Raw genomic sequence first — 72,089 nt, forward strand, 5'->3', positions numbered from 1 at the left:
GCCAAAATATCAATAGTGCCAAGAGGTCACCTCTTCAATGCTATGAGTGTGGAGGTCCACATCATGTAGCTGAGTGTTCTACTAGGCTACAAAAGAAGGCTACACTAATGCAAACCAATCAAGCGAGCATGTCTACAATGCCGATACTCATGTGTAATCGATATAGCATAGATCATTTGATTGCCCAATGTCCGAATAATCCAAATGCGCCAAAGATCACGCCATTAAACTTGATAGAGGTTACCGCGGAGCCATCACAAAGTACACCTGTGGTACCAGTAAATGTACTCACACGATCGATGCTCCAAAAACAAAATTATATTCTTGAGGAAAGAGACACGGCATCAATTGCCCAATCTCAAAAGAAGAAGAAAACACAAAGGAAGAGATCGCAAAAAGCAGCGAAGCTCTCAGACCCTAGTTCAAAGACCAACATAGGGACAGGTGACGACCCCGTATTTATGAACGACACTGAAGAGGATTCTGATTCAGGTGAAACCATGGAGACCAAAACGGCCACTAGGAAAGAAGGAAGATTGTCATGAGCCACAATGGCCAGGGCCCAAGAAGAAGATAGGAAATTACCCAAACCCTACAGAGGAGATCGTGCGATTAAGGAGTTTGGTAGAAGAGACCTAAAGGGATCTAGAGCCAGCACCTACGTAGATCGAGATTACAGACACAGTGTTCCCTACGGAACAACAACCTCACAAAGTCCATAGATCCCTAGCAATACCTAGTGTCATCCAAGAAAAAAGCGACTTGAAGTCATGGGAAAGTGGGTGTACTCACTTCTTGTTGGAAAATGTTTACAAAGGGACTACCTAACCCTATTGAAGAATGTGTACAAAGGGACTACCTAACCATACCAATCACTACCAAGGGATTAGCTATGAAGGGAATCCTTGATGGTGGCACTGGGGTTAGCATTGTGACTAAAAATTGCTAAGAAAATATGGGAAGACCTTGGGACCACAAACATAGTAGTAAAGATGGCCGATGGGACTATTGTTAAACTTATTGGGGTGCTAGAAGATCTCAAGATCAAGGTCTTTCAACACAAAATAAGGAATACCTTCATTGTTATGGATTTTCTCCAAGCACACTATGTCATCTGGAATGATCTTAGGATGTCCTTTCATGAGGGAAGCAAAAATGGTGCATGACTGGTCTAAAAACCATGTCTACTTGTAGTTCCAAGACTCTGTTATTTGAGTAGATCTTGTAACTGGTCGAGGATATCCTCTAGGAAACAGATTTATGATTGATCATAGATCTAACACCACAGTTCATTCGGCCCCATTGCAGTATTGCTACACGTGTAAAGTGGACATTGATGTTGGGGAAGATTCTCCATATGGATGTTCTACCTGGGATGACTGAGTCTGACAATGTGGATTGGGTCCACCTAGCAGTAACCATAGACACTTGGGGAAATAGGGAGACAACCTGGGTAACACCCGAGGGGGATGAAATGCCACAACTCGTACCCTTAAATATGCTAGAAGCAATGCATGTAGCTTCTGATGACCTACATGATGAAGGCTTGACTGACATTGGAACCAGTAGCGTCTCACAAGACTATAGTCCACATGATTCAGAGTCAAAATCATCAGTTCAAATTGACTCTGAGGATGAAGAATCTGAGTTAAATCTTAATGCAAATGTGGGGACAAACCATTCAGGGCCCAGTGGTACCCTAGATGACAATCTATCCAAGGGAGCAGAAGACACAAGTAGCGATTCATCTAGTGACTCTTCATTGGCCGTAATAAAAAATTAGACAAGAAGAGTAAGAGATATAAGAGTAAGTATCGATTCATCTAGTGACTCTTCACTAGAGATTGGCCGTAATAAAAAATTAGACAAGAAGAGTAAGAGATATAAGAGGTGACAATATCAAGCAAACGTGTGTGCTAGAATAAATGAAAATAAATCTACCGCTTAATGGCTTAATTATATAGGGGCATGTGATGCTCATCGGAAGTTGGTAGATAACTGGGGTGAATACCTTCAAAGCATTATGTGGTGTAGTCCACAACCCATTGACATCGCACAGCTAGAGGCTACAGAGAAGACAAAGTTGATCCGTACCGTAAGGAGACGACAAAATTGAGAGTTAGCTCAACAACAAAAGGAAGCGAAAGAGAAATCACAGTCCATAGAACAACAAGACCCCATAGACTTACACCCTGCACCTGAACATTTCAAATCCTACACCACAGAGGAACTTAAGGTTGTGTATACAAAGGCACAGAGGACACCTATCAATGGAAGTAATGGAGTCTATGATGGTCTAGGGATAGTTAAGGAAATAGAGTTATCAGACCCAGGAGAAGAGTCCAAACTTGTTTTCATTGCCCAAGATTTGATACAGATTGAGGAGTATGTACTTAAAGAACTTCTCAAGGAATTCAAGGATGTATTTGCTTGGACATATCATGATATGAAAGATGTTCCTCCTTCCATGGTGCAACACACGGTTCCCACGAACAACATGGCTAAACCAGTCTAGACCCTACCCAATGAATCCTAAGTATGCAAAGATTGTTCAAGAAGAGATTAAAAAGCTTGTCAAATGCGGATTCATTACCCTATTGAGCAATGAGAATGGGTGTCTCTAATAGTGATTGTGCCAAAAAAGAATGAAAAACTCAAAGTGCACGTGGATCTCAAGAAGGTCAATGCCGCCACTAGGAGGGACCATTACCCCTTGCCATATTCAGAACATGTGCTTGAAAGAGTTGGAGATAAGGAAACTTATAGCTTTTTAGATGGGTACTCCGGATACAATCAAATCACAATTGCACTACAAGACCAAACTAAAACGACTTTTATAATGAAATTTGGAGTGTTCGCATTTTGTGTTATGGCTTTTGGCTTAACCAATGCTCCTGCTACCTTCCAAAGATTAATAAACACTGCTTTTAGAGAATATTTGAGGGAGTTTTGCGAAGCTTTCTTAGATAACCTTTGTGTTGATGCTTATTGGAAAGAACATCTATCATGTTTACAAAAAGTGTTTGAGAAGTGCAGATTGTATTGTATCTCCTTAAACCCTTTCAAATGCCAATTTTGGATTAAACATGGAGTCATTTTAGGGCATATAGTGTCCAAAAATGGGATTTCCACAGATGAGAGCAAAATTAAAGCCATTGTTGATTTGCCACCACCTACAAACTATAAAGGAGTTCAAAGGTTCATGGGCCATGTTGGTTATTATCGACGGTTTATTTTAAACTTTGCCGAGATAGCTCGTCCTTTGTACAATCTTCTTATTGAGTTCCACTGGATTGCGGAGTGTGACCATGCTTATGAGTCATTGAAAAAGACCTTGACAAGCGCTCCCATTCTACGAGTGCCCGATTGGAATGTAATTTTCCATGTTCATGGCCCATGTTGATTATTACCGACGGTTTATTTTAAAATTTTTCAAGATAGCTCGTCCTCTGTACAAGCTTCTTATTGAGTTCCACTGGACCGCGGAGTGTGACCATGCTTATGAGTCATTGAAAAAGACCTTGACAAGCACTCCCATTCTACGAGTGCCCGATTGGAATGTAATTTTCCGTGTGCATATTGATGCATCAAACTTTGCTATTGGGTGTGTTCTAGCTCAACCAAGAGAACATAAATTGGACTACCCCATTAGCTTTGCAAGTCGTCAATTGAATGATGCTGAGAGAAACTACACCACTATAGAGCAAGAAGGTTTAGCTATGATTTACGCAATGAAGAAATGTTGCTACTACCCTCTTGCCAACAAGTTTGTTTTCTATGTGGATCATCAAGCCTTATTGTATCTAGTAAATAAACCTTGTTCCATGGGAAGAATTACACGATGGTTGTTAATTGTCCTTGAGTTTGATTTTATCGTTGTGGTGAGAACTGGTAAAAGACATGTCATGCCGGATCATTTGTCTTGCTTACCCAATGGTGAAGCCCCTACTGGAGTCAATGATGAATTGCCCGATACTTCCTTATTTCTAGTTGAGACCATGCCTGAATGGAGTGAGAAGATTGTGAACTTTCTAGTTAATGGTTTTCTACCCAAGGAGCTCCATAAGGATATAGCTCGAAAACTGTTAAAAGAATGTGAACCTTATTCTCTCATTGCAAGAACTCTCTACAAGATAGGGAAGGATGATATTCTTAGACGTTGTGCCCGTGAGGATGATTATTTATACATATTGCACGAATCCCACATGGGTATAGCCGGAGGACATTTCTCAAGGGAACTAAGTGCTAGAAAGATGTTGCAATCACGCTACTGGTGGCCTACCTTATTCAAGGATGCATCACTTTTTGCAAAAGGATGTGATGAATGCCAACGTTACAAGATCACACAACGAAAGGATAAGATGCTCTTACATCCTGTTAAAGTGACTCAATCATTTGAAAAATGGGGTTTAGACTTTGTAAGCCCAATTAGTCCGTTAGCTCGTAACGCTCAATCTTGATATATTATCATTGCCACTGACTATGTGACAAAGTGGGAAGAAGCCAAGGCATCACGTAAGGCTGATGCAAGGTCAATTGCCAAGTTTCTTTTTGAGAACATTATTACAAGATTTGGTTGTCCCTTTGAGATTGTGAGTGACAATGGTACTCATTTTATAAATGGAGTGATAAAGGAACTCACGGCAAACTTCATGATAGCCCACCATAAGTCCATGCCTTATTATCCACAAGCAAATGGCCAAGCTGAGAGTATTAACAAGACCTTAATTTCTATCTTGACCAAAACAGTAGAAGCTCATTGCACAGATTGGGATTTGAAGCTGACATTAGCTCTATGGGCTTATCGTACTTCTTACAAAGTGGCTATTAATTGTACACCATTCAAAATGGTATATGGCCAAGAAGTAGTTATGCCATGGGAGTTTGTAATTCCTAGTTTGCACATAGCTTCACAATAAGGTTGGGATGGTAACCCTTTAGTTGAGCATTTATATATCCTTGAAAGGTTAGACGAAGAAAGGCAATTGGTTGTGCAAATCGCACTTGTGGAGAAAGATAGGAGAAAGAAATGGTTTGACCGTCATTTAAAGAACAAAGATGTCAATGTTGGTGATAAAGTCCTTATGTATGGAGTGCAAAACGAGAAGAAAAAGTTGAAATATGTAGGAAAAGGACCATATAGAGGATTGAAATCACCCCACAAGGTACCATTCATGTGGAGACTACAGATGGAGTTGAAACCATTGGATTCCTCAATGGGAGCAAATTTAAAAGGATCCTTTAAGCCAAGAGGAGCTACGTGCCCTCCATAAAAAAAAGGCAGCCAAGGTACAAACATAATTGAAGAAGATACAAGCTCAAGCTGAGGCTAAAGAGCAACAACGCATAAGATGCCAACAAGAGACCAACCTTGGAGTTACACATGCATTCCACGTTGAAACAGAGGATGGTTGGTTGGACTCTGACACACCTCTATGATACCCTATTGAACTAAATAACACCTATGGGAAAGTGCTATATAACGCCTTGTTAGACATGGGTGCTAAATATAATCTGTTGTCATATGGGGTGTGGTGTCAGTTGGGAAAGCCATCCCTATCTGAGATTACTATCCAAGTCAAGGGTGTCAACAAAAAAAAAACTGTGATTTTTGGTATTTGGCACACTTCTGTCAGTTATGACAATGGGGTTCTAGCTCAAGACTTTTTGGTCATGCCTGTTGGAACTATGGAAGGTCATATAAACCTAGGAAGCACTTGGGTTATAGCGACCAAATGCACTATTGATTGGGGGAGAGGGAGTGTCACAACGTAGAAGCAACCTCTTAGCCCTGTCACTCAAGCCATAGCCCCTGAGATTTTACCTCCTGAGGAAATAAAACAAAAAACAATGCATGTCCAGGAGGTTGAACCATACGTCCTTATAGCCTAACTCTCTAGAGCTTCAACTTCTGCAAATCTTGAGACACAGAAGATGCATCCTAATATAGCAATGAAAACATACAAGTGGGTCCCTAAAGCTTCTTTCGCGACCCTTGCTGATGCTAAAAATTAGGAGCCTTTTAAGAAACGCCCCACTCGCTCCCAAAAATGTAAGAAAACGTGGTGTTGGATTCCTAATCAACTATTGGGAGCCCAAGGCTACTATCAAGGAAATGATCAAATTTGGGTGCCAAAACGTAAATTGTGTTCTTACCTATCACCTGACCCATGTGAGTCAAATCCTGTGACGACAAAGCCGATGGAAGATCATGGGAAAGGAAAAATCACAAAACACTATACCCCGGATCCGGAGCTAGTATGGGTACCCAAGCAAGAAAGGCTTGTTTGCTCAGCTCAACCATAGAAAAACCGAATGAAGCTTCTTGCTCTTCATGTAGTTCATATACGGAAATAGAAGCTTCGACACAACCTCTACCTACCATTGTACATATCCATACAAACAAGAAAGAGTTTTCACCTCCCGTTGTAAGTTCACCACCTACAACAATGTTGCAAATAAAATCATGGGAGAGTACCTTACCACCCTTGCAACTAGATGAAATGCCTAGGGCGGTCAACAACTATTGGTCAAAGTATTTGCCCATGACAACTAGGAACAATTGGTTTCAAAAGGCAACGATATCATTCCAAAAGGTATGATCTACCCAAGGAAGGGGGGAGTGTTTGTTGCTGACATCCATCATTCACGTGCTCCTCTCTTAACCTTCCTTCCTGACCTCTCAATCTCCCAATCTTAGGGAATGTATATCTAAATCCTTATACTCACAAGAACAAGATAAAAAAGTAAAAGAGCAAGAGCCACCAAATAATAATCTAGAAACTTACAAGTTCTATATATGACACAAAATCATAAAAACACATTATGCACAAGGACACCACCTTTTGACATGACCCTTATAATATTTGCACTCTAACCATCATCTATCTGTGTGTATAGATATGGCTAGTACGCTAGAGTCATCCACTCCTACCTTGGGTGAGAGGTATCCACTTTACTTTTCACAAGTGTTTCACATAGTCTTTCCGGTGCTTGCCTGTGAATGGGATTTGGTAGGTATGCTAGCATGTGAGAGGAATTTCAAGAAGTTAGAGTGGCTGATATGTCTCTTGACCACAGCTGATCCATACTTAGTAAAGAGCATCTCTCCCATTGCACAAGCCTACCCTTTTGACCAAGATGACTATAGACGTCTAGTGACCTTCTTAGTAAACATTGGTGCCTCTAATGATGAAGAAGATTTACATGACTACACGGATGGCACTATGGTTTCACGGATGATGAATTTGTTTTTCTTGACGATGATGAGGATAGGGGTTTAGCCTTAGGGTTACCTCTCCATCTCTACAATATCCTGTTCCCTTGACTCTCTAGGGGGAGTGCAAATAATTAGGTTAGGGTTCCTTGTGTTGTTTGATTGTGTTCAATAAAGGTTGGTTCCTCTTCCGACTGATGTGCCTCTTAGAGGTATTCCTTGTGTTTTCTAGTGTGTACATGAACGTGTTGTTGTTGTTAGGATTTGGAACTTGATGGGATCTTTCTCTTGTTCACTCTTCAAATCAAGCGCGATCATCAACACAAACATGTGTTTCTTGACCATTAACATTCCCCCTTGTCTTTGTTTTTGCATCCATGTTTGTCTGCTTTAAATGTGATTGGTAGCACAATATTCCACACATTAAGGGGACCGTGTGAGGTGGTTGTGATGGCTCAACGGGGGTGAAAGCATTGCCAAGGGTGACCCAAGTGGATTGAGGACAGATGACACCCTAGGGATGATCAATGAAAAAATACGGTTGAGGGCACCCATGAAACATACTATAGATGGTGCAACTGTAGTAGCAACACGTGGTAAGCTTGAGGCGTGCAAGCTTCTAGCTGTGAAACGAACTCAAATCTCCATCAAGGACACTAGAATGCAAGGAAGCGTGGTAATTTGGCGGCACTGTGGGCCTCAACTTTTCCAGTTGGGCAAGACATGATTAGGATGTATCCTTCCTATCACTTTTAAGGCATTCAAATCTCTATTTTGAACATGGTGGCAACAGTTCTGACCTTTGACAGGGGGTCAGAATAGCCCATATGTATGTCCACAATCCCTTTTATGTAGTGAATAATTTTTAACCACAATATTTTATGTCTATGCACCCACACCCAAGTTTGGGAGAGTAGTGTAAGCAACATAAACGTTGTGCATGTGTGCATATTTGTCTTGATTTTGAAGTGGGATTGCAAATGGTAGGTTTTCTTCTTGATAATATCTTTCCCTATCTCTCTCTCCCCCTCATTCATGCAATATCATTGAGTTCTGCCATCCTGAGAAAGTAACCGTTAGTGAGCTCGATTTAGTGTCAAGGATTACAAACTATGTGCTATCAACCTCTAAAACAAATCACCGACAAGATTCAAGACTAAGACACCACTAGCGGCTACGTGTGAATCCATTGCACATCAAATCTAAGGTGGCTGGTGTCCTGATTGACATCTACAGGCTGGCAAAGGATACATTGCCTTGAGGCTCGAGCTCAAAGACAGTCATGGATCTATGACATCAAGGAGGTTGTGCATAATAAACTATTCATGGAAATTTTTGGAAGGAGCTGCACAGGTTCACCTTTTGGGGTGAGGTATAGGGATTAGAGGTCATCTATCCCCCTTGAGCAGTAACTCTGATAACTACCTACTCCTTTTAGCTCTCTATAATTTTGTTGACCTACTGACATGTAGATATTAGCAAGGCTTTGGTGTCAACACACACATATTTATGCAAGCATGCATTCTCTCTCTCTCTCTCTCTCTCTCTCACACACACACACACACACACACACACACACACACACACACACACACACACACACACACACACACACACACACACACACACACACACACACACACACACACACACACACACACACACACACACACACACACACACACACATGTAAGAGTGGATGACTTTCTTTGATGTCAGGATGCTTTTTGAAGCCTTTTGAACAGAACTCTATGAGATGAAGATTATTTTCTTCATTGCTAGCAAAAGTGTCTCTTTGTTGTAAATTGGACATGTACCCTTCGTACCCCCTCCCAGGCACCTTCGGCAGTTGTTCGTCCATTCTCAAGGGCTCAAGTCTTTCCATGTAAGAGACCCCAAAGGTATTTCTCCTCTTGCAAGTTATCTGGCCATTCATGATTTGTGATATAATTTGTTAAATTTTGTGAAATTTAGGTGTACAAGGTTATCATGACATAGGGGAGTTTGGATGGGTCTGTTGATTTAGTGAGATATGTATGTCCTTCTAGAGGGAGCCAGGGGAAGATTCGGAGGACGTAATTGCATAAAGAGCTTCACACATAATATGCTCGAGAACAAGAGCCAAACTAGGTAATATTTTTGCATGAAAAAGAGCGTTGATTGAAGTGGTGTGAATAACTACCCCTTGTTGCTAGAAAAGCACATTAGGAATTGTCAAAAACAACCCTATACATAGTTTTTGAAAGCTATGTCCACCAAAAGACACCACTTGATAAAAGTTGAATTGGAGATTTTTTTGACACTCTTGCAGGTTTATTTAATAGGTAGTGAGGGTTTTGGCCCCTTTCCTTTTGGTTTTTTGGTGTTCTTATTTATATAGAGATAGGGCCAAGAATCATTTTGGCTATTTTAAGGGATTTTAGAGTGTGGGCATGCAATCATCTATGCTAGCAAAAGACATTATGCAAGAAGTTGATAACGACAAACAAATTGTTGATGAGATTGTCATTTAGGGGCTCTTCACAAGTGCAAAAATCTGTTGGGCAAGCATTGAGTATGGAGTGTCTTGAGCATGGGGTGTCTTCTTTGGAATTGCATGGATTAAAGGATATAGCCAAGAGGAGGAGCATCGGGAAGCACTCGCCTGGTTTGAGTCACGAATACATGCACCTTGAAGGCATGTAGCATTTTCCAAGAGCTTCATTGTTGATGGGGATTTTGAGCAAGGCAGTTCCTATTTTCAGTGCAAAGGCAACATTTTGATGAATTTAAGAAGTTATGAGAGGCACCATCCACCTAAACAAAGATGTCAATGTTTACCCTGGGTGGGCTCTCTCTCTCTCTCTCTCTCTCTATATATATATATATATATATAGAGAGAGAGAGAGAGAGAGAGAGAGAGAAAGACAAGTTTCGATTATTGAGTACTCTCGATCCTTTAGGATGCGAGCCCGTCCTCAAGGATCCAAACAAATCAAAGCATATGCAAAAGGACTCCAATATTAGGGTGGTTTGTAGGTATGAACCATGGCGATGGAGAATAATGCCAAGTAGTCACGCCCTATGACACTGTAAGGAACGTAGTGGTACATGCCCTATCATCCCAAGAAAGCATAATGGTGCCCCTCCGCTACCTTGGAGAAACGGGTTGAAGTTTCCCACTGAATACAAAGAGTGTGAACTAACTCAATCTAGATACCACTAATTGTACTTGCAGAAGTGGATGGTTGGCCACCAATAACGTTCAAGCATCTAGCTTTCCAAATAATCCATAGGGTGACTGCAACCATAGTACCAAAGATCATCTCATGAGGATGGGTTTCAAAAGCATGTATTGTATCTGATAATGTATCCAATGTGCCCCCTTGGTAGTTGAGATCCATTCGCAAAAAAACGGGACCCTCTCCTTTATCAGAAATAAAGTAAGGTGGGAACCCAAAAACTTCATGTAGCAGCTAGAAATCTGAACCCCAACATGCAAAGCCTGTGCAAACACCCACTCGACATAGCATGACACAAACTTCACTTTAGATCATATGCACATGCGGGCAAGGCAGTGGGTATCATCTACATGTAAGGTGCAACGTGAACCAAGTGCGATCACGCCAACATTGAGAGCTCATGACGCCAACATTGAGAGCTCATGTCCCCATCGAAAAAACTAGCATGAATCATCAACCACATGAAGTATACGATGGCTAATCCTTTAACCCCAAGTACATACCGAAATCAATACATCAAGGCGTGAGATAGACCAGCGTCCAGTCAAGACTCCCAATATTGCAAGCCGGCATTTCAAACTCTACCATAACACCGATCCACAACTAAGGGCCAACATTGAACACCCCTCTCCCAAAGTCCCATGATAACCATGAGAGAGGCTGACCCCCCAAGTCTAGAAGTGCCATGAGTACACATCATAAGGCGAAAACACTTTGGATGTTACCCTATAAATGATAATTTTATCCTTCACAACTTGGATTTTTGCCTCACAACAGCCTCCTCCTCCTCCTCCTCCTCCTCTCTCTCTCTCTCTCTCCCCCCCCCCCCCCCCCCCCCCCCCCCCAAAGGCGGAGTAGGACAAATAGGCCGGTAGGCCGGTTTGGAACACTAGTTTCTATTAATGGGAATCTTCAAAGGATTCTTTGTCATTGCATCACGTGCTCTTTCACAGCAAGGAGACCCTCGCCATCATCATGCACATTGACAGATCTCTTTCTCTTGCTCACAATTCTAGCATGCAAAGCGTCGATAATAGCTCAGGGGCAATAGGAGGAGGAGGCAAGGCCATGGAAACTCTCTCTATTTTCTTCATAAAAAAGGACATGGACAACAACTCACGCTCCCAACCCGAATGAATAGCTAAAAGGGTATAGGGTCAACTAATACATATGCTCTTGTTCAAACATTGTCCTATTATTTTTGAGTGAATAACCCAAGGGCGCTAGCTTAGTTGGAAGAGGGTTGGACTTGCATCACCAAGGTGGTGGGTTCAACCCCCACTAAGTGTCCTTTACAATATCTCAAGGCAAAGAATGGTCTTGGGTGCCTGGCCTGATGCACGGTGTTGGTGGAATGAAAAAGCTGACTTGTCATCACTTATATATATATATATATATATATATATATATTTGAGTGATTAGAAGGGGAGTCAAACACAAAAGGTGAGTAGCAAAGGGATCTCGTGAGATTCTCATCGATTAAAATAAGTCTACGATGCAATTTCTTAGAAAATAGTGATGTGACTAATACTCTCTTTTTTCTTCGAATGCATGAGAATTCAACAGTTGAATTTTTCCCTTTTATAGAGGAGCTCTTTTTTCTTCGAATGCATGAGAATTCAACGGTTAAATTTTTCCCTTTTATAGAGGAGCTCCATGTTCTAACTCTTGTGTCTTTATAGCAAAAGGCATATTTATGTTCATGTAAGATAGTGGTCAGGTGATGCATATTCATCCATCCAATTTTGTGACAATTGTCTCATCGATGGACACACATGTAGAATGCGGAAGGCACGGTATAACTATGCAAAGCCTCTTGTAACACATTTAATGAAGGGGGCTCTCAAAACGAAGAGCCTTCTCTCTCTATCCCTCTATCAAGTAGAGAAGCTAACGTTGTCTATAAAGCTACAATTAATTGCCACATGCCAGTCATCATGGAGAATTGTGAACTCGTATGACCATGACCACAACTTAATTACATAACTTTTCCGAAAACACAAAAGTTAAAATGGTTTGGGACCGTTTGGAGAGTGCATTACCTGAATTGCCTATTCTCAATAGAAAGGGAAGTTCCTTTTGGTGCGTGGGAATGCAACACTAAAAAAGTTTTGAGGTTTGAAACTCACCGTGTGGAGGCGCTCTTATGACTTTTCACCTTCGGTGCTCGACTCTAAAGCGTAATGGTTGGTTGACGAGTTCAAAGCATGTGTTTTTTTGACCAAGATGAGAAGGCAGACAACCGAGCCCAGCTAGCCAGCACTACACTCTTCCTACAAAAGTAGATTGTCGAAGAGCCCTCTTTCGCTGTCGTCTCTCTCTCTCTCTCTCTCTCTCTCTCTCTCTCTCGCACACACACACAGGCTCTCTCTCTCTCTCTCTCTCTCACACACACACACACACACAGGCTCTCTCTCTCTCTCTCTCACTCTCACACACACACGCACACAGGCTCTCTCCCTCTCTCTCTCTCTCTCTCTCTCTCTCTCTCTGTGTGTGTGTGTGTTTGAATGGAGGGCTTGCTTCCTCTGATATTGCGAGTCATAAAGCAAGGGGGCGAGGATGTGTACAGCAGCGTGCCCTCTGACTCCGGACGCTTCGGCAGCAGCCGGAGACCCGTGACGCCGCGAGTGCTGGTCGCCGACACCCAGCTCTCCTCCTCTTCCGCCTTGCACCACCGGCCGTTCGACATCACCACCTCGGCCTCAGCTCCGCCGCCGCAAGCTCACGTTGCAACGTCCAGCACCTCGTCTCATGTTAATCCGTCGGTCACCCCCCTGGCCACGCTCAATATACTTCCCAACCTCCATGTCAAAGCTAAATAAGTGCTCTTCCCCACGCCACGGAAACCAAATGCCAACTTCATCCCATGTCAAGTCAATCATGTCAACCTTCTACCCCAGAAAAAAACAAGCAAAGAGCTAAAACTCTTCAAGTTTTACTGCATGTTAAAATCGTTTGAGAGAAAAATTCCACATAAACAACATATGTAGTCAGGCAATGATTTTTGATTTTGCATTGGTCCATATCAATCAATTTCCACATGGATCACTCCAAGCCCATCATTTGGGAAAAAACGCCTTCTTGTAGGCTTACCATGAAGGAGCCACATGAATATTTTCTTGGAGTACAACTTGATTTCAACTAATACAATGGTGATTATGATCTTTTTATGTGAACCCTAGTTGCCTCTCAATCGCTTGTAATATTTCTTATATATTTCATTGAAGGGAACACATCTTTTTACTCTTCTCGTACCACGTTCTTCTAAAGCCTCATCAATGTATGTAGCAAAGAAAGACGTTGCAATGTTTGTGGAACTGGTGTGCCTGCATAGCTTTATGCAGATGGTGATGATGTAAAACTGCCCTAAGTATTTTGAGAAGGAAACAAATTCCCAAAAGTGACATTTTGGTTTATTTGCATATTAGCTACCTCTCAAGGCTTTGTTATGCATATGTAAATGAGGAGCTTTTGTTTTATGATTACTCCTCTAATTTGAGAAATACTTGCATACACAAAAATAGCACTAGTGCATCATGCCCCTTCCATGAGCTTACGACCTCCCTGTGTATATGATCACACTCTCTGTGATACTGTCACACTCTCTGTGATACTACGTTGCACTACTCTCTCTCTCTTTTTGTTTGTACTAAATTTTAGTGACTACATGCATTGATGGCATAAAAAAAAGTGAATCCATTTGGAGAGATGTGCTCCTTTGCATCTAATCAAATAGTCTAGGTCTTCCTTGCATAGCCCTTCTTGTGAATCTCTTCGCTTTAACTACAATAGATTTGACTGTATTTGGAGGGAAATCCTAGCTTTAATCAACTAAGAATACTGTAGAGCTTCTCGAAAATGTCCATATTGTGCATATCCTACACCCAAGGCATTTAAAGCAATAATGTTCCGGACAAGAAGCCCACATTTTTTGCTTTTCGAAGGACAACACATTTGGTATACATACCCACCAAAGTATTGCCCATCCTGATGCTTCTTTCCATCAATCCCTACGTATCAATCTCATGAGTTTTTCTCACCCATGTCAACAACTTGTCTAGTCCACATATGTTCACTAAGCAAGTAGGTGCTCCCAATTCATTTTAATTGAATTTTTTTTAAATTGAATAAAAAAATGCTAAAACCTCAGGAGAAAAAACTTTGAAGAGTGTGAGATCTCGTATGGAAAATGAATGGATTGCTACATGACAATATCTCCCCTTATAAAGAGCTTTTGTCGTAAAAAAACAACATGGAAATCTCTTGGCAATCCCACTTCGGCGTTCCCAAGTTGTCGCTTCTTCATCCAAGTCTGTCCAATTAACTAGTTCATCTTGATACCCTTTATGGCGTGTTTGTCTATCTCATACCCTAGAATCCTTTCTAGTTCATGCGGTATCTTACCAACAGAGTGGAGACAACAAGTACTCAAACCAATTAATAGATAAATGGGAGGTCTTACCACTTTTTCATGTGACAGTGTCTATAAACCATACAATGTTGATACTGACAGTGACAATTGATAGGCTAAAACAAGGCTTTAGTAGAAAATAGATAATTGTGTTGACCATACACAAAAAAGCATAACAAATCTATGACATGGGATAAGAAAAAACAAAAATTTAAGTCTTGTACCATGTTCTGAAGAAAATATTTTTTTTCCTTGACCAATTTGTAAACCCTAAACATGATTAATTTCGCATGCATGACCATATAAAAGGTACTATCACCTTCTTGATCTTCATTGGGTTTCCTCAATCTCATACAGGTAGCCATAAACCTCAGTTTTTGGGTGTCTCTTCAACCTTCATTGGATAATCCAAGATGAAATTCAGACCCTCTTCTTTTCTTATACCTTCATGCTCATTATAGCAGATCTTTGACAAGTCCCAATTTAAACCATGCAGCTTCACATATCGATGATAGAATCATTTATTAGAAGGTGACAATACATGATTGAGAGTCACACCACTCGCTAGTAAGACTTTGGACTTCATGTATGCCACCACTTGCTACTATGTAATTGTAGCGTTTTGAAAAGATTGCTAACAAACTCCAAAAAAAACACCTAGCAATTGCTGCTCCATAGACTAGCTTATTGCAAGCTTTTTGAGACGCCCTTTCCACTGTGAATTGCATTTAGGGACTCCGTGTATGCAAGGTAGATGGCTATCTATCAATGTGCCAAGGACTTCCACCAAGACTTGAGACAATGTTTTGATATGTTGTGGCAACCTACAGTCACCACCTAGTGCTTGCTAGCTTGCTACAACTTATCAAGATATTGTATGCATTACTTCTTGTCAAAGATGTTGCTTTGCTAAGCCATTTTCCAATGCCTAGGGATGATGGCACCTGGGAAATTTGACAGCATCTTGAAAGCCATCCCAGCAACCCCTAAGGCTTTGATACCAATATTAGGCTCAAAGTGCTATGGTGCGTGAAGAAGTAGGGGAGCCATCAATCTTGGAGAGCGTGCAACAGTAGACAACGAGAGAGGGAAAGAGAAAAATGATCAAGAACAAAAATTATACTATTTTTTATTTTATTAAAGACCATGTACATATATAGCAGTAGCTAGACTAGCCACCACATTTTGTATGCATGTACCAACCAAAAGGATTGTCAGTGTGTGTCTGCATGCCACAAGGATAGTTCACACCGATACAAATGGGCTTGAACCCAACACATATATGGTAAGAAATTGACCCTAGGAGTGATGTAGTGAACGAGAGCTAGCACATTGTGTATAGGGTAGTGCCATGCCTTGAGGTCATCATCAATCCACAAAGGGAACCAATCCCAAATCCCTGCGAAACGCTTCAAACTTCTCACGAGGCAATGTCTTTGTGAACAAATCTGCAAGGTTGTCTTGTGTCAATACATAAGCCAAGACGATCTCTCCTACTAAGAATCTCTCTCTGACATAGTGATAATGCATCTCAATGTGCTTCTGAATGTAGCTATGAAGATTGCCTTGTACTTAACTTCACAACTGGAAGTGCCCACAATAGGTTGGTTCTTGCTCAACCATGATATGCATGAATTACTGAGCATGAAACAAAACCACTTGTGGACACTCGTGTGCCATAACACAACAACCCAGTTTGAGTTCAAAAAAGCATGCAAATTTGGCAACAATGATCCCCCCTTGGGATAAAACAATCCAAAATGCAAAGTTCCACTCAAGTAATGAAATGCTACCAATGCTTAGACCCTAGGCTATGCACAAATCTGCTAATCTATGAGACTGCAAACTGAATAGTTGGCCTCATATTGCATACATAAAAAAGGCATCCATTGATAAAGAGTGACATTGGCAAGATCACTAGCATCAGGAAGACCTAATTTCAAACCTGTTTCCATTGGAATAGCAATAGGTTTGCACTCCTCAAGTCCAAACTTACATAGTAATGCTTCTATGTAGCTTGCTTGACACAAGGGATACCTTCATTACACTTATTAAACTGTATGCTCAAATAATGGTGCAAAAGCTCCAAGTTTTTTATCTTGAAAGTAGCATGCAAATCATCCTTGAATGTGTCTCATTCGGACCAGTAATCAACAAATCATCTACATATAGAATGAGGATGAGAAATACATCACCCTCGTGCTTGACATATAAAGTGCTTTCAATTGGACAATTACAAAAGCCTTGTTTAACCAAATGAGTGTCAATTTTCTCATACCAACCACAAGGAGATTGCTTCAACCCATACAAAGATTTCTTACATTATCACACTTTATTTTCTTGTCCTTTCTTGACAAAACAAAGAGGCTGCATTACACAAACTTCCTCAAATATATCACCATTTATGAAAGAAGTAACAATATCTGATTGATGTACATTCGATCCAAAATGAGCTGCCAATGCACATAGAAAATGAACAGTAGTCATACAACAAGTGGGAGAAAAGGTCTCTTTATAATCAATGTCTTTTTGTTGTGCACAACCTTTTGCAACAAGTCTAGCCTTGTAGCACTCAATCTCACCAGGCGAATTATGTTTCAACTTCTAAACCCACTTTGTCAAATGGCCTTTTTTCTAGGAGGCAAATCACATAAAGTCCATGTGTCATTTTTTTATGAGTGCATCATATTTTAATTGCATGGAATCCATTCAATTTTTTGAATTCTGTGTTGCATCAAAAGAAAGAGGTTCCTCCTCATCACATAAACTAGAAATAGCCAAAGAATAACAATCTAAGGCATATGATGCACTAGGCACATCCAATTTATTATCACGGAAAGTATGCATCATCCATTTTGGCATACTTCTAGCCTCCTCATTCTCAGCCCTTTCCATATCAAGTACATCATGTACATTTGCATCAGTAATAGATTAATCCTTAACAATTTCAAAAACCCTATAGACTGTATATTTGCCTCGGAATTTAAATTCAAGTTTCCACCATTAAAAAGAGGCAACAAAGTGTGATAAATGTCATGTGAGTTTACATCATTGTCTCTGGTACATGATAACAAAAAATCTCTCACAAATACAACATCTTGTGCAAGCTAGATACATTTTTTTTTGTGGATGGTAAAGCCTATACCTTTGCTTTCATTATTGTAACCAACGAAAATGCATTTAACAGCCTTATCATCCAATTTTTTGTGCTTCATTTGTGGCACCAAAGAATAAGGTAAACAACCAAAAACACGCATGTGATCAATAGATGGCCTTTTATCATGCCATGCTTCATAAGGAGTCATAGACTCCAAGGCTTTGGTAGGACACCTATTAAATACATAAGTAGCACACACGATAGTCTCAAGCCAAAATGAATGTGGCAAAGTTTGAATCTTGACCATACATCGTGCCATCTCCATAAGCAACATATTTTTTCTTTGAGAAACACCATTTTGCTGAGGTGTATACAAAAATGTACATTGGTGTTTTATCCCACGATTAGCAAAAAATACATTAAAGTCATGAGACATGTGCCCCCCTACCCCAACAAGGGTGCCCATAGTACATTTAGAGACATTTTGAGCCATAGCCAAAAAAGTGATTAAAGCACATGAACACTTCGAACTTAGCTTTAAGCGGATACACCCATACATGCCTGGAGTAATCATAAATGAAAGTCACAAAGTAGAGGTAACTGCCTAAGGATGGAGTTTGCATAGGCCCACAAATATTACTATGCACAAGTTGCAACTTGCATATAGCCCTTACTAAACCATACTTTGGAAACTACAAACACTGCATCTTACCCAAAATACAACCTTCACAAACATGCTTAGAGGGTGCTTCAAGGTGCGGTAAAGAAGAAACCGTATCAGATTTTTGTAAACACAGTAAATTGACAAAATTTAGATGCCCAAAAAGTCCATGCCAAAGTTTTGCACCTGAAACATACTTTGAATCCATAACTGCAATTGCAAAATGTGACCAACACTTGTCATACAAAGTGAGCCTATAAGCCCATGACACAAAATGCCAGATGAAATTATTTCATCACCAAAGCTGAGATCATGAACTGTACATCTGTCATCCACAAATTTGATAACAAGACCAAGTCTTACCAGTGTAGATACATGAAAAAGGTCCATTTTTCTCCCTTGTACATAAAGTGCATCAACAAGTGTGAAATAATAGCCATTCACATCAGTTAGCACAATCTTTCCAACTCCTTTGACCAGATAAGAGGTATTGTTGGTAGTACGAGTGATTGTATTCCCATGTTGGATAAAATCGAGAGAGGTAAACAAGTCACAATGTAAAGTAATGTGATTTGTAGCACCACTATCATATGACCATATATGTGGTAGTGATGTGTGTGAACACATTAAGGACTGTCGAAGAAATTTTTCCCTCAGTAGGAGGTTTTTCCCTCATGCATTGTATATACGCCCATCACTCTAGGGCTAACTTATCTTTCCAATTTTCACTAAGAAATATACTCTCTATTTAGAAATATTTGTGAATTATGGCTGCATCCACTCATCTTTGATTACATTTGTATTTAGCCGTAGCACCCCCACAGAGTGCAACATCCTCTGCTCCCATTTATCACGGCTCTAACAGCCTCTTCACTCGCTTGCTCTATCAAACTCCGGAGATGGGCCTCATCCTCCACTGTCAGCTCTGCCCTTCTACTTGAATTTGTAGAGGTATCTCCATCAATATGGGTTCCTCAGAGATGTTTGGAATCTCTATTGTCTCCTGTTGGGCATTGACTCTTGTGTCACTTGGACCCGAATTTGTGGCTTGGCCTCCTGCTCTCTCCACTTCCTGTCTCATTTTCGTTAAATGTTGCTATACCAGCTTGTCTCTTCTTGTGGCTTCTTCTGCATTTGACTAACAACTCTTGCAGAATTTCCAATTGGCGCTTCAACTGGTCGTTCTCTTCTTGGAGCTCTCCTTGTTGTTCCTTGAGTCTTTCTTTAGCTACCAATGAGCCTTCTACAATGTGGACTCTTTGTCTTTGCTCCAACTTCAACTCCTTTTGAAGTGTCATGATCTAAGCTTCCAAGGCCTGTACAACCTAGCTGTTCACTCTCGCACTTGATCTTGCAGCCCTTGGGATTGCTCTTAGCCTTTGTATGGTCAATTTTTGGAGCTTTAATTTCCCTTTAAGCTCTATCAACACATCACAAGTTGCCTCCAGTTCATCTTCTATTTTCTCCTTCTCCTCTTGCAGGTTGACAATATCTTTAGATACATCAGCCATTTGGAGGGTGAGATATCCCTTTTCGCTTCAGCTTCTTTTAGGATCTTGCTTTGTGATCCCTACTCTCTCTCTACACTCTCCACTCTACTCTCTGAATAGCTCTTTTTAGTTCTTTGGTGAGGTTTTCATGCTCTCCTATTAAGTTTTCCTCTCTTGTCCTGAGCATGTTGTTTTCCTCAACGATAGTAAGAGATCTCGTTCTGATTCTATCTAGTATTTGGTGGGTAGCTCTCACATCTTCTTCCTTTGTCACTAACACACTTTTTGCCACTGGCCTAGGTAGTGGTCCAGCGAAGGGAACTTGGTGGCTCATAGTAGAACTCCCACTAGAGGAGGACGACACGGGATCTCTAGAGGCCTCCATCTTGGCACCGATGGGATTGGTATCAATCTCGGTATTCTAGGCGGTGATAAATGTAATTTTGATTCCCTTCTTTGAGTACCTTATTCTTGTGGCTTCTCGTTGGTTTTTTCTTCTTTCTTTTCAGCCCATGGCACGATTGAGGTGCCATATACAGCCTTGAAGGAATCTTTAGATGTATATCCGGCTTTGATGAGATCGTCATAGGTGCACCTTTTGGTCTTGTCCTTGTCCTCTTGTGTTGGCTAAACCTCTGTTGCATTCTTTGGTGAATCTTTTTGTTGAGGGTTTTGGGCTTGGAGATTGTTGGGTGGATCCCAAGGGATATGTTGGTGGTGTTGTGCTACCTCCCTCCATCTTAAACTCTCTTTCTTATTCTCCCTGTGCTTCAAGCTGCTCTTACAGCTTCCTCTTGATATCCTGCACTTCCTTAACAGTGAAGGGCTCCAAATTTTACTATTCTGTCACCCTCTTGGAATCTTCAATTGGTCGAATATAATGATCAAGTTGATCCTCTAAAGGTTGAGAGGAATTGCTGCCCATTTTCTTTGGGTCTGGCACCCAATACTCCTCAAAATCACTCTTTAGTGCTCGCTTGGCTTGAATTGCTAGATCAATCTCTCGATGCGTGTCACCTTTTGAATTGTGCTCTCTTTTAGTTTCTCTTCTCGGGTCATTATAGTCTTTCCTTTCTTCTTTGGTGGCTCTTCCGTCTTTTCTTCTTGCACTGTCTCCAACAGTCTTCCGAGTCTAATCGAGACAGGCGGTGCCGCTGGTGGTTCATCTTTTGCATCCTCTTTAAGCCTTAGCCACTCACTCTGAGTTGGCGGTTTTGGCCACTTTCCTCTTTCTTCGATAGCTTTATATGCAATTTTGGTTAAGATTTCCGTTCCATCAATGTATTTGGGCTTATTAATTCCCAAGCCCACTACTTGTTCATGTATACAAGACTGAGCATAAGTCACATCCTTTGGCACACTACTTCTCAGTGCCCAAGTGAAAGTGGTGGCAATGGTATGAGGTGGTGTAGTGTACTTTTGTGGCTTCTTATTGCAAATAAGGAAGAATTGGTTGTACAATTTTAAAATTTTCATGGCTCTTGGGTCCACCATGTCGTCAAAGACAGGGTTGGTTTTCTTTTGAAAGTATACCTCCACCACATCTCTTCTCTCTCTTACTGATCTACCATCATTGTGTAACCCCAAGGCTATGGCTAAGGTGTAATTATCATTTCTTTACTTTCTCCCTCAAGTGTAGTGAGGATTGCTTTGCCATCTTTCTTGATTGTAGTAGTCAGCTCATAGACTCTTTGAAAATTAACACCTGCCGGCACAGATGTAAAATATCCATGTAGATCCACACTTTCTAAGTGATTTTTGATGCCTTCTTTGTTTGCATATTCAATGAGTTCCCTTGGAATCATCTTCACATCCATTGTATTGCCTTGTGGATCTCAAAAGGTCCCTTGATACAACTTTATGCACTCCGTTTCTAGAGTTTCTTCATCCATCCATGCTTGTCTCAACTTCAATATCTCATTGGGAATTGTGAAGGGCTCCGCCGCTACAATGATGTCTTTCAAGGCGAGGCTCTTCTTCTTTACTGGTGGCTTCCATTGATCTTGAGTGAACTGCAAGTCCAAAGGTTAGCGTCTTTTACTAAATCTGTCAATCAATCGGCTTAGAACTAGATATCCAAATGATTTCAAAATTGAAGCACAAGATAATTAGGGCCTAAGGACGCTATGCAAGTTGACAAAAGTGCATTTGGATGCTCATTTTATGATGTGGGACATCATACGTGTATGATGTCTATGTTCTCATAATAAGGTGAAAGCTCACAGGTGCATAGCTTATAGCATGTGTATCACACATATATGCCTGGAATTGGATTTGAACATGTAATGAGAAAGATTTTGGCTTATAAGCTATTTTCAGAGTCCAAAATGGTAGAATGGCTATAATTGGGGTACATGGGGTTCAAATGACTTGAAGCTTGTGGTATGGATTCATGAGCATATGATAGGTCCAAACTACTTCAGATGACAAATTTGACACTTTGGGACATCATATGCATATGATGTCTTTTGTCTCCAAATAGCTTGAAACTCATATGATAGGGTGTCCACAGCATGTATATGGTGCCTATAGCATCAAAATTGAATTTGAGCTTGAAAATGGAGGTTGAAAGCCATGAATGGGATTTGTACACTTAGATTTCCACCATATGGGTGAAAATAGGTCAAATGATGTCCAAATATGATGAAAAGTTTCTAGCAAGTCAATAAAGATGTGATAAAGGCACTGGAGGTCTCAAAAACACTGCAACATTTAAAAATAAGTAGCCTAGACATCATATGCGTATGATGTCTAGGTTGCTTTTTTTGGCTTAGGCTTGATGTATAGCTTGCTCATGATGTGTGTATCACTTTGATGTGTTCATAATTGAATTTAGACAAGTATTCATGTGCCCAAAGGCCATAAAAGGTGTTTTTGGCGCTTGAATTCGCAAAATGAGGTGTAAAATGATCAAAACATGCCCAAACTTGGTGTAGAGGCTATATGTGACATGATATTGAATTTTGGATAACCGAAATGCTAACAGAGTCTGTATTAAATAGGTCTAGACATCAAACGTGTATGATGTTTATTCTTGGAAAATTGATATAGGTTGTTTATGCTATATGCATGCCTTGTGTCAAGTTTCTCTAAGTTTCGAGCATTCTTTCTATGCATAAGACCATATTTTGCTTGATGACTCCAACTTAGCGGTTTTTGACCAAATAGTGGCTTTATGTGGTTTAATTTTCATGAGACTTGGTATGTGAGCTATAAAGAGCATGATAAAGAGGCTGGTGTGGAAGATGTATCCTCTGCATGTGTAAAAAGGCCCTTCATACATCATACATGTATGATGTCTGTGATGCAAAATTGTGGTTTTGATGCATGGGGAAGATCTATGCTAGTGCCCTAAGCCCTTTCAGCTCTTGTTCAACTTTAAAGTTCATTAGTTTAGTTTAGAAATTCCCTCTTTGGTACTTTGGACTTTGAAGTTGATTTTTGCTCTTGGAGATAACTTCAGTGATGATTTCACTCGAGCTTGATTACCTAAGCTTGTAGATGTTATGGGGCACCTTTCCATGCATTCGGTGTAGCCTTCGGCCTTACGGATGTCCTTTATGATGATTTGTTGCTCTAAAAGCGCCTTCGTTGGGTGATGGTCCGGTGGCAAATTTTCTTTATGTTAGACCACATGTCTTGATTGTTGAAGATATGTCGATGTTGCTCATGAAGTTTGGTGGCAAACGGACGCTCCATTTGGGCGTGAGAGCCAAATGTCACTTTGCGTGTCCAAAGCCTAGATCAACATTTTGACCCATTTTTGGTAGACTGATTATGGAGGAAGTTACATGGGCTTGTAGACAACCTCGAGAGGAATCTACCCACGACGTTTCATGCCATTTTGGCGACTTGTCCCAGATTGTCTTCTGCAAGACCCGAGAATGTTAAAGTTTTTTCGGCCTAAATTGGTATGGAATGGCATAGTCATGCTCAGCTAGACTAGGATCAACCCCCTATCAAGTCTTGTAGCTATTGGATTAGTGGTTATCAAGTTATGGTCCCGTTTCGCTCGCTACCTGGCGATGACGTAGCCACTTCTGTTATTTTTCAGTGTTGAAGTTAGAATTGAACATGAAGAACACATGGCAATGAGCAACCTCTCATATGTGGCACTGATTGATGTGTCATGGGTGTCGTACAAAGCCGTAGAAGTTCCACATGCTCTAGGTCTCTCAAGCTCTCTCTAAGTGTGAATAATGAAAATGAGCTAGTAAGTGGGGTCAAAATATCTTATATCAGGGGTCTCAAAACCACTTGCCATAAAATTTAACATGTACTTCTATCTCCTTGTGAAATGCACTTTAGGCTCAAAAATTTCTCAATTTGGACTCCGCTTGCCCAACTTCCAAAAAATTTGTCATTGTTCCAAAAAACTGGTCGGATTGGACTTTCCACAACGTTCTCATAATTTCACCCCGTCTTCACCATATATTGCACTTGACTTTTTTATCACCCTCATTTTTTCTTATATCATTACATCACCATCTCACCTACTTTTTCTATTTTTCTTTGTTTTTCTCTTCAAAAAAGTACAAAAATAAAAGGAAAATAGCAAATCAATTTCCTAAAATACCAATAAATTAAAGTAACTCAAAAACAATACAAAAAGTCTTTGTATATATTCATTTATAATATGTTTGACCGAATTGCTCCATTTTATCATATTTTAGGTGGAAAAATTACTATTTTTATATATATACGTACACCTAGAGGCTCATTTTTGGCGTTTGTCCTCATCTATCTGTAAATTCAAGTTAGATAAAGGCATAAATACTCGGGTTCACAAAAAAAAAAATCAAACACAAAAACCCAGAAACATAAAAAAAAAACCCCTTTTATGCTTGTTGTGTCTTTGCATTGACAATGCCTCCCCCCCTCCTAGTTGGAGTTGTCCTGGACGATGGCATATCACCCTAGGGTATGTGCGGTGCATGGGTATCAACATTGTGCTAATGCAATCCATGTAGTGCAACCCTATATTCATACTCAATCAATGCATAGAAAAAATTAATGATGTGCAAGAGGAGGGTATAAGAAGTATGCTTATTGGCATTCAATGCTGAGGTTTCCTAGTATGACATTACCTATATTAGAGCGGTGAAATAATAAGAATTCTAATTGTTCTGCTCTTTGTTTAGTTGACACTGGATGCTCTTGTATTGCTGGTCCGTCTTGCGTCATGTGGTTGCACACTTTCCAAGGTTCAAATATGTCGTATGCTTTGTCTTTTGTTTAAGAATCCAAATTTGAGGTTGACTCTTTTGAGCTTGCCATGAGTTCTTGGGTACCCAAATCTTCTTCTCTTTTTGTTTTGGTTGTTGGGGTTTTGGTTTTGGTTGGATCTTAGGTATTTGTATCAAAGGGAGTTCCCTGCCCTATCTCTTTGGAATCCAAACCTGTTCTTGATGGCCTTGGGCTGCAATCAACTTCTTTGGCACCCATACTTTTGTGATATATTGTGGGTTCAATTTTTTGGGTATATCATATGTCAGTGGTGAGGTAGCTTTGAGCATGGTCTACCAAAACTTTGTGACTTCATCCTTCTTGATCAAGAACTACTGATGTGTTTTGCGGGTTGTGACAACTGTCTTTGCTTTGTGGGTGAAAGCATGTATTGATGGTACCACTATTTCACTTTCTGGTGGTTGGCTTAGCAAGACGTAGGACACGGTAAGTTTTTTTCAAATCTTATCAAAATTTTGCGGACATTGCAATTTTGGATTCTCCTTGTCAAAAGCTTTCTAATGATATACAACATGGTTGGTATGTTCATACGAGAAACATGAAATCCTTAAGTTGCTATCAAAGTATTGTCCAAGACACCACTCTTTGGACCACCAATACATGCTTTAGCCCTTGTGGGTTTTCGTGAAATATTCACTGGCATTTTCTCTTTGTTGGCCGTAACTACCTTTGGTGGTTGTTCTTTGGTATCCACTACTAAACTGGTATAAGGAAGCTTTGTGTGCAGCAAACGGAACCACCTAGCTTTTATTTGGATGTTGAATGTTGACTGTACCGGAGCTCCAATCAATCTATACATTGTACTTTCTGTGCCATGGCTGACCAAGCAATAATGGATGATGCATTGACTTATCCTCTACCAGGAAAACTTATGCGGATAGACATATTGGTTGATTTGCACAATTATGATTATCCATCCCATTGCCTTGATTTAATGCGCCAAATATCTTTGAATTTCTTGTTGTGTGGGTTGGAGCTTTTTATCAAGTGCAAGCTGCTTGTATAAGCTGTAGAAAATAAGATTTCCTTGAGCTTTTGAATCTAGAAACGCATTTGCTTCCACTTGATTACTTCCAACCTTGACTTTGATTGTGGGATCCATGATATCGTCTTCATCAAATTCTATTACTTTGAGTGCATTGATCCGTAGTGGTGGTCCTTGTTGTTGCCTTTGTCATACAAGTTTCCTCTTTGCCATTTGTTCGTTTGCTTCCACTTGAGCTTCTTTGACTATTCGATGTTTTTCTGGAGTTCTTTTCTTCTCGTCATGGATTTTTTGAAGCATGTCCTGGTTTAGTGGCAAATGATACTTTTTAAGCCTACACCCACTAATCCAATTGGGCATTTCTTCACTAGATAATGTAGCAAGATTGACAATCTCACTTGGTGATAGATCTTTGATCAGAAAGGGTCCCATCCCTTGCCTTTTAAGTTTCTTGGCATGTTGTTTTAATGTATAAACTAGGACATAATCGCATGTTTTAAATTCTTACGAGCGTACATGCTTATAAAAAAACTCCTTTTGCCTTCTTTTCTGAGAGTACATGGAAGCTGCGAATTTCAAGCAGAGCTCATCTAGCTTTTCAAGGTCATCTATTCTCAAAGACAATTCATGGCATGCCCATTCTAGTTTCCTAGCTACCTTTAGAGTTGGGATTAAAAACTCCATGGGTAAGATAGCATTAAGACCAGACACCATGTTATATGGTGTTGTGCCAATAGATGTCTTATAAGCTACCATGTAAGCCCACAACGTCGAATGAAACTTTTGATCCCAATCGGTCCTTGGATAAGATACTATTTTAGTCAATACAGTACAAAGGGTTTTGTTTGTAGCTTCAGTCTATCCATTTGTATGTGGATGGTTTGGAGCAGACTTATTATGAAGTACCATGGATTCATCTAGAAGATTTTCAATAACATCATTAATGAAATGTGTGCCACGATCACTGACAAGTTCTATTGGTGGACCATATCTAACAAAAACATGTTCATAGAGAAATTGTGCAGTGGTCCTTGCATTCACTTTTTGTGTGGATTTTTGTTTAGTCCATTTAGTGAGATAGTCGCAAGAATGATGTATTGGGCATGAGTCCTGTAAGCGGGAGGTGAATTGGTCCTACAAAGTCTATACTCCACTTAGCAAAAGATCTGGCTCCCATCATAGGACTTAAAGACATCTCATCCCTCTTTATTGGCACTTTGGTATGCTGACAAGCATTATATCTTTTAACATATTCTTCAACATCCTTTTGTAAAGTAGGCCACCATATCTCCACAGTTAAGACAATTTCTATTGTCTTATCCCCTGAGAAATGGCCTCCGCTTATTCTTCCATGTGCCTGCTCTAAGATTGTCAAATACGTGCTCCCTATTGAGCTGATTATTGTTTCCCCTCTTATAGAGTTGATTTTCAATCAATGTGAAGTCTCTAGCCTCTACTTGTATAACTCTTTGACGTGCTCTACAGGTATTTTTAGGAAACATTCTCGTTGTTAGGTAGTCAATTATATATTGAATCCATTATGGTGAAATTGTCACATGAAAAAGTGTTGCATGTTATATCGGCGGTTAAAATGTGCATGTAGCACAATTAGTAACATACTCATGGACATCAGCGCCCATATTCATCCAATAGACTCCTAATTGTTTCAAGCACTGATATGTTCTCATTTGCGAGCAATGAAATGCCAACTCGTGAACACGTGCTTCAAAAAGATAGCAATCATACTCTTTTTGGAATTATGCATAATTGCAAAATGTTGTCTGAACCTAAATGATACAAACGTCTGCCAATTAATTGAAGATTCTTGGATTGCCAAATTATATGTCATTTAAATTCTTGCTCAGTCCTATCAAACTCTCCTCCATAGGATTGACTATCTCTTGAGACCACTTGGGTACCATTTCAACATTGAAAAGATATGCATCAGGGATGTCATCGCCTACACCTTCTAGAGCTTCTCCATTTGGCACTCTGGAAAGATGATCTTCTCAAAGATGTGTCTTTCCCTTTTTAACCACTATTGTAAAATCAAACTCTAGAAATATGATAAAGCATCGTATAATTCTTCTGGTATTGCATGGTTTGTTTACAAGGTATAAGAGGGATTGATGAGATCAATAAAAAACACAAACTTGTGTGCAAGGAGATAATGCCAACATTTCTTAACAACATATTGTTGGGGTATAGGCGCGTGTGCCTTGCCCGGCCGCCCAGAGTCTGGGCGCCCACTGACTTGTATACCTTATACATAGCATAAGTGTATAGGGGGTTGCCACTCTTTGAGTCTCCCCACCCACATCGTGTGTCTCCTTCTCTCTCTCTCACTCTCTGTCTGTGGTGCTACCCGATCCCCTTCAATTGGTATTAGAGCGTAGGTGCGGAGGGAGCGCGTGTGTGCACAGTCACGACGACAACGGAGAGCCAGTTTCATTCCCGAAATCGCGTCCGCGCGCGCGCGCACTTTCAAGAGTGCAAATAGGGTTTTGACTTCGGCATCGGCAAATTCAGCTTTCCGAGAGCGTTTCCACTAGGCGTTCAGGTGTTTTACCCCCCTTTCGAAGCCATTCGAGCCATCAGAAACCTCATTCGAGCTACGGTTGAGGAGCTGCATTTTTCAGCCCTCTTTTGGCAGTTTATGCTGCGTTTTTGGGTCGAAACGGAGGTTTTTTGGCATACCTTTCACACCTGGACTCGAATACATGTGATCCAGGAGTCTACCTTGGGGTTTTGGCACGCTCCGGACGCGCTCGTCATATCAGAATTTTAAAATTCTGAATGCTGAATTTTCTACAGCAGTAGTTGTTAATTGTGTGTCGAGGATTCCACACATGGTTTGCTCTCAGATGTGAGAGTGATATTTGCTGCAAGTTTCCTCATAGGTGGGAGGATACGATGTATGCCTTATGTGGTTTGATGCTCAGGGAGACTAATGTGATTGCATTTTGAGCTCGGCAATGTATGCCTCGAGCATGTTTTTTGGCAGTCACAGGTAGAGCAGATATTTGTGTACTAGATTTGCAGGTGTTTGCAATGATGTATGCAAAGTGTGGAGATTGGTGCATGCATGTGGAGTGCGGTTTGATGCACTTTGGTTGCTCATGGTTTTGAGCGTGCAGTCAGTTTGGTTACTGGTTTTGTGGCCATTTTACTGACAAAACTCTAGCGAAATTTTCCCAGGAGTTTTATGCGTATCATTTATGCGATCTAGGTAGAGATTGCGGGTTGCACTCAACATTTGCGTGCGGTGTTCTCTGTAGGTGGGAGATTTGTACGTGTGTATGCATCGATACCGCACAGTGTGGGCTTGGTGATTAGCTCACGGGTTTGACAGGCGTATAGTTATCTTGTCACACTCACAGGAATGAGTATTGTGATGTATGCTTGTGTGGCTACGAGCTAGGTAGCCGGATTCGAGCACTAATGGCTTGAGGTTTTTCAGCAGGTTTCAGCTACAGGTTTACAAGTTTACAGGCAGGTTTGAGGGCTTATTTGGGTGCTGAATTTTCAGCCATTGTTTCCTCTTTGCAGTGTCTATGTATGGCTCAGTTGTAGGTTGATCTGGGACACGTTTGTGATTTGTTTATGCAGCTGTTTAAGAGCTGAATTTTGGGGCTGATTTACAGCCATAATTGCAGACTTTTGTTGATGCAATTCAAGCCAGTTTAGGGCTGATTTGGTTGACATTTGCTACTCATTGTTGGTTTCTCTTTTGCGATTATGGCTGATTTTTCATTTGACTTCCAGCGTTATGGTCTGACACAGTTTGATGGTGTAGATTTTGTTGCTTGGAAGGAACATATGCTTGTTGCATTGGCGGATTTGGGGCAGGATAAACCCTTGTGTGGTTTATCGGCGAAGCCCAAGTCTATGCGTGATGATGATTGGCAGGATCTTGATGAGTTAGCCATGTCTACGATTCGTTTGCATCTGGTTGAGTCTGTTGACTGGCAGGTCTTGAGGGAGACTACAACTCATGCTTTATGGCAGAGTTTACATGCTATGTACGCGACATCCATGTCTATAGGGAAGTCTAGTCCCACTTCTATGTCCATGGGAGAGATTGATCCCACACGCAAGTCTCGACGGCATAGAGACTTGACATGTTGGCATTGTGGACATAGAGGGCACATTAGGCGTCGATGTTTCAAGCGTTTGAGACAACGGAGGCGACATATGCGTGATGCAAATTTGGGCATGACAGATGCTAGTGAGATTAGTACGGTGGTTACTGAGTATGCTTGTGATGGCGATGTCACATTTACATCTTGCTTGTCTTCAGATGATCTTATGTCTACGGATTGCATATCGGATTGCACATTGTCTTCACATTGGTTACTAGATTCAGATGCTACTTTCCATGTCACGTCGCATCGTGAGTGGTTTAACACGTTTTCTCGTGGGAGACTTGGTTGTGTGCACATGGATGATGGTGCTGTGTATGACATTGAGGGTGCAGGAGACGTATGTTTGTCCTTGCCCAGTGGTATGAGATTTACCCTGTGTCATGTGCGTTATGTGCCAGATCTGAGACGGGATTTGATCTGAGTCAGACAGCTACGAGATTGTGGATGTCAGATTTCGCTTCGAGAGCGAGATTTTGTGATGCATTTGGGTTTGCTAGTGATTGCGAGAGGTGCCAGGAGTGGTACAGGTTACCCATTGCATGTGGATCACGGGAGAGACGGTGTTGTCTCTGTGATCACGCAGCCAGGTAGACAGCGAGAGAGCATGCGAGTCTCTTTTGCTTATGGGTTGCAAGATGCTTTGCATGGAGTGCAGAGTAGTGAGCTCGTTGTGCACACAGTTGGGGCACGACTTGAGCAATCACACAGAGAGGTGACAGAGTCAGACATGCATGCTTTGCTAGTGACTGAGCAAAGCAGAGAGTCAGTGGGCATAGGTTGAGAGAACATCTCACCTTCTATTAGTTGTACACTACTAGATCTTGCTTAAAGGCACAGTCGCCTTTAAGTGGGAGGTTGTTGGGGTATAGGCGCGTGTGCCTTGCCCGGCCGCCCAGAGTCTGGGCGCCCACTGACTGGCTATGATCATGTGCATCCGGTTGTCCTGCTCCCGTGTAAGTCCATACACCACCAGACGTATTGCATACATACTTGCAGTACGTGTGCGGTATATCTGGTGGTGTATGGACTTACACGGGAGCAGGACAACCGGATGCACACGATCACAGCCAGTCAGTGGGCGCCCAGACTCTGGGTGGCCGGGCAAGGCACACGCGCCTATACCCCAACAACCTCCCACTTAAAGGCTACTGTGCCTTTAAGCAAGATCTAGTAGTGTACAACTAATAGAAGGTGAGATGTTCTCTCAACCTATGCCCACTGACTCTCGATGAGCTAGTGCATCCAGCTCTACTGATAGACAAACATCCCACTGCTGCGGAAGCCACATAGAGCTAGCTCCAAGCTCTGCAAATAGTCTACAAGAGCTCATGCACTCTTGCAAGTATCGGTCCAACACCTGCAAACCTCCCCTATGCTCTATGCCGAGATTAGTCATCGAACAACTAATCAACCCTGCTGCAAATTCTCCCACTGCAGCTGCTATGTCGGGCCTCGAGATCAGCATCTCGTACATGAGGACACCGAACGTTGATGCAACCCTGGCAACCTCTGCCACCTCCAACTCAGAACTCAACTCATGGCAATCCTGTCCCCTATCATAGAGACCATGGCACTCTCTCACTCTCCGTCTGTGGTGTGCTCCCCGATCCCCTTCAATTAGCAGAGAGTCAGTGGGCATAGGTTGAGAGAACATCTCACCTTCTATTGGTTGTACACTAATAGATCTTGCTTAAAGGCACAGTCGCCTTTAAGTGGGAGGTTGTTGGGGTATAGGCACGTGTGCCTTGCCCGGCCGCCCACAGTCTGGGCGCCCACTGACTGGCTGTGATCGTGTGTATCCGGTTGTCCTGCTCCCGTGTAAGTCCATACACCACCAGACGTATTGCATACATACTTGCAGTACGTGTGTGGTACGTCTGGTGGTGTATGGACTTACACGGGAGCAGGACAACCGGATGCACACGATCACAACCAGTCAGTGGACGCCCAGACTCTGGGCGGCTGTGCAAGGCACACGCGCCTATACCCCAACACATATATCATCCCTAACCCTTCTCTCTTAGTGGTAGTGTAGTTATTTTTAGCAGTGTTAAGCTTTCTGCTGGCATAACAGAGTGGGAAGTCCATATTTTCTTCTCTTGGCTAAGCGAAGATGCATCCTATAGAAAATGTTGAAGCATCAATGTGAACATGAAAGTTCTTTTCCCAATCTGGTGCTTTTAATCTTGGAGCGGATATGAGTGCTCTCTTCAACTTTGTAAATGACTCCTCACACTCCTCCGTCCTACTATAACTCTATACAAGGGTTGAACAATGATTGCATGCCTGTATATACACCTCCTGCAAAATAACCATAGTGTCCCATAAAGCATTATACCTGCTTTGTGTTGTTTGGTTTATGCATCTCTACAATCACTTTTATCTTATCCAAATCCGCAGAGATGCCATTTTTGAGACAAGATGTCCCAAGACTTTGTGTGGGTTAAGGCAGATACTTATTTCCTACACTTCTCAAATACGTTTTTGAGGTGTTTCGTATGTTCATCCCTCAAAAGAGTGTACACATAAATCATCCATATAAATTTCCAAGAATATCCTCAAGTATTATTTAAAAAGCATGTGTCATTAACTTCTGGAATGTTGTAGGGACATTGGTCAATCCCAACGGCATGAATCCATATGCATATATACCCATTCTGTCAAAAATCCCTTCTTATCTTGACCTTCAAGTAGGATGCAAGCTGGTTATAGCTAGAGAATCCATCTAAGAAGGAATATACATGTTTTCCTGTCACTCGTTCTAGAACGTGGTCAGTGATATGCAAGGGATAATTGTCCCTTGTTGTGGCTACATTAACCTTCTTTAGATTGACACACTCTCGGAGTTTACCATTCTTCTTAGGTACTACCACAATTGGAGATACCTAGTTAGTGTGTTCTATCTCATAGATGAACTCATCTTCCTTCAGTTTACCAATCTCTTCCTTGATGTGCTTGGCAAACATATCATTATATGGATACGATCTTTGTTGGTACATCTAGTTTTAATGGGATCTTGTGCTGACATATTGTCAGATCTACTCCTTTTAGGTCTTTATATGACCAAGCAAACACGTACTTGTACTCCCTGAGAAGACTTATGAGCTTCTCTTCTTCCTCCGAACTCAGATCAGTTGCTATATAGACTTTCCTTGGTTCTTCTCCTCATTCTGTTGAGTCTATCTTCTTTGCATACTCTGGCCCGTCATACGACTCCTTGTCCTTTTGCTTTTGTATGGGTTGTGTCATCACTACCTTTCTATTTGGATAGCGAATTTTTTGTAGCGGGAAGGTACACTCATTTTGTCATCATTTTTCTCACCCTCTTTTTCACCACTCTCTATTTTTGTTGTCCACACTTCCCCCAAAGTTTTCTTGAGTTCGCTATATTTGTTCTTTCTCTCAACTTTGGTCCATTTAGTTTCTCTCATCTAGTCTTGGTTCTTTTGTTTTTTTGGATTTTATTTTAGTTTCACACTTTTGAGTTTGCTTACTCAAGTTTCTTATACTATCTCGTGTCTTTAAATCCCGAGATCTAGAGAACCTCCCTAAAACTTTGTCTTTAGCACAATATTCAACTTTTGCAAACATCAAAATTTGTGCTTTGCCTCTTATTCTAGGCATCAAATTCTCTCTAGCCCTGCGCTCAGTTCTCTTTTCCTTATAGCATTGTTGATGTCTAGGTTCTTTATTTGGAAAGTTGTAGACCCTGACATCCTCTATTGTTTCCTCCTTCTGGCAAGGGTTGTCAGAGCCCTGGGGGATTTTCCATGGAAAACTTACCGCACCATGTAAGTGCAGGGGAGGGGGGTTCTTTTACAAGTTACATAAGCGTATAAGTTAGGGGCAACACCCCAATAATTTATCTCCCAAGCTTAAAAATAAGGGAGGGGGTATCATATAGGGGGGGGGGGGGGGGGGGGGGGGGGGTAGTGAGAAAAGGGAAAAATGAGAGGAAGTTTTTGTGTTTCAAAATCATGGCGTCCCAAAGGAGTCTGCCCTTGAACTTGTGAGTCAATAGCTACAACGATCCATGCAAGAACTACACTACTTTGTATCAATTGCTTGTTTTGTGATTATAGTTCATTTGTTGAGGGATGAAAGCTATAAATAGTTTGTACCGATACAAATTTACACGGAGAACCTAACACAACTTTATAACCATGTTTTTTGAGTAATTTAGATGGGTCAAAATTGGACAAGTAGCTAGAGTACAGGTTGATGAACGGGCACATAGTTTAAAAGTCAAACTAAGACACATTGAGGGTACATCTAGTAATCAACAGAAGTGGTTTCTTAGTACATTTCTAGTCACTATGCTACACGCTCTTTCAATAGTTTTACTCAGTTAGATCATGTAAGACCTAAATTTTATATGTAAGATAGGGGTATGATAGTTTTTTGCATTGATTGTCGTATAAGCGTAGAAAGGGGGGTCATATTCCCTAATATGAGTCCTTTATAGGGGTTTTATCAAAGTTGTCCGCTCGCAGGTGGCGTCCTATTTTGTATATAGAGTGAATCCCCTGGAGTCAGAGCATTCATTATTTGCGTTCCCATGCTGTGGAGAGTCATAAAACAATTCCTCTTCATCTACTTCCACCGGTTTGTTGTTTTTGGGTTTTTCAGAGACTGGTTCCTCACCTTACCTATTTGCCACATTAACCATATAGTATGGAACCACATCATATCATCTTTGTCACAAAACTTTGTCATGGGACCATCCGAAATAGCACACCATCTAGGGTTGCTATAATATGTGTCCACTCTAAAGGCTCTAGAGTTTCTTCAAGGAAGGGTTCAAGAATGTATTCCTTGTCTTCAATTGCCTTTTCTAGAATATGCCCTTCTTGTTTTAAGCTTCAACACTGAGATACTCCACACATCCATAGCTCCTTCGGCTTACCTAACCAAGCTGGAATCTCAAATCCTGCTAATGTAGCTAAATCAAACTCCTCAACTAGGGTTAGGTTCACATCTTTGTAACTATGGTCTTTAAGGCTTATGTGCATTGTGGTTCCATGTGCCTAAGGTATATATGATCATAACCCCAGTCTTCGACCATCTTCAGTTGTCGCATGAATGGCCGTCCAAGTATTATGTCGTAGCCTTTCTTCTTGCCAAAATCTAATATAGCAAAGGTATGCTCATACTCAATGCTGTAAAAAGTAACAATTACCTTTTCTAGAAGCCCTAGGGGTTTCTCAATACTAACCATTTGCTAATTGCAATTTCATCCTTGTGGCTCTCAAGGCAAGTTTTCCCCATTTCTTCCATATCTCTTTGGTTGCAATGGCCACATCCGCTCCACTGTCAAGGATTTCCATGGTTGTAATGCCTTGAAACTCAATGAGAAGTGTAGTATTTCCATCCTTGCCTTCAGAATACTCCCCTACTTTGTTTAAGGGTATTGGTTGCATGTTTACTTGAGGTTTCTCTAGCTCTTTGATCGCTTCTTGTATCTGTTAAGTCGGATCCTTTACACCAAACTTTTCTAAGCATTTTTCAACTGTCCCTACATGTTTGATTGTATTCAAAGAATCTCAGTAAGCATAATGGTGCAAGTCACAGGTGTAGACATGTATATCAATCCTTTAGAGTCCACCACCTTTTTTGAGGAGAGTCTTTGTGATGGGACTACCTTCACAACAGTCTTTTCTTCATACTCTCCCATGTAAGAGAGTAAGGTTCTCAGAGATCGAGGTTGGCTATCCAAAGATCTTATAGATCCTCTATCCCCCTAATATGAGAAAATATCTAGATCTGCTTGAGATCCTGTCTCAAATTCCTCAATAGTAGGAAGAAACACATACCTCCCATTATTGGTCCGGTTACTCTCTGACTTAGCTCATTTGCTTTGTTTGCTTCTTGTATTTGTTTCCAAAGCTCATCTTAGTCTTTGTCTTCTTTGTATATCTCCGGTATGATTGGATGGAAACCATCAAATTTTTGATCAATGGTATTCATTACTACTCTTGGATTTTTGATTAGCTTCATGGGTTCTAATTGAGATATGGGAATCTCAGTTATCCTATCAAGCTCATGTCATGGTGGAACCGTTGGTGTTGGAGTTGGAACCTCTATCCAACCCTCTAGTTTTCCTGCCAGTGGCTCTAACAAATCTTGGGCTGTTTGGATCATCCTCTGACACATTTCCATCCTTTGCTTTTCCAATTCAACGTATGGGTACGTCATCCATCTTTGTTCGTAGGTCTGGTTATTTTTAAGTCGTACCTCATAAGCCTTCAAAAGTGTGTCTAGAGGTTCATTCACTTTTTCAACTAGTATAGATCCTCCCGAACTTGCACTTTTTGGTTACTCATTCTTCTTAGGCTCTACCTCAAGGGTCTCCTTTTCCTTGTTAGCTTCCCTTTCTAGTTTCCTCAATTTTTTCTTGGTTTGTTTCAGCTTGTCTACTCAGAAAGTTTGTTCTTGTTCCTTTCTAGCTTTCATGCATGCTTTCCTAGCCTTCCAAGTGTTGCATTGAATTTTTCGTTCAAGACTAGATGCATCTGCTCTAGGTCCCTCAATTAATGGTCCTTCCATTGCTTTTTGAGCTTGCGCTCTTGTGAAAACATGTATAGGTATCACCGTTTCATTTTTGGAACTTCAATGTTGTTTTCACCTTTTTTTTTTTTTTGGGACAATCACTAATCAAATGAGTGATGCCACAATCCGGACAATATATATTCACTCTAATGTTCTCCATATGAGGACAATCTTTTATAAGGTGGTCACCACCACACTTGTAGCATGGTCCTAATGGTTGTCGAGCTGTTCCTAGAGCCACTCTCTGATGAAAGGCAGGCCTTTGTCCTACTAAGCCACCATTGGCTATAAATAATGTTTTCGCATCTAGGCTGTATCTACCTTCTCCTACAACATGAGCTACCATTGGTGACATTCCCAATCATGCCCCAAGGTTCCAATGCTTTCGGCTCTTTGAGTGGATAGTATGTTGAACTAGCCATATATCCACTCGGCTCTTCATAAGAAGCGGGCATAGGCACTAAGGCTTGTTCCTCTAGTTCTTGTACAGTGGGTGCATACGTAATGCCTATTGGTCTTGCACCTGTGAGAGGTGTTTGTTGCCCCAAAATTGATTGTAGTCGTTCACCTCCCAATTCCCTACTAAATACCTAGGCATTGGTGGTACTTGAGGAGGTGCTACCTGGGTTGATGGGGCATATTGTTTCTCTCTCACATATCCCTTGTTGTAGTAACACTCTTTCGTCACATGATTTGTCCATTTTTTCTTGATGGCACACCACTTGGGTTGCTTAGCCTGTGGCTTAGCAAATGGGTTTATCCTTTTGAGCACTTCTTCAATAAGTTGCTCCTGACTTACAAATACCTCTCTCTTTTGTGCTGATTTTGTGGACTTTGATCCACTATGCTATGATGATGAATCATCATCTAAGTCTTTATAGTCACCTTCCTTGTAGATAGATTATATTTTTACTAGGTATAGGGCTTCTTTGGTCAACTCGTTTAGAGTTGTGCTCTTCTTCATGTGCAGATCCTTCTAAAGGTCTGCATTCCTCAGTCCTTGGATAAATATCAACATGAGTCTCGACTGTGTAGGTAACTCTTCCACATGGTAGAATTTTACGTAGCATTTCCGCCTTAAAGCTGATTTTTGTATAGATTCTCCTTCTTTTTGCCTGAACTTATGGATTTGCAAGACCGTATTGTGAGCTATCATTCTTTGAGAGAATTCCTTGATAAACTCGTCAAATACTTCCTCCATTGTCTCGAAAGCTCTACGTTCAACAGAATCAAACTAGGTGGCAGCATCTTCCTTAGAGTTAACCCAAATCTTGTGAATTGTGTGGGAAAATCTAGGACTTCCTCAACTCTAATGACGTGCACAAATGCTGCCATGTAATCCCTTGGTCCCTGTTTTTGGAATATTTCATGTTAATGCATTTTTGGACTTAAGATTTTTTGATTCTACGGTGATCCATCAATCTAAGCATAGGATCCCCCATTTGTCCTCTATGACCTCTTTCTGGCCTGGGATATGATACGTGTTCCTCACCTAGGGGTGCTCCAAATCCACAATTCCTTATTGGTCTAGAAAGTAGTTGTTCCTCTGCTCGGATCCTTTCTTCTTGTTTTGGTTCTTGTTCCAGCCTTGGTCCACTTTGACATTCTTGTTCTATTCTCATCATGGTATTTATGATGGAGTGATGGTTTCAGTGGTGCTTATAGCCCTGATATGGCTTGATATCCACCCCCTTTTGTGTCAAGTCTGGTGTTGCGAACTACTTGAGCCATGCTTGAAATGATAGTGGTGAGATTTGTGAGTTCTGAGAGTTAGGAAATGACTATTTATTTGATTGCAGTGTGGTGTCGTAATTATCTGATAAGGGATTTGTAGATTTTCTAGGGGTTTCTATGGGCTTTTGCTTCTCTTAAGAGGCTTGTGCCAACAGTTCTGGTGTTATTACTCTCCCTACATACTTTGGGTAAATTGGCTAGTATTCTTGTCTGTACTTATCGACAAAAATGATATGGGTTCCAGTTGCAGAATCATACAAAAACGAGCACAGTACTTTGTATTTGCTTAATTCATTCACATGGGGTTCCATGCAACAATAGTAAGAGGTAAATCTCGCCTCCCTGTGCTTATAAGTCCCAATATTTTTGTGAATTGTAGCTACTCTCATTACTTTCTTGTCATGAATGTAGAAGACTCTAGGAAGAGTAAGTTTAGGAGGCAATTCTTTGGTCTCCATAACCATCTTCCCTTTTGCTACGTTGTCTCCATACCGATTGTAATTTTTTGGGTCTTTGACAATGAGGTAGTGGTTTCCCTCCTCATTGCGGAACCTATCACCATCATCATTTACTACAATCACTGCTAATCCTCTAGCTGGCCATTCTCAATACAGATGCATTCACATCCTCAAACATCCACATACACTAGGGATCCATGGGAATTTGTTCCCTTTAGAAATATTGTCATGTATTTTGGTACATTTAAGGATTTTTGGGAGGTGCTACCCCCCATAGTCCCTTGCTGTTGGAAACCTCCAAGTTGTTGGTTAGCCATCCAATGATATGACTCATCGGAAGAGGTGTGAGTATCACTACCCTCCTCTATGATTGGTGCTAGTGGATCTATCCTTGCTTGGTTTACACTCTCTTCTGTCAACACTAAGCTAGCTTGATCTCCACCCTTAGATCTCTTTGAAGACACCTACCAAATATCAAATTCATCAAATCTTTCACATAAATAACTATCAACCCAAACCTCTTACCCTCGAAGTCTGCCTGTAGCTGCCTGTAGCTGATCTTTGCTCTAATTTGCTTTCAAACCGCTTTCTCAACTTGTAAATTACTTTGCACTCCAAAATGATAACTAACTTGTAGGATCCTTGGTTTTGGCTATCTGTACAAAACTTTTGACTCTGCAATTCTTTGTCAAAAAAGTGATTCTCACTTAAGTACTCTACGGTGTTGATTGGTATAACTAGAGGGTTAATCCCAACCAAACAATTGTATATAAGGACTTGATTCCCTATGTGATCTCTATATGTTGATCGAAAGAGACAGATGGGATCATAGGGTCATAAGGAAAGCTCTTGGACAATTGAAATCACTTCTTGAGCCCTAAAATGAGCTTCTAGACTTCATCCATGTATGATGTCTAAGTGCTCAAGATGAGCCCAAACTTGAAATTTAGACTCTCCTTGATGTGCTATGTCCAAATCCGATCTTACTTTGTAATTTTAACACCTCTAGGCATGTCAATCTCTTCTAAACCTATCTTGGTTCCGATCATCTTCTCTGGGAGGTCTTCTAAGTCAAAGATGATCTAAATTGGATGAAACTTGATCTCTAAGCTTGTTTTGTGGTGATAAACACTCTGATCAGCTCTGGTGTTAGGCCGGTCTCTAAAAATGCCCACCACACATCATACACGTATGATGTTTTTTGTGCAAGGATGAGGTAAAACCTTCTTCAGATGTCCTCCACCACTTATACAACACACAGGTATGCTCAAAATTGAATTTGGATGCCAATCAAGCACAAGATCACCACTATCTAAAAAGGAACTTTCCAAAAAGAGTAAAATCCTCTCAATACTCAATTTATATGTCCAAATGAACTAAAACTTGGAGTATGTACTCACCACAACATGCAAAATATGGGTATAAGGGCAAAAGCTCAATTTGGATGCCAGATTCACCCTTCAGACATCATACGTGTATGACATCTGCTGATGGATTTTTGTCCAGAATTTATCCATAGGCATCCAAAAGTCTGTAGCACTCCTACACATCATATGGGGTGTTGCATTTATGATTAAAAAAACGCTTCACTACCTCACATGGACTAGCTATCTCTTTTGTCACTTGACAAAACACTCACACACCATCAACACTAAAACATGACTAATACTACCTATGGCGGAAAATCTAGGTGAGTCACACGCTCCCTAGCACCTCTTCACAATCTCAAGAGTCCAACTCGCACATCCTACTAAATTAAAATAACAAGATTCTGGAAAATTAGAGGGAATTCTACCTCGTATGATTAGTCTAAGGTCACCTACCTAGGGCTCTCATCCTTGAGAGTGGCGCCAATGTTGGTAGATATGCCGTGAGAAGATGCTAGCATAGCAAGAACTAAACCCAAATGCCAAATGTCGGCCAAGGATGTAGCTCAACCTGCAATCACGTGGAAGCAAGCACATGGTTGTCAAACACCTACTCAACCGTTGAATGATAATGACTATTGGAGGAAATCAAATCCAGACATCCTATGTGCTTGTGATTTGCAACAAAATTGATGATGCTCACGCTATCTAAATCAAGACCAAAAGTCCTTGAATCGCCTTGAAACTCACAAGAAACCCTCTAGTTACCAAGAGGTTGCTACTCTATGGATTCTAACCTTATATCCCACCCATAACCACTTGGTGCAGAAAACGCATATGAAGACAAGCATACTATTACATGTCACCAATAATGAACGTGCATGATCCCAATGTGTAGCTCTTCTCATCGCGATGAAACCAGAAACTCGTAAGCTTGGCATTGGTGTGTAGCCCTTGTCACTGCCAACTCGCTGGTAGTGTTGACTTCACAATGGATGCTCCGTAGCGTGCATAGTAAAGAGATAAGACCTCTCTCTCTCTCTCTCTCTCTCTCTCTCTCTCTCTCTTAGCCACACAAAAATGGCACACAGTAAATGCAAAGATTGATTATGTAAAAATCTCCTTAGGGTTACAAAACTTTGGCTTTTATACATTCCTCTTGAGAGGTACGTTTTCATCAAAAAAATTATCTCCTCTAATACAAAAGGTTTTGCTTGTCCATCAAATTTAATACTACAAAAAATGGGTGATTCTTCTTAGTGTTCCTCCAGTCAACACCATGCTTAGTTTCACTTAAAACATCATAAACAACTCAAAATGAGCAATTAAACACACTAGGCAACCTAGAGCTAAAACCGCTCATTGTGGTTGCACACACACACACACCCACACGCGCACGCACGCATGCGCGCGCGCACACACAGACACACACACACACACACACACACACACACACACACACACACACACACACACACACACACACACACACACACACACACACACACACAAACACATCACATTGAACATGTACATGATGCCAAGAGCATGAGGAAGTAACACATGAAGTTTCACTAGCAATTCTTACAGATACAAAGAGTAGGGGGTATTTGGCTAGAAAGGGATAACTACTTTAAAAATGTGATGGGCATCTAGCCTCTTCATCAAGTACAAAATGGTTTGGAAATAGTTAGACTCTTTTGAGTTTAGGATTTATAACACCGGATTAGGTGGAAAATACATGATTAAGGGAAGAAAGTTTTGTAGGCCTGTCCAAATTGGTGTGATTGGGCTCCTTGCTTCAACACTACCCCCTCCCGGATTCTTGTCATCCTTGACTTCAATCCTTGAGCATGGGCTTTATTTTCTTTTGTTCATTCAAGAACTGTTGAAAAGCCAGCATCATCTGTTGTACTTGGTCTTCTTCTTGTGGCTTGTAGATTTTGGTTAAGGGGTTTCTCATTCATGGAGGGTGTATGCCACAAACTTGAGTCTGAGATCTTTGCAAATTGACATGAACATGGTGGAGTCCATCCCAAAGTATCCCGTATAGAAGGCCTCCCAAAGGTTTGCATGTAGTGGCTGGTTAGGAACATTATCCTCAAGAATAATCCATAAATTACCTTCATCTTGGGGTATCATTCAAGTTGAATATTAACCCTTTGTAGCCCTCTAAGAATGAAGTCCATTTTTCTTTGGTGGCCTCTGTGTTCTTGAAAGTGTTGATGCATGCTAAGAGCATATAGCATATCTTCAGCATCACTTTGCATGCTATATATGGCTTTCATTGAACTAGGCTAATCATCTGTTTGATGGCCTTCTCCATGTAAGCAAGTGAAGGTGCATCTCTTGGTTTGTGGAAAACTGGGTAATTTATCTATGTGGGCTGGGAGACAACCAATTGCTCAAAACCAGTCCACCTTCTCCTCCTGATGATTGGGCAGTATGTTGGGTCAATTTGAAGGTAGGTTGGAGCAAAGGAATTTATAGTGATGGCCTAATTGTTCTCCACCATGAATTTATCTTTCCATTTTGGTATGGTATTTTTAATATGTTTTGTGGTCCATTTTAAAAGATCAGCTTCTCTATAACTCCCCTCGGCATCTGGCAGAATAGCTAGTAGTAGCTCTTTCTTCTTCTTTATTGCCATCCATTTGAGCAGTGGATAGGGAAGTTGTATCTCAGGAACCTCTTCTCGTAGCTGCTTTGGATTAATGTACTTTAGTAAATTTGATTTCAATAAATGGTGCTCGTAGCAGAGGTTCCTGGCCACAACTTCCCTAGTCACTTCCCAACGTTCCCCCTAGATGCTAGTACTCTTGAGGTAATTTGTGGGGTTCAGTTGAAGTACGCACACCTACGAGTCCTTCAAACTATATGTTCTCCTGCTCTATCACTTCTTCTATTTTCTCAAAATCAGGCCCTCTTTCCAAGGGTCGTTTCTCTCTAGGTAGGAGGTTCTGGAACTACTCGATTGTTGATAATTGTTTTTATAATTCCTCCGCTTTCTTCATAAGCATTTTGATGCTTTCGTCTTTTGATTTCCCTTCCTCTATAGTAGTCTTTATCTTGGTGTATAGAGATTCTTCCAATGTGATACTTGTTGTTTGAGAGGCTTCTAAGGCCGGTTGCAAATATGTGATTTTCTTCTTGTAAATGTTGTTTTGCTCAAAATTGCTTGTTGGGATGAGAAAGGGATCTTCTATAAATGCCTCTAGCTATCTATTCTGATCAACTATCCAGCCTCTAAGTACATCTATTGAGATCCGTTGCTTTGGAGCAAGTGCTATTGATTCTTTGGCACTCTGGTGGGCTTGTTGATATTGCTTCTCTTTTTGGTCCAAGGAAAGTTTATTGCTCTGAGATATACCCTATTGTACTTTCTTGGCCATCTTTTCTTTCTTGTACATCTCCCTGTACTTTGCCAGCTCACCGTTGACATTCTCTAATTGTGCATCTCTTCTCTGAAGTTCTTCTTCTAAAAGAGTGTTGGTCTTGACCAACTCTTTGTTTTCACTCCTTGTCTTGTCCATCTCTTGCTGTATACTGACCATTGCTAAGCTGAGATTGGCATTTTTTTTCTTCTTCTCTCTTGTATGTGAGAGTTATCTACATGATCCACTTGTTTAGATCCTCAGTGAGCTTGGATAGTAGTGTTGCCTTGGCCATACTAGACATTTTCTCTTGGATGAATGGCCCTTAAACATCAGCTTGTGTTGTTTTTGTAGTGGATTCTGGTTCGGACTCCTTACTTTCATCTTACTTGATAAGAGTTATTTCAGGTGGAGTGGTTGTCTTGGTCCTATGCTCTAATATTTCACCATGTGGAGCCATCTTAAGAGAATGTATGGGCAAAGACTTCACTCCTGCCCTCCGGTGCTTTCTCCACAATTCTTGTATCTCTGTGACTACTTGGATTACTTGTTGTTGTTGAGATTCTAATATAATTGGCAACCCAGTCATCCCAAGGTTTTCTTGCATTTTTAACAAGCCTTTAGAATGATTCACTCCGCCTTGTACCTGTTCATTTTCTATTCCCTATTCTTGACCAGCCCTCATGGGGTTTTCTTGTGTTTTTGCAAGCTCTTTGAATGATCATTACCTATAGCCTGCTCAAGTGTTTTTGACTCTGGGCTAGTTTCTGTTAGTAAGGACATTGGTAGGTTAGCTGCAGCATGGGCTTCTTCTAGACTATAGCATGTGTCTAACAAATCCTGGATTGCCTTTTTGGCCTGCTCTTCCTCTATGAGAGTTCCGTATGGGATCTCTACCTTTATGCTTTCCATGTGGACTTCGCTTGCCTGCTCTAACTGAAGGCCTACATTAGTGGGTGGAGACTCCATGTGAATTAGAATTGTAGGCACAAGGCTTGGTATTTTTGGTTCTTCTTTTTGTTGAGTTTCCTATTGCTGCGCTTGCCTTGCTTGTCTTCCTACTGGTAAATATGGTCCATCATTTCTATGACATTGTCTTGATCAAAGGTTTCTTCTTTTGTAGTGGTCTCAGCTGTTTGTTGGTGGTCCATTTGTCTCTTTGTCCTTAATTCCCTAGCGGAGGCACTTTCCACATGCTGATCTTGAGTCTTGATTCTTTTAGGCTCCTCCCCTTGTGTATCTTCTTTTGCTGGTCTTTTTGATGTCTGGTCGACATGTTCTTTAATTTTGAGCCTCATTATGTCTAATAAGCTTTGGGACTGCTCTTTTTTTTAATCTTTTCTATATCTCTTCTTCTTTGAGTAGCTTCCCTTTGTTTTTGCTTCCTATCTTCTTTAGCTTTCTGCTTTTTCTCTTGTTCATCTTTAGCTCTTTTCTCTCTTTGGTCCACTCTCCTTGCCTATGTTGATACTGGCTTTCTTTCTTGAGTGGTGGGATCTAAATGTTGGAGCCCTATCATTTCCTCATCAGTCTTTGATCCAATTGACTCAGAGTTGGTGGCCCCATCATCCCTTACATATTTTGGTTGTGTTGTTTTATTTTCCCTTGTGGTCCTTGAAGATGTAGAAGGTGCTGCCACCTTCTTTTCTTTGGGTTGTCATACTCTTTTTCAGCCCATTCGTTTGAATTTGGGGCAACCTCCAATGAATCCCGTTCTTTGACTAGACATGTCGCAATCTTCGTAAAAAACTCAGCTCCCCCTAGGTGTGGGATGTCAGACTACTTGGCCCATTGCTTTTTTTTGGATGCTGCTACAAGCCGGTTGAAGCCCCATTGGCTAGATCAATAGGTACATACCTGTGTTGCGGCACTATCTTGTGTAGGGTTGATGCCAAATTTTGCATGGCCGGTGTATCAGGTTTGTCTATCAAAATGCAGGTGATGATGCAAAACCCTCATCAAGTGCTATGTACTCGTTTTGTTGATGCTGCTAAATGTGGGCAACTTCATGGTACTGAAGTCCTTGCTAGCATAGCCTTGTGGCTTTATCGGCTATTCCCTCGATAGCTTGGTGATTTTAGCTATGGCATCTAGGGTGATTTCCATGGTGACCTTCTCTCCGTCTGCCTTTGTGAGTGTTGCTATCATCTTTTCTTCACTACTTTTTGTAGAGTGGTGATCAGCCCATGAGCCCTTCCGTAATCATCTCGTAATATCGGCTTGGAGAGGAAATCCTCGACTCCTAGCCTGGAGATGGCTCTGTCAGCATTTTGTGGTGTATATACAATAGTGTTAATTTCTTTGGGCATCTGTGGTGCCTTCCATCTCTTTTCTTGCTCTTGGTGTGCTTGGATGGTCTCGTTCGACAAAACAACCTCTAGACCCTATGATGTGGTACATGTCAACCTGATAGCTTTATTTCTCCTCAAGCTTGTAGATGCTTCTGTGCTCCATTTTTTTGCGAGTATCTGATCTTGTGGCAAACAAATGACAAAAATCCAATTTTTAGCTGGATAATCATCAAATGTCAGTCATTTGTGTAGTTAGTTCCATCAAAGTTAGTTTGGTCTATATCTTGAGCTCAGAGTGTCCAATTTTAGCATATGAGGTGTCATTGGGATCCCCTTGAGATGTACTTCATTATGGTATGCTCCAAGTCTTGAAATTTGACAAATGGCAGCAACCACAATAGGTCTCATCTATGCCAATTCTGAGGTTTTTTCACACATTTTGTATATTCATTTCTCCCTGATCCCATCCATGCTATGTATGATCAAGTTGGACACCTAAAACCTTAAATTATGCCCAAAAAGTATCTGGACCCTTTCTAACTTGGTCTTTTTGGGGTCAAGTTAGAATTGTTGACTTTTGACCTTCCTTTTCACTTCATTTTTGCATTCTACTCTTCAAATGGGTTCTCTGGATTGGCAACATGCTATAACTTGTTCATTTTCTTGGCTCAAGTGCATTTTTTATGTCATGTGGCAACAACCGCAGTACCTATCAACTGTGCCCATTTTTCGCATGAGTGGAACCCTTTGATTCCCCTTTTGACGTTTACTACCACTCTGCATGGTCAATATGGATCATTGGTTTGGTCACCACGTAGTTTTCCTCTTGTCAAGAGTCCTATTGGTTACAGCAAGCCCTAGTTATGGTTTTGCAGCTGGATTCAAACTTTCCTTGTTGCTTCCCATGATCATCTATGTGCTTCTTAATGCTCTCTCTCTCTCTCTCTCTCTCTCTCTCTCTCTCTCTCTCTATTTTGTTCAAGGGAAGTGATGTGAAGAGAAGAGAAGGAAGGATGAAGACAAAGTAGAAAAGAGGAAACCAAGGATTGTTATCAACTAATTTTTTCCTCGGGATTTGGATTAAGAGTAGACAAAGGGCGGTTACATTTTCAAGGGCTTGGGGAAAGGAAGAGTGAGCTTGACAACAAACGGACAATTGACTAATGCTTGAGGTAAGCGCCAGTCTACGTTCACTGAGGGGCTTGAGTGTATGCATCTGAGGGCTTGGATGTGGATCAAGAGGACCTAAGATTGTGATTAATTGGAAACCAAGCAGTGGTTTTGATTGATTATCAGTACTAGAGCTTATGTTTAAGACTTTACCCAGAGTTGTGGAACATTTTGATGATTATTATAGGTAGATTCAGTAAATCCAATGTTGGATTGGGATCTTGTTGCATTGTTTCTCAATGTTATTAATATTATGATATTTACTAAATCTATGTTATCTCCTACAAATAAGACTCTAATGACATTTATGCTCTTATAATAACTCTCCAGTATGTCTTGTTATATATATAGTCTTATTTTTATTTTTGGTTCTCTCCTCCCTCAACTCTTGCATAGCCAAAAGCCCGATGCTTTCCTAGTCAACTTCAAATAGCCATGCACTCTGACATCTTTAGTGAACCCGATGCAAAACCGATTGCGGTGAGAGAGTATACCCATAAGAGATGATGAATTTTAGTGAGGAGTTAGCTTGGCAAGGGTTTTATTTGATAGTTCTTGATTTTTTGAAGATAGTTGAATTGATACAAGGATATCTACTTGAAGTTGAAGCTGTGAAGATGAAAGAGAAAATAGATAATTGAAGGGATATGGCACTTGATGCCATATGTGACCAATGCCATGTTTTCCAAGGACAAGATCTAGAAGGTTTTCTTGCATGTTATAAAGAAAACATAATGAGGTTCCAAAAGATTGGATGGTTGTAGCTTCTAAAGAAGTTGTAAGTTCTAAGTTTAGAGATCAAGTTCGAGAACTAGTAGAAACATATCCAAAATAGTGGGACTATTTTGTAGATAGTTTCAATTATGGAAGCTTGAGGATTATTGACTTGAAAATAAATTAGATTATTGAGAAGAACGAGATAAGTTTTAGTAAAGGTGATGGGTATTGGATGCAGGATCTTAGCTATGATGAGTTTTAGGAAAAAATTGTGCAAGAAGTAAAGCTAAATCACACGCAAAAGAAAAATCAAAAGAAGATGCAACATTAGAAGTAGCAGAGTTAATACTAGAAGATCAAGTTTTAGGCAATTCAACACAAGTTGATAGAAAATTTGAATTTGAAACTAAAATTAATGGTAATTTTTCAAAGATTGCTTGCACTGTAGTTACCTCCATCAATGGATCCAATGAAGATTTAGACGAAGATAGAGGTTGTGCTGCAAGTGTTTCACAATAGTGTGCCTCTGCATGGATTGTTCTCAGGGATGCAAGAAGAGCCTTTACAAGATATTGATGGTGGAGATGAACATAATAATATGAAAGGGATTTCTAATGTATGTACCTATTCAGAGGGGGTACACGAAGATTCTTCACAGGGTATAAATATATTTTTGGGTATTATAGAAGCATATGTAGGAGAAGAAGATGAAGAAACATATGAATATTGCATTGATGAAGTCTCTTGTGTGCCTAAATTTCTTGAAACAACTGAATTTCAATATATGCAAGGAGTCCTTCCTTGTATGTTGTCTCATGAGTTGCAAAAGGAAGTAAATTATAGGTTTGTGATATATGATGAAGACTTCTAGGGATCTACTTGTCTAATGGAGGGTGTTGTGGATGAAGATTTACAAGCTAGAGCTATTTTTCATGATCAAACTAGAATCCCAAGTAAAGATGTCTTTGATGTAGATATTGATTTTTCAAAGATTTTTGATGGCAATGAATTCAAAGGGGGGACGATACTACATTATCATGGATATTGCTTTGTTGACTATAAAATGTTAAGATTTACATATGATCCTAGAGGACTCATGAAGCCAAAAACTATTCCAATCCACTTGGCACATACCAAAGCATAAGGAAGTTTTGAGAGAGTGGAATTTTTGTTGCTCTTCTTCATGATGTGAAACTGGGTTAAAAAGATGCATATCTTACTTGATTGAAGTGGATATGTAAATTGTGCAATGATGGGACATTATGATAGACAAGTGAAATGGTAAATGTATGCTAAAATATCAAGGTGTGAAAACCCAAGTGCAAGGATTTGATGCTCAACAAGAGAATGGTTGTATGGGAAAGCCTCTTAAAACATGCAAGGCAAGTTAGGTAGTTGGAGGCCCAGTAGTGATTGATAGAAAGGAAGGTGGGGAGAGACTTATTGTAGTTCACGAGGGAGACCAAAAAGTGATATTCTATAAAATAATTAGAAAAGTTCTTTTAAATTGAATTGGTCCTCACAAGACAAGGAAAATGTTGTTTTGAACATTTTTGCGTCTTTATGCGCATAGGCCAATTCCGCACCTATTAGAAGATATTTAATTTTTTGTCCTCTCTTTTGTAGAGGAAGAGGAGGGTTTATTCTTCTTGGATGTTCTGTGTGTGTGTGTGTGTGTGTGTGTGTGTGTGTGTGTGTGTGTGTGTGTGTTAGCATGAAACAAAAACCACTAGTGGACACTCGCATGGCAAAACAAACACCCCAACTTGAGTCCAAAAAATCATGTAAATCTGGCGGCAATGATCCTCCCTTGGGATAAAACAAGACAAGATGTAAAGTGCCACTCAAATAGCAAAAAATCCTCTTGACAGCCTACCAATGCTTAGACCCTGGGCTATGCATGAATTTGCTGACCTGTGAGATTGCAAAAATTGAATATCTGGCCTCGTGTTGCATACATAAATAAGGCATCCAACAATAGTTTGGTGAAGAGTGACATCAACAGGATCACTAGCATCATGAAGAATCAATTTCAAACCTGTTTCCATGGGAGTGGCAATAGGTTTTCAATCCTCAAGTCCAAACTTACATAGTAATGTCTTTGTGTAACATAGAGAACCACAATGAGAAGTACATCACCCTCATGCTTTACATACAATGCACTTTCTGATGGACTATTACAAAATCCTCTTTTGACCAAATGAGTGTCAGCCTTCTCATACCAAGCACAAGGAGATTTCTTCAATCCATGCAAAGCTTCCTTACACTTACACACTTTATCCTCTTGTCCTTTCTTGACAAAATTGTGAGGTTGCATTACATAGACTTCCTCAAATATGTCACCATTCAAGAAAGGAGTAACAATGTCTGGCTGATGTACATCCCAACCAAAATGAGCTACCAATGCACATAGAAAATGCTTAGTAGTCATACAAAAATTGGGAGAAAAAGTACCTTCATAATCTATGCCTTTGTGTTGTGCATAACCTTTTGCAACAAGTCAAGTCTTATAGCGATCAATCTCACCATCCGGCTTGTGTTTCAACTTGTAAACCCACTTTGTACTAATGCCCTTTTTTCCAGGAGGCAAATCACATAAAGTTCATGTGCCATTTTCTATAAGTGCATCATATTTTGATTGCATGGCATCCATCCAATTTTTTGAATTCTGTGCTTCATCAAAAGATAGAGGTTCCTCAACATCATGTAAGTTAGACACAGCCAAAGCATAACAATCTGATGCATAGCAAGAACCTAAACGAGTATGACTAGACAAAGGTGCATCCAATTCACTGTCACGCAAAGTATACACCAGCCATTTAGGCATGCCTCTAGCCTGCTCATTCTCATCCGTTTCCTCATCAAGTACATCATGTACATCTGCATCAGTAATAGGCTGATGCATAATATTTTTGGAAAACCCCATAGGCTGTGCATTTGCCTCAATGGAATTTACATTCAGATTTCCACCACTAGAAAGATGCAACAAAGTGTCATAAATGTCCTGTGAGCTTACATTAATGTCTCTAGTACATGACAGTAAGGGTTAAACAAAATCTTCCACAAACATAACATCCCGTGAGACCAAGGTACGCTTTGTTTGTGTATGATATAGCATGTAACATTTTCTTTTAGCACTATAACCAACAAAAATACATTTGACAACCTTATCATTCAATTTTTTGTGCTATGTTTGTGGCACCAAAGCATATGCCAAACAGCCAAAATACGCATGTGATCAATAGATGTCTTTGTCACAAGATGGGCACCACATGTCAAGAGAAAGGAACAGATTGAAAAGAATTTTAGCACTTCAATAAAAATTGAATTGAAAGAGAGAGACGACATGCAACACGGAGTGATGGAATTCCACCCCAGAGAGTATTGGACCCAAACCTTGGCACCCCTTTTGGAAAAAAAAAAACCAGTGGTGGACCCTCGTGTGTCAAAACAACCAGCCCAATCTTAGTCCAAAAAAGCATGTAAATTTGGAGGAAATGGACCCCCCTTGGGATAAAACAAGTCAAGATGTAAAGTGCCACTCAAGTAGAAAAAAAATACTCTTGAAAGCCTACCAATGCTTAGATTCTGGGCTATGCATAAATATGCTGACCTGTGAGGCTACAAGCTGAATATCCAGCCTCGTGTTGCATACATAAATAAGGCAACCAATAGAATTTTGGTAAAGAGTGACATTGAAAGATCATCAACATCATGAGGACTCAATTTCAAACTTTTTTCCATGGGAGTGGCAATAGGTTTGCAATCTTCAAGTTCAAACTTACATAGCAATGTGTGTATGTAGCTTTTTAGACACAAGGAAATACCACCATCACACTGCTTAAACTGTATACCCAAGTAATGATTCAACAGTACCAAATCTTTCATCTTGAAAGTAGCATTCAAATCAGCCTTAAATTTAGCAATATGTCTCTCATTTGGTCCAGTGATCATTAAAACATCCACATAGAGAACAACAATGAGAAGTACATCATCCTCACGCTTTACATACAATGTGCTTTTTGTTGGACTGTTACAAAAGCCTCATTTGACCAAATGAGTGTCAGCCTTCTCATACCAAGCACGAGGAGATTGCTTCAACCCATACAAAGCTTTCTTACATTTGTACACTATATCCTCTTTTTCTTTCTTGACAAAACTACGAGGCTGCATTACATAAACTTCCTCAAATATGTTACCATTCAAGAAAGCAATAACAATGTTTGACTGATGTACATCCCAAACAAAATGAGCTGCCAATGCACATAGAAAATGAATAGTAGTCATACAACAAGTGGGAGCTCCTCATCATAATCAATTCCTTTTTGCTATGCATAACCCTTTGCAACAAGTCGAGCATTATAGCAATCAATCTCACCATCTAGCTTGCATTTCAACTTGTAAACCCACTTTGTACCAATGGCCTTTTCCCTGGAGGCAAATCACATAAAGTCCATGTGTCATTTGCTAAAAGTGCATCATATTCAGATAGCATGGCAACCATCCAATTTTTTGAATTATGCACTTCATCAAAAGATAGAGGTTCCTTAACATCACATAAGCTAGACACAGCCAAAGAATAACAATCTGATGCATAAGATGCATGGCAAGAGCATAAACGAGTATGACTAGACAAAGGTGCATACAATTATTGTCACGCAAAGTATGCACCAACCATTTAGGCATACCTCTAGCCTACTCATTCTCATCCTATTACTGATGAGAATGTACATGATGTACTTGATGAGGAAAGGGATGAGAATGAGTAGGCTAGAGGTATGCCTAAATGGCTGGTGCATACTTTGCGTGACAATAATTGTATGCACCTTTGTCTAGTCATACTCGTTTATGCTCTTGCCATGCATCTTATGCATCAGATTGTTATTCTTTGGCTGTGTCTAGCTTATGTGATGTTAAGGAACCTCTATCTTTTGATGAAGTGCATAATTCAAAAAATTGGATGGTTGCCATGCTATCTGAATATGATGCACTTATAGCAACCAACCATTTAGGCATACCTCTAGCCTACTCATTCTCATCCCTTTCCTCATTAAAATTTACATTTGAACTTCCACCACTGAAAAGAGGCAACAAACTATCATAAATGTCATGTGAGCTTACATTATTATCTCTAGTACATGACAACAAGGGCTGAACAGAATCTTCCACAAACACAACATCCCGTGAGACCAAGAATACACTTTGTTTGCGGATGATACAACCTATAACCTTTGATTTCAACACTATATCCAATAGAAATATATTTGACAGCCTTATCATCCAACTATTTGCGTTGCATTTGTGGCACCAAAGAATATGCCAAACAACCAAAAACATGCATGTGCTCAATAGAATGCTTTATATCATTCCATGATTCATATGGAGTCATAGACTACAAAGCTTTTGTAGGACACCTGTTAAGCACATACGTGGCACACATGATGGACTCAAGCCAAAACAAATGCGAAAAAGCTTGACTTTTGCCATACATCATGCCATTTCCATAAGTGGCATGTTTTTCCTCTCAGCAACACCATTTTGCTAAGGCGTATAAGGCATTGTGTATTGGTGCTTTATCCCATGACTAGCTAGAAATGCGTTAAATTCATGAGACATGTAATCCCCCCCTTGATCAGAATGGAGGGTGCCCATAGTACATTTGGAGATAAATACTTTGAACTTTGAAGCAGATAAATACTTTGAACTTTGCTTTAAGCGGATATACACATGCATGCTTGGAGTAATTATCAATGGAAGTCACAAAGTAAAGGTAACTTCCCAAGGATGGAGTTTGCATGGGGCCACAAACATCACTATGCAGAAGCTGCAACCTAGATGTGGCCCTAACTGAACCATCCTTTGGAAGCTTCAAAGGCTGCATCTTACCCAAAATACAGCCTTCACAAACATGTGTGACAGGTGCTTTAAGAGGTGGCAAAGAAGCAACCATATCATATTTTTGCAAATGTAGCAAACTGGTAAAATTTAGATGTCCAAAATGTGCATGGCAAAGTTTTGCATCTGAAATAGTAAAATCCACAATCCCATTTGCAAAAATTTTCCCACACTTTTCATACAAAGTGAGCTTAGAGATCCCAAGACATAAAAGCCAGATTCACCAATTTCATCACCAAAATTGAGATAATGTATTGTACATCTGTGATTTACAAATTTGACTAATAGTCCAAGTTTAGCAAGTGTAAATATAGACAAAAGATTCTTCTTGATCCCACGCACATACAAAGAACTACCATTTGCAACAATTAGCACAATTTGTCCAACTCCCTTGACCAAACAAGAGGCATTGTTGGCACAAGTGACTAAATTCCCATGACGGACATGCTCGAGAGAGGTAAACTAGTCACGATGAGAGGTAATGTGACTTGTAGCACCACTGCCAAAGTACCACACTTGAGCATCTATAGCAACTAACAAACATGCATCATGGACAAAAGGATCATAACTGCACTCTGCACTAAAAGCCCATTCTGCATCAACATCATTATCGCAGTCTCCTTTCACAGAAGACTCAACAATAGCTTCATTTGTAGTGGAACCAACATTAGTCGTGGAACCAGCCTCTTTATTCTTAGCCTCTTTGGACTTCAACTTAGGACACCGCTTGATCAAGTTATCATTAGTTTTACAATAATGGCAACGTATCTTCTTTTTTCCCTTATCACTAGAATTCCCAAACAAATTGCTTCCAGTAGAAGCATTAGGAATAAGTGATTTACCACTCAGAGAAGAACCATGAGAAGTGGCTAAATTTCTCTTATCACCTTTTCTTTGAGCAACAATAAAGGCTTGTTCAACTGCATATTGTCTAGTTGTTTTTTTAAAAAGAAAGCGACTCTTGCAACAGCAATGTGCATAATGCATCAAAATTGATAACAATTGGATTTCATTGGGTCATGAGTCTCCAAGTACTAAAAAAAGTCTGGTAAGAATTTGGCAAAGCATCAAGAAGAGTCTGCACAAGGATCTTTCAAAAATGACTTTGCCTGCAAAAATAAGTGTCTCATTGATATCGTTGAAACCAGCAAGGAAAGTGTCCATGTCATCTTCCTCATGCATAATCTTTGACTTCAACTCTTTATGCATTAATGCAATTTTTGCCTCATTGCAACTTGCATAAAGACTAGCCAAAATATCCCAAAGTTTGTTTTGTAGATTTCGCTGAATGAACATGGGGAGGAATAGTGTGCTGCATAGACAGTGTAATCAATGCATGATCCTATACATCTTTTACATCCCAACAACGAGCTTGTTCAATCGTAGGCAAAATAGCTATGGCAGTAACAATTCTGCCACCAAACCTGCAACATCTTCAACATCTCCTACATCCTCAGAACCAAGACGTACATCAATGCCCTGCACAATGTTCCAAATGACCTTTGACACAAGGACATGTTGCATCATGTAAGCCCACATAGGGTAATTGTCGCCATCCAATTTTTCCTCAGCAGCAAACATCTTGAACACATCTATGTTGTTGTCGGCCATGATGAATGCTTGCATCCGATGTGAAAACTGCCCAAAAAGAGGAGAAATGAAGTAGTAACAGTACCTGCTATATAGCACAAACTGTAGAAGACTATAAGGGACATGTTATGCAGGAAACAACACTGACAAAAATTTTGCACAAAATGATAAAATAGCCTACATAGAAATGCCTGTAGTGGAAACAAAGGCTGAAATGAGCCCAAATCAGAAATCTAAGCACACTAAGCTCTATGAGCTTATCCAAAATATTTGTCGACCTATTGACGCTCACCAAATCTCACAAAAATTGGATAAGTGAGGAGGCATGTGTTAAAGCTGCTGGAAACTAAGCCCGAGAGAATGCAACCTGCTCTGATACTCCTTTGATATGAATTGTTGAAATTAGGGTTGCAAAAAAACACACACATCTTGGAGAAGACGAAGCAAGCTCAAGGGACACAACAAAGAGTGTCTTACTTAGTGTGCAATGGAAAGATAAGATAGCCCTAGAGTAATGGGTGTATATATAATGCACGGGGGAAAAAACCTCCTAGTGATGGAAAAACTGCCCCGGCGGTCCTAAGTGTGTTCACTCACACACATCACTACCACATGTATATGGTAATAAATGGATGGTTGGCCGGTGGCCGAAGTCAAATGACTGGTGGCCGGTGGGCGGAAGTCTTTGGCTAGCAGTGGCCGAATTCAATGACAGATGGACAATTTCTAAGCGGACTTTTCTTCTCAAGGGTGGCCACACATGGACGCATGGGAGAATTAGACTCGTACTTCTCTACACAAGGTCGGCTACACATGGCTACCTCTCATGAGAGAGAGTATCCCTTTTGGCCTATAAAAGGAGGCCTCTTCTACAAAAAAAATGTATTGTGGTGGATTGTGAAGTTGATGTGAGGTGGTGGGAGTGAAGCAAGGTGGGAGCTCCATTAAGGGTATAATCCCTATGTAACCTACTTCTAGTTTGAAGTACTAAAGTCATTGAGTGGCTACTTTCTTGTGGACGTAGACCACATTGGGTTAACCACGTATATCATGTGCTCTCTCTCTCTCTCTCTCTCTCTCTCTCTCTCTCTCTCTCTCTCTCTCTCTCTCTCTCTCTCTCTCTCTCTCTACTCTATGATTTCTCGTGTGCAAAATTATCTCTCTCCATCGTAGCATCTTCAGCGCACCGAAGCTAAAAGACCCAGATCTGGACCAAATTTGACACATCTGTTGATGCCATTATGTTGGGGAACTGTAGAGAATTGGGGATGCATTAGAGTCCAAATCATTGGGATAGAGCACAATAACCATATCTTCACCGCAAAGCATAATTTTGCACCTTAGTGCAAAATATTGATCCGTTTGACCTCAAACTCAAGGGAGGCACTCTATACATTACACTCAACCTTTACTAACCTTTAGTGGCCACACAACTACTGGCTAGTGACTCCAAGTCAAGCTCTTCTCAAACGAGGACCATCAACTTCATTGGGGGAAACTCCAAGTGCAAGAAACACGGCCATCACCCACCATAACTAACATAGCAGAAGCTAGATAGGGCAAGTTAGGGGCATAAATAGCAATAAAATGCAACTTTTATCTTAGGAGCACCAAAGATGATCTGCCATGATCTGAGCAATTTTTGCACATTTCTCCACATGAGCATGATCCTCATACTTGGCACATAGCCTACATCACCTTGGTACACATTTCCCATGCTTACATTAGCCCATGATCACTTTACCGCCCAAGAGACACTAAAAGTGGGCATAACTAACTTTTAGCTTTTCAAATGAAACCAAAATTCACCAAACACCAGATATCCACTATATGAATCCAATCAAGCTGACATGAGCCCAAAATGGCCCAGAATTAGTCAAGTCTATCTTAGGTGCGCTTAAGATAGAATTTTGACCAGAGGGGTTTGACTCATCAAGTTTCAACATAGAAATGTTCATATGGCTCATCTAAAGCACCATGACCATTTTTATCAAGTTTGGCAAAGCTCAACTCCATCAATCATCACAAGCTCTGAAAGAAAAGAAAGCGGACACAAAGTTGCTCATAACTCTCACCTTAGGTGTCAAAAAGCCATCACACTTCATGCATGTCAGCTGCTATCATAAAATCTAATATCTAACCAACCCAAATGATTTTCTCATATTAAACTGATCATTTACTGTGGGAGAATAAACAGGAACAAGGGTTAAGATATAGACATGTGCTTATAGATCTATCTCAACACGGGGCCATTGTTAAAGGGCCCCAGATGAGAGATGTTCTATCAAAGAGTAAGGCTAACCAATGGAGCATAAGACCTTAGGGTTAGATTCATTGAATACCTCCAATAGTTAGTGTAAAAGTCCTTTGACCTTAGGTAAGCTAGGGTTGAGCTTGAGGTGGGAACCCGGCCCAAGCTTAAGGTGCTTGTCATGCTTGATGACTAAGGTGCTTGAGGTGCTTGATGACTGAGCTTCTTGAGATGCTTGAGGTGCTTGTCATGCTTGAGATGCTAGGGATGTACTTGAGGTGAGAACCCAACCCAACCAACCCAAGCTTGAAGTGCTTTAGGGCCAAGCTTGTGGTGGGAACTAGGCCTAAGCTTGAGGGGCTTGAGGTGTCAAAAATCAAGATCCAATCCCTACAAGGATGGGGTGATCCCTACAAGAGGGGGGATGAGAGAGAACACCCACACACACACAAGGCATACTTGGTACAAAGAAAGCATAAGGGAAACTTCTCAAGTTCCTCCTCATGTTTCCCTCATGGTGTGCCTGAAGCCTATGGTTGGCCACCCAAGGGGTCCATGATAATTTAGGAGATTTAATTAATTGTCTTTCCATTTATCAAGTACTCTCTCTCAAAGGGGAAAGGGGGACACTTGTCCCAAGGCTAACCTTGTTGCTTGTAAAGCCTCCTGCTTGTGATTGGCTAGGCCTGGAGGGGTCCAATGATCTTCAAGTATGAACTACAAGGGGGGGTCAACCAAAGCAAGCTAGGGGGTTGCTTGAGGGGTATACACTCCCACACACACTCACACACATTCTCATTGTGCATTGTGCAAGAGTGCAAGAGCTCCCTCTCCTTCTCCAAACAAGTAGAGGTTGAGAGCCTACACCAACACTCTTGGCTATGGAGTGCAAATCCAACCAAGAGCCATGCTTCCATGCTTAAGCTTGCCATATTCTCTGTCTTCATTACTATGCTATTATGTATGCTAGCAGGAAGAGTGATGATAAGTGAGGAACTAATTCTTTCTCCTATGAAATGTTTCTTCTTCCTCTTCCCTACCCTCATTCCCTGCTAGCTCTCTCCCCCTTCGAAGGTGTTTGTGGTCTTAGGACTGAGGCTTGGGATAGTTAAAGCTTTCCAAAAAAATTATGTTATGCTTGTGATGCATGAAGCTTTCCATCTTCATTGGATCACCTAGGTCATAAGGAACACAAAGATTGTATTGTAACAAGTCTCTCTTAATGGGAGAAATCATAATACAAATGCCTTTTGGAGGGGAGACCGGCTCCACATAAATCCGATCCTCAATTGTTGTCATGTTCTCTAAATTCTCTCTCTTGTAAAAGTATTATTCATGCCAAGTTAACTAGTTGCAAGGTTTATGTTCCTATCTTTAATTATGTTCACCCACTATGCTCATAAAGTAATTTCTGAAAAGTACTCTCATTAATTTCCACTACTCTCAAGTTAATAGGCCAATTCCATTACATTGGTATCAGAGCATTTGGTGTCTCTTTTCTTGCTTAAGAAGAGAGGTCCTTAAGTAGCCTATAAATGGTTGATTTTTTTATTTATATTAGGGTAAGTAGAACTAGGATCTATTATCGATTTTGGTTGAGCCCACTATGTGGGATATGGTGCATACCTTGGGAGATTTGGACTTAGTAATGGAGTCTTTTTAAACTTGCCTACGGCTTTACCATTATTGAGCCATAAGAAGTGTGAAAGGAGCTAGCCCTTGGCAACTCTGCGATGTTAGACCTACTCCATTACTCTCTATAATTAACCACTTCAAGCCGTGGGTGTAGATACTTAGGAGCCGATTTTCAAAGGCTAAGAGGAGTGGAAACTAAGGTTTTGAATTACCAAAGCATACATTAAGTACATACATAAATTTTGTTAACATAGCTGACAATAATCAAGAGAGTAGAATGAACATTGATAGCTTTGATTTTGCACATGAAGGGTCTAATGATGATGCCCTCATGTTTGTGAATTATCTCGTTACTAGGTTGCAACAAGCTATAGGCACCCCAGCTTTGCAAGCCAACGTTACTCAATAACTTCGTGCTTATGGAATTTCCCTTCCTCTCCAAGAGGAGAGAGAGCTTAGGATGCCTCTCATCTCAAGGCTACTGCCTTTCAAAAGATAGACTTTTCCAAGAAAAAGTAGCAGTTCTGTGAAGGATTACCTGAAGAGATAGCCAAATACATCAACTCTCAACGGCTTGGTTCTATCACTGAAGTAATCCATCACACCATGGTTGCTTCAGTGATGGTAAGTCTATGGTAAGTCGAACTTTGGTGGGCTTAATGTGTGTAGGAGATGCTTGGTTGATGACGTGACTAGAGTTAGTGATTAAAGACTACTCTCTATTGCATTGGATGAGCATACTCTTGAATCCTCTCATTCGATACATCCGATGCTCATGCTTCCATGCCCTAGCTGGGTTTCCAATCCTAGGATTGATAATCTTGTTGGTCTTGGGTCGATTAGGCTATGCTACGATTGCCCCCAACATTTGGCGCCGCTACCAAGAATCTATGACCTAAGCTAGTGAGTATAGGATGTTTAGAATAGAGTAGTTTCACTACTAATTCCATTGGTTTTTGATTGCGTTTAACTCAAATTTGGTTTGATTTGATGATTTTGTGCAAAAAATTGAAGCTAATTTTTGAGTTATGAATACCCCAAACCCCCAATTCCACCCCCAATTTCACTTATTTCATACTAACCCTTAATAATTTCGCTTCATTTCCATGCTAATTGTACTAATTCTATGCTAATTTTTACTATTTTTTGACTAACTTTTCTAACCTAGCCGCTAACATTGAAGTGTAATGTATGTTTAATCCCCTTATAAGAGGTAAGAGGTGGAATCATCACTCTAATCAAGTTAATTGTGCTGATTTATGCCTAATTTGATGATTTGAGTGTTTGAATTTTGGCCTATAATGGTCAATTTTGGAGCCGATTTGATGGTGCAATGATGCGTCTTTGCATGGAGAAAAATTGTGTGTGCAATGATGCATCTTTGCATGGAGAAAAAGAATAGCTTGGAGTGTGATTACTATGTAAGTGCACTCACTTGCTCATGTCAATTCTTGATTGATTAATGTGGTTCAATGTGTGCTAATTATTTGCTAAAATTAGGTGTGAAAATCAATTGACCTACACTTTGCACCTAATTTGATTCACTTGGAATGAAATTGATGGTCAAATTTTGACTAATTAATAAAATTTGTGTGTGTCAAGATAATGCTTAATTCTCATCAAGAATTCGTGTGTGTGCATAAAAATCATTGTGTGTGTAATGCACCAAAGAGGAAAAAAACTGCCAAAAAATTCAAGTGTGTATGTACCTAATCTTGAGTGTGTGCAATCATAGACATTGATGGAATTGATGGTATATGATTACGCGATCATGTAATTGATGCAAATGCGAGGCTAATCCCATCATTGGATATGCCTACTTGCCAAAAATTTGGGCAAAATTTAAGTGTGTGTGCCCAATTGAAGACCTTTTGATTTGATGATTGATTGATACCCAAATGATTTTTTATTGTGAAATGTTCATAAAAAATGTGTGAAATCATTAGGTATAAGCTTAAATGCATTGCCAATTGAGCCAAATTTGATCTTTTGTGCTTAATTTTTGAGTGTGTGCATTGCTTGATTGGGTCAAAATAGTGTTAATTTTTGAGAAATTAAGCATGCATACATTCATTTATGCTTGATCATGTGTGCAATTTGAGCATTGCAATGTGGGATTAATGGATTGATTGCAAAAATTTTGGGCTAAATTTGGGTGTGTGTGCCTACTCAATGGCATTTGATGTCCAAATTGGGGATGAATAATTGGTCTTGGTTGCCAATTGTAACGATTAAAGGCCTTAAAAAGACGGTGTGCTCGGATTGATTTTGGGATGATTCAATTGGTACCAAATTGAAAATGATTTTATGAATTACCACTAGAATGTATACCAATTGGATATGGTAATTATTTCAATGATTTGTGCATACCATATATATCAAAACTGTGTAGAAATGTGATGACAAACCTAATTAGGTTTCGATGATTTTTGTCTGGGATATGAGCAACTCAAGGTTGCAATGATTGAAAATTATGTTTGGATTGGCCAATAAATTTTGATCACTTGATTTTTGTATGACATGCTTGATCCACAAGTCAAAGTGTTTTGGATCTTGCAATAGGACTTAGTTGAGGAATGAATGACCAATTGATGCATCGAATTGAAGCCAAGTTATGAATGCTTGATTGATGCTAGAATGAGGAAGTTATTGTGTGATGCCATCATGATTCATGTTAATACGACAATAAAAATGAATTGTATGCTTTATTGTGTGTGCCAATGTGTTGGAACTTGTGTCTCATGCATGTGCAAACGAACGTATCAAGATCAAAATTGAGCTCATTCCAATTAATTAAGAGAAGAGAGATGGGAGATGAATTGAATATGCATTATGTCTTTGAATGGATTATTACATAATTTATGAGTACTTATGACCATGATTACATTGGATTGATGATAAATGCATATTTGGATTGAAATGTCGACTGTAGCGTATTGCCAATGCAATCAATGTGTAATTGGTTGAACATAACCACGATGATGTAAAGAATTTTGTAATGTGTGCTTGCATGCCATAATCCATTTGAAATGATTATAATCAACTCATGAGGTATGGTTCATGAAAAAATGTTAATTGAACATCCTCAAGCAACACATAATCCCTTTCAAGGGTATCTCATTGTTTTGCTCTGTCATGTGGAAATTCCCTCTAGCAAAAGCTTTTCAATATATATATTTTTTTAAACTCAACTTCACACACACCCACTTTTGGTAGGTTTAACTTTTTGTTATAGATTTGTTCGCTTTTGCCTCTGTTTTTAGTTTGCAAACAACACCACTCCTATCACGTGGTGTTTGACCCACAAGATCAGTACCATTAGTGGTGGCTTAACCTCACCGTTGCAGCTTTTAGTAGACCCACCATCAAAAAATAGACACGTCATATTTGTTGTGGGCCCGCCAAGATTTCCATTACTCCCATGAGTTTTGCTGGTTGGTTTCTCATGCAGACCTCACATGCCGCCTCTCTTGCAGAACTTCTTGCAATACATTTTCTTTGTTACATGATATGATTGCTACACACACACACACACACACACACACACACACACACACACACACACACACACACACACACACACACACACACACACACACACACACACACACACACACACACACACACACACACACACACACACACACACACACACATATGAACATATACACGCAATCCCTTATTACCTTCTCTCTCTTGTCCGTCACCCCGAGGCCCAAGTCCCTCTCTTGCAGTGCATCCCAATCACTGCTCAGCTTTCTGCTGCCTGGTGGCACCTGGAAAATCTTGATTCAGTGCCGCTCCCAACAAGCATACACACACTCTATCTCTGTCTTGTACTTGACCTGCATTCGCCATCAAGCCCTATGGAGTGCCCATTTCCTGCCCAAGTGTTGTTGATGCTCTTGTTGACCATGTCCCTACCCCTGGCCCCTGCTGCCATGGCAGATATTGAGTCTCAGAGTCCTTGTCGTGTGCTCTTTGCCTGGGGAAGGTGCCCACCTACACACACACACACACACACACACACACACACACACACACACACACACACACACACACACACACACACACACACACACACACACACACACACACACACACACACACACCCGTGCTCCCAATCCTTTCTCTCTCTCTCTCTCTCTCTCTCTCTCTCTCTCTCTCTATACCGTTCTCTCTCGCTACTGACTCAAACATTGGCTATCAAAGAGCCATTATCCATGTTAGCTTGGACTGACCACTTATGTGAGAAATAAAATTTTACCATGATCATAATCTCGTTGTGTTTTAATTCTCTTCCAAAAAGAGCTTTTAGCAGCACCCTCAAACTTCTAATTTTGGAGGTGATTAAGACCATTAATCACAATTTTGAATTTTAGGTGTGTGTTTGTGTATCTTGTGTGTAGAAGCCACCACTAATCAATCTTTGACTGGTTCGATTGGCCCTTTTTTGGTTCATTTTGGATTGTTTTTTTGTGGGCTAAGTGGGTGGATTCCAAACTTGGGGAACAACTACATTGGAGTGTTTTTTTGGGTCCGGACGGATGATCACCGGTGACCAAATTATAGCTATCCATTGGTGCTCACGACCATTCACTATCTGATTGCCAATTGTCGCACCATCAACCGCTATGTCAAATGGCCTATCCCACTACATATGTTTGGCTTGCCCTATCTATTGGCAGACTTCATCTCGAACACTTAACTACAACTCATAAGGTGCAAAGTCCACCCTATTCAAGGGCCATTGCTTGCGCACTAGTGTTGATCAAAGAGGCCTAAAAGCCCATGCTCCACTTGCCTCCAAGCTAGAGATCCTCCCCACATAGAGCTTTGGCACCTCTTCTCGTACTACTTTTGCCCCACAAGGACCCATTCACCATTCATGCATCAAACAATGCATACAACAAGAGTGCACCATCTTGGTCTTACACACTATCAAGCAATGTATGAAATGTTTTCACATGTATTCTATACCCATGCACAAGCTTATTCACATCAAATAAACAACATATGTTTACATAAATGCTTTTGCACACATCCCTATTGTGAGAGGATTAGACACTGCCACCACAAAACTGGTAAGACCTTCCTCATGGGATATGGATATGTGCACCCATGATATGTACTTTATGCCTACATGCACATCAGTCACTTGTGATGCACTATTTTTACTAGGCCAGGAACCTCACTAAATGAGCAAAAACAACAACAACTTTTGCAGATATGTGTGCAGGGGAGGCAATCCTCCAAGACAAACAACAAAATAACAACAGTGTGAATATATGTGCACTTGATTGTGTTAAGAAAAACTTTGTGTGTCTCACCTTATGTGTGGGAGACCTGTGTGCTTACCCTTTTGTGCCACGGGAGGCTTGTGTGTGTGCCTACACCCTGATATTTTGTGTGCCTACATCCTTTGTGTCTAGGGGAGGTAGATTTGTGTTTGAGGGGAGGAAGTTTGTGTGAGTGCAAAATATCTTCATGTTTTTTGTGCAAAAACACGAGCAAGGGGAGGATTGTTGGGGTGCAGGCATTGTTGCTCCCTCATGTGTGTGTGAAACTCCTCTCCATGTAAGAAATCCTATGTGTCAACCATGTAAGCCAAAACCATGTGAATGTGATGTGGACAAGCCTAGTCATCTATCCTATGTGGAAAATAAGCTGATGATGTCACCCATCTGTGTGTTTGGATACCTCTTTGGCTCTACTTAAGAGCAACCTTGTGCATAGAATTTGTACTAAGTGTCTTTGCAATCAATCAAGCTATTTATTTTGCATTAGCATTATCTCTCTCTCATTAGCACACTAATTACATATATTAGTCATGAATGGTTCTCTATTAATTCACCTTAATCCCATCAGAGAGAATGGTCATGAATGGTTCTCTATTAATTCACCTTAATCCCATCAGAGAGATGGATGATCCCATAAGATGAAAGACACGTATGTGCCATATTTGGGACAAGCTAGTTCTTGTGGTGGGATGGTAATTATCAGTTGTATGTTGAAATCTTGCTGGGCCATATGTGCATTTGAGCCCATGTGGCATTGCCTTCCAAGTGGAACCCTATTTTTTTACACACAAAATCTTTTGTTCCTCTGTGTGCTCTGTCAAAGGTGTCAAAACTGCAAAAATTTTGTTGCAATGCACCCTTTACCTCATCTACCTCTCACATGTGAGAGAACTTGAAAATGTATATCAGGATAAAAATGCACGCAACACCCACGTGAGGGTAGTTAAAGTTTACCCTCAGTTTGCTCAGTTTTGAATTTGGGCTTTATTAGAGGGTATCTCAAGAAATACCCTCTAGAAAATTGAAGAAAAGGGCGATCTTGTGTGTGTGTGTGTGTGTGTGTGTGTGTCTGTGAGAGAGAGAGAGAGAGAGAGAGAGAGAGAGAGAGAGAGAGAGAGAGAGAGAGAGAGAGAGAGAGAGAGAGAGAGAGAGAGAGAGAGAGAGAGAGAGAGATTTTATTTTGGGAGTAGTGATTGAAGAGATACTTACTAAAGAAGGCAATCAAACTGTTGAGGCCAAGAAGTGGGAACAACAGAGGAAGGTGTGGAAGGCTATGGGTAAAGAAAATACTGTAGATGAATGGCACAAACAAAGGGAGCTTGCAACACAAATCACTAAGAACTTGTCAAGAAAACTACAAGAACAACCAGAAAGTTCAAAATCTCGGACCATTCACAAAATACCACCTCAGTCTTCAGAACCAAAATAGAGAAGGAAGCATATAGACTAGAAGAGTCTATGATTGATGTAGTGTAGAGCCTGGTAGAAGAAACAAGGCAAGTTAGAGTAGACTTGTCCGAGGCTAGAAACACTGGCCTAGGGAAGAATTATGTGGATTCATCATGGAGCCAAGCAAAACTACAGGCAAACCAGATGGAACTGTGAATATTTTGAGGAGGAGAAGTCTTCTTGCCGTTCAGACAGTGGGAGCTCGGGCAATGAGCAAGATGAGATATGGTACAAAGAAGATAAAGAGGATGCTAGCATCCATGAACATCTTCCCTTTAACTAAGATCAACCTCAGTGCAATATTGATGGACAAGGAACAAGTTGAATGACAAAAGTAGCAATACCCGAGACAATTTATTGAATTGAACACTAGGGAAAGATCAATCCAAACTGACGGTCAGGTACCAGATCAATCTACACCATAAAAGCTTAACTTCAAACCAGAAACCATTTTAGTGAATGATTCAGATGTTGATGAAGAAATTCTAGTAGTACTACAACCAGATCTTCAGAATGATCTGCTGGAAGTTAGTAACCATTTAATGACTATGCTATTGGTATTTGGATAGATAAGGAAGCAGAGTCATTGGCCAAGAGAAAGGGAGGCGGGCCAAATTGGTTGCTTTCGGATGATCAAGAATTAGAAGAATGGAATCTCGGCTTAGAGGAGAATCCTAGAATGAATAAAATCAACAATTATCTAAAGCCACAGATCACGGGAAAAGCCAAGGCACTGTTCCAAAAATACAAAGACGTATTTTCTTGGGAACATACGAATTTGAAGGGAATAGATCTAGAAGTGTTCCAACACCACATACCATTGACTTGATGCCATACCAGTACAATTGTAGCGACACATAATGAATCCTAATTATAAAAAAAAGAAGGTCAAAGAGGAAATTAATAATTTGCTCAAAGCTGGGTTCATTACAGAGGTGGCAAGCAACAACTCGCTATTTCCTATAGTGGGTTGTCCCAAAGGACAAAAATCTCAGAGTGAGTGTCGACTATAGGAAAATGAATGCCCAGACCATTAAAGATCCCTTCCCATTACCATGCACATATATGATTTTAGATGAGATTGCAAGCCATGAGATGTATAGCTTCATGGATGGCTACAGTGGTACAATCAAGTAAAGATTGCACTAGAAGGCAGAGCTAAAATGACATTCATCATTGAATGGGGAGCATTTATGTATTTGGTAATGCCATTTGGACTTTGTAATGCTCCAACAACCTTTCAGCAGTGTATGATGGAAATCTTCAGTGAGTTTTTACACAAAATTTTGGCCATCTTTGTGGATGAATTTACTGTTTTTTCCACTGAAGAAATGCACATATTGTTTCTAAAAATGGTCTTTGAGAGGTGCAAGGAGAAGAGGATCTATTTAAATCCATTTAAGTCTATTTTTATGGTCCCTAGCCCCTACTTCCCGAGTCTATCGTGATAGACTCAACAATTTCTCCAGTGTTGGCCTTTTTCACAAGTTCTCCCCACTGCTGGTTTCCCCACTCCCTGTATAGTGCATTGACAAGTTTGTGCACTGTTTGGACATTTGGTCAGAGCCTTCTTGCCACACTGTCTCTGAATTCAGACTCTAACACTAGTCTTGAGGTTTGGTGGTCAAGATAGTGTTCAAATTCACTCAATTTTTGTGAGCACCCTTGTATGGATGTGTTCAACTTTTGGTATAAAGGTTTTTTCCAGATTCTTAGTCTATCTCCAAATCACTAGTCTATCGCGATAGACTCGCCAGAGAGCAATTGGGATGTGATTTTTTTACTGTTTTTGGACAATTGTGTTCCCTGTGCCCATATAAGTCTATCCCCTGAGTTTCACTGAATTTGGACTTATTTTGACCTTGGACTCAAGCACTTGACAAATTTCACTTTTCTATGGCAATTCACAACTCAAATGCACTTAAAGTGATGCAAATTTGATGACACTTCATCTTAAGCTTGTGAATATCAGTTGTACCACATGACACAATCATTTTACCCCAGGCTAGTGGTTATATCTCTTCCTGGCCTCTCTAGGTTCACTTAGTATTTTCTTGTGACAATCACTTAATTCTTTTTGTTGGTTTTGGTCGCAATTTTAACGTTTTCTCAAGCGCTGGATCATAAATCCAAATGTCTACTCTATTCACACCCTTAAAGAGTATATGGTGTGGGTTTTGTTTTCAAGGCAAGCAAACAGCCTCCTTGGTTCTCTTTTTGTTTGTTTTGCATTTTTACAACGTTTTTCTACACTATTTCTACACAACCACAACAAGCACTCAAAACCATAAAACCATAACTCCACATTATCCTACCTAACTAAATCTAACTAGTCACACACCCTCGGCAAGACACAGGCTTCCTGGCTATCCACTAGACTCAGGATACCCTATTCTGGATCTTGTTCTTAAAAGTTTAAGCTCTCTCTAGTCGAAACTAAAGTAAGCTAACCATCACATGAGTGACGTAGATCTCCCTACTTATGGTCTTGTTGTTAGGAAATAAGACATAGCTAAATAGATAATTGAGTAGATTACTTAATGGAGAGAGACAGATTTATATACACGAGATTATAGAGTAGAGAGAGAGAGAGAGAGAGAGAGAGAGAGAGAGAGAGAGAGAGAGAGAGAGAGAGAGAGAGAGAGAGAGAGAGAGAGTACACACGATATACGTGGTTCACCCAATGTGGGCTACGTCCACGGGAAAGCAGCCACTCAATGGCTTTAGTACTTCAAAACAAGAAGTAGTTTACAAAGGGATTATATCCTTAATGGAGCTCCCGCCTTGCTTCACTCTCACCACCTCACACTCACCTTGTTGCATCAACTTCACACTATGAAATGTGTGTAGAAATGGCCTCCTTTTATAGGCCAAAAGGGCTACCCTCTCTTATGAGAGACAGCCATGTGTAGCCGCCCTTGTGCGAATAAGTCCAAATCGGACCCTCCAATCCGCCCATGTGTGGCCGCCCTTGAGAAGACAAGTCCGCTTTTGAATTCGGCCACCGACCATTGAATTCGGCCACCGGCCACTGGCCATTGACTTTCGACCATCGGCCATTGACTTCCGACCACCGGCGATCGGCCATTGACTACCGGCCACCGGCCAACTGACCGGTTGTTTTTCGACCACTTTTCGGCCACCGTCCGGCCATAATATTCAGGCGAAAAAAAAATATTCCGGCGAAAAAAAATATTCAGGCGAAAAAAAATATTCCGGCCAAAAAAAGTTGCCCCTGATTCTTGTCTGTGAAAATTTTTGTTTCCGGTGAGTGATTTTCCTTCACGCACAATGGCTTCTCCTCATAATGGGGGCCTTACAAATGTGTGCTTTTACCATAGAAAATTACAAGGCTAAATCAGGCTCCATACTTAACAATCTCCCACTTGGAGACTGATCTCCAAACCAAACCTGTGACTGCTTTCCATTCTGGCTTCTTATCCTTGAATGCCGATTGAAGATGAGCAAAAGCTCAACTTCTCCTTGTTGACCACCTTTATAAACATGTCTGCAGGATTTTCACTTGTATGCACCTTTCCTAGCTTTAGTTGTCCCTCTTCCAAAAGAGTGCGTATGAAGTGATATCTCACCTCAATGTGCTTTGTCCTTGAATGAAAGGCTGAGTTCTTTGCAAGATGGATAGCGCTTTGGCTATCACTATACAAGACACAATTGTCTTGTTTGAATCCAAGCTCTTTTAAGAATCTATGAAGCCACATAATTTCTTTGCTTGCCTCCGTCATTGCTACATACTCTGCTTCCGTGGTAGAAAGTGAAACCTTTTTCTGCAGCTTTGAAGCCCAGCTTACTGCTGTGCCTCCAACCGTGAACACATAGCCAGTAGTGCTCCTTCGAGTATCTTTGTCACCTGCCATACCTGCATCAGCATACCCTTCTAGAAAAATATCAGTTCCTCCAAAATACAAAGCATTTGTTGTTGTCCCTTTTAGATACCTAAGTATCCACTTCACAGCTTGCCAATGCTCTTTACCTGGGTTGTCCATGAACCTACTCACAACTCCCACTGCATGTGAAATGTCTGGCCTTGTCCAGACCATAGCATACATTAGAGAACCTACCGCTGCAGCATATGGAACTTTAGACATATAGGCTATCTCCTCTTGTGTCTTTGGACACATATCCTTCGTTAGTTTAAAATGACCAGCCAAAGGTGTAGAAACTGGTTTTGCATTTTGCATGGCAAACCTTTCTAGTACCTTCTTGATGTAATCTTCTTGAGATAGCTTTATTGTCTTCTTCGTCCTGTCCCTTGATATTTTCATACCAAGTATCCTCTTTGCAGCACCTAAATCTTTCATTGAAAAAGATTTGGACAGCTCCTCTTTTAGGTCTTTGATGTCCTGCATGTTAGCACTTGCAATCAACATGTCATCAACATACAACATTAGGATGATGAATTTCCCATCGCCCAAATTCTCCGTGTAGACGCAGTGATCCGAGTTGCATCTTGTGAATCCATGATCCAACATCCATCGATCAAAATTCAAGTACCATTGTCTTGATGCTTGCTTTAAACCATACAAGCTCTTCTTTAATGTGCAAACCATTTTCTCCTTACCTTTTACTTCATACCCCTTTGGTTGAAGCATGTATATTTCCTCCTCTAAGTCACTGTGAGGGAATGCCGTATTTACATCCATTTGCTCGAGATTTAGATCATGAGCAGCCACAAGGCTTAAGACAAGCCTAATTGAGTTCATTTTTACAACAGGAGAAAATATTTCATTGAAGTCAATACCTTTCTTTTGAGAAAAACCTTTTACCACAAGCCTAGACTTGTACCTTTTCTTCCCACCTTCTTCTTCCTTTAGCTTGTACACCCATTTGTTTTGAAGTGTTCGCTTACCTTTAGGCAACTCAACCAACTCCCATGTTTGGTTGCGATGTAGTGAGTCCATCTCCACTTGCATGCTCTTCGTCCATTCTTCTTTGGATTCATGTTGCATAGCTTCTTCATACGATTCCGGCTCTCCAGAATCTGAGATCAAGAGATGGTTGAAGGAAGGAACAAACCTTTCTGGAGGTCTACTTGCTCTTGTAGATCCTCGGGGAATAGTTTGAGGATCCTCATTTGGTTGACATTGTTGCACATTGTCACCGTTTGCAGTCCTTGAGTCTTCACCGTCCTCAAGCTCCATGTACTCATCACTTGTTTCTTTTGTTTGTTTTCTTTCCAAGTAATCTTTGTACATATTTTGTTCGTTAAAATTACATCCCTACTCCTTAAGATTTTACCATCTTCAGGATTCCATAGGCGATACCCAAAGTCTCCATATCCATAGCCAATGAAGAAACACTTTTTGGACTTTGCATCTAACTTTGATCTTAGGCTTCTATGTATGTGCATGAAAGCCTCACACCCAAACACTTTGAGAAATGCATAATTCACCGATTTACCTGTCCATGCCTCTTCTGGAACTCCCCCATCCAATGCCGTTGAGGGTGACCGATTGATTAAGTACACAGACGTACTTACAGCTTCCGCCCAAAGCTCAAGCGGTAGGCCTGCATGTAGCCGCATGCTTCGTGCTCGTTCCATGATTGTCCTGTTCATCATTTCCGAAATCCCATTTTGTTGAGGTGTCCTTGGGGTTGTCCTTTGCCTCCAAATGCCATTGCTAGCACAAAATCTTTCAAAAGCTTGGCTGCAATATTTGCGTCCATTGTCGGATCTGAGGCATTTAACCTTGGTACATGTTTCATTCTCCACAAAGGCTTTCCACCTTTGAAATATGGAAAATACATCTGATTTATTCTTCATGACATAAACCCATGTTTTTCTAGTCGCATCGTCTATGAATGTTACATAGTA

This window comes from Adiantum capillus-veneris, chromosome 7, assembly GCF_014529385.1.
Source record: "Adiantum capillus-veneris isolate H3 chromosome 7, ASM1452938v2, whole genome shotgun sequence".
Classification (NCBI taxonomy): Eukaryota; Viridiplantae; Streptophyta; class Polypodiopsida; order Polypodiales; family Pteridaceae; genus Adiantum; species Adiantum capillus-veneris.